The following is a 72,089-nucleotide window of genomic DNA, read 5'->3' on the forward strand; positions in this document are numbered from 1 at the left end:
CCTTATCCACCTTTATTTAGTACCACTTTCTAAAGGTGCATAAATGTAATTCCCAGAGGTTGTCTCTGAACCAGGTGGACAGCAGTGGAAACAAAAGCAGAGCCTTGGACAACAGTAAAGTTCAGCCACAGGTCAGTAAGATCCTGTGTTGGAAAAGGTCAGCACCAGGGCCAATACCAGTACTTGATTTTTAATAAACACAGAGGAATGGGTGAGTGTAGGGCTTTCTTAAATGTAAAGTCTATTTTATCTTCTAATAAATAAAGTTTAAGTGTTTGTCTTCCTCAGAGCTTTTCAAAGTAAGATGAAGATCTCCTGGCCTTCTGCAAACTGTTTCATCTCTATCCAAGGCCAAACTTCAAACATAGGGCCCAAACATTTGAAAACAGTGGCCTTTAAGTCGATTAACAACAGAGAAAACAGAACTAAAAACAGGAAAACTTTCCACAAACAAAGCTGACATAGTTGCACTAGCCAGCAATGTTGAGCCAATATTTTTGTTGCCTCTGATTATCTCTGTGATCGCTATGTTGTACAAAAGCAGTTCTCTTAAAACATAAATGGAGAGATATGACACTGACAAAAGCTCCATTGTGTGCTCAGCTTTATTGGGACACAAGATAAGCAACCACAGAGACAGAGGCAACAGAGCTTTACTCTGCTGGGGTCAAACAGAAAATGTGAAAAAGCTGTTTGTTTAAAGGATATCTGTCCACTCATAATAACAAAAATGGTGGCAAAGATCTATTTTGTTGGCTGTTGCTTGTAAGTGAACAGAAATAGAAAAAGATTTAGGCACTTCTGTTTTGCACTGAAGTGTAGAAAATAAATATTTAGAAATACTATCTTAAAAAGCTTCAAATTTCACTCCTTTAGCAAAACTCAGGGAAGGAAACTGAGCAAGGCTCCCTCGCCAATCTGGAGGGACGCAACAATTGCAGTGAGTTATGGCTGCATGTGATTGTACATACACAAACATGGAAAAATGTCTGTGTGTGTGTGTGCTTGTACATCTGAAGAGCTCACCTTCCTCTTCAGGGCACTGAGTTTCTCCACCACCCCATCCAGCAGCGACACCACAGAGTCGACCACCGGAAAACTGCTCAGCGTCTTCTCCAGCTCCGCAACCACCATCGTGACGTGACTCGTCTCCCTGTCGATGTTCTTCTGAGCCGCTCTGAAACGTTTGTTCAGAGTCTCGTATGGCACCTGTAAAGAAAAGCCCATAGGATATTTAACATGTTGTATTAGACGCAGAAGTTTTGTGGCAGCAAAGGACAAGTACACAACTTTTACAATTACACATACTGTCATTGCAGCTCAGTAATAAGGAAATAACCCCGAGCTGATGAAGGTAAAAGGTTGTTTACATAGCAAAGCTGTAATTTATGTATTCTGTCATCCAGGCCTTCTTGCTTCTGGTGTCTAGACCATAACTACTTTTAATTTCATCTGGTGTTATGTTATGCATCCTTCCAGTACACCCATTATTCATACTGCATCAGCTTGAATCAACATGATAAATATAATCTAAAGATTAAACAGTCTCTAATATATGCTGTGACCAACTCTAACTAATGATGCATTTGGAAAAAGCTCTGGCCTTGCAAAAGACATTCACACTAAACATTTTTTACATCCTTTTAAGTTTCTGAAAAAACTTCCAACTTTTCATCAATCTGAGCCAAAACATGGTTACCTTCCACACACTGACCGCACTGAATTTAGAAGCCTTCTATATGTCCTGCAGCAAAGCAGATTAAATAATATGAATAATAATGTGACTGATCGATCTCTGCTTATTTATTTTAGAACAGTAATAAGTGAGCGCCTCATCCAGATCACAAAGAGGACTTAACAAACAAAACAGCAGAAAAAACTAAAGAATGTGCCCTTTACCAGTTAACACACAGTGGCATGTAGCGAGCATGTACGCTTCTCGGGTTCGAACACACAAAGAATAATGAAAACACAGCGTAAAATATAGCAACAAAACAGCATTTGTAACCACATCATTTCCCATACAAACCTTGTTTAACCTTACACAAATGATGTGTGTATTGAACAAGATCTAGAGACCAGTATCAATACGTAAACTAAACAGCAAGGTGCTTCTCTTCCTTATTCTACAATCGAGGACAACTTTGCAAATAACTGAACTACTTTCATGTGACCCTTGTGGTTCCTTGTCTTAAGATATTGCTTAAAAAGACAAGGAGAGTGAGAGGCGCTTTGCTCCATTGAAAGATTTTTTTTTCTTCTTTCAAGTTAGAGCCAAGTTAATTTCACAGATCACTAAGATTGAGGAGGAAAATTATGTAAATGTGCAAACATGAGAGAATAAATCTTGCTGGAATTTGGGAAATCCAGCTCTAAACTAAAGTCCCAAATGGGATTCTATGTCTCAGAGATTTAACTGTGCCACATAACAGATGAGTATGCACTCATAAGCATTCTTGAGTCTGCTGTTGGCAGAAACAGGTATATTCTGCTTAGGAACGTGCATGACCACTGCATTGCCTTTACATCAACCCCTTGAGCGTTTTTTCCCCCTTGATGATTCGTCAAAATCAGAATTTGCTACAGACGTGTTTTGCTTGACCAGCGAACAACGATTGCTTTGTGCCACAGACTACCAAATCAATCAGTTATAATTGACGGTTTTCCTGTGCTCCCACTTGCATTTAAAAGCTACATGGACTTCAGTCGATCATTGTTACGAGATATGTTTGCCTTATGGCACAAAACCTACACCGGCAAACAGTGTTCTGGGAAACATTGAATTTATATCTACATTTACAAACAAACACACTGTCTGTGGAATAATAACATCATGGACAATACCTGATCAGCTGATCAGACATATTGGACTGCTACATCCCAGACGATAGTGCTATTCCATCTATGCCAAACTAGTCAATATCTTTGGCTGTTGGTCCTTTCAAGCAATGTTGCAATCAAGGTGATAAGAAGCTACAGACCTTCAAATAATGATATTTTATCCGTTTACAGCTTTTTCAGTAAGAATAAGAACATTTACTACATCATGATAAACACTGCTCACATAATTTAAAAAGATGTATACTACAACATAATCTACATTGGCCCACATTGGAAAATAGGTGAGGAGGTGTGGCAACATGTGCAACACATTTTGGCTGTAATTCAACTGCAACAAATCTGCTATTAAAGTGGCCATTTTTAGAAAACTGAAACATTGCCTTTTTGATTATGACTGGCTCTTAGACCTTATATATATATTCTATACATATAAATTAAGTATTACCGTTTTCTACATGACCTTGATTTACTTGACAGTGGACATGTAAATTAGCCATGAACACGTTTTCAACATTATTACGCTGACACTGAGTATAATGGTGTGTCTTTCATGATTTATTAAGAGGTGGATCATTGCAAGAGACACAGACAGGCTCACTCCAAACAGTGAACATTACTCACTCGTGATCATCAGAATATTAACATTCCTCACCGCATGGCTCAGGTGATGTATAGTAACCCTATATGACCATTCTGACTCTCCTTGAATACAAACCCTTTGTTAAATACGCAACATTACAGTGTCATTAGACTGTGAAGGGCCTATATGTTCAGCATTTAGATTAGTACCCAACACGTTCACAAAGCCTAGACCCTTTCGTATGTAAATGAGTAACTACACATATTTCAGGGTTACTATTTCTATTGAGAATGCACTGAGCAGACATCCACAAGGACAGAATATCCAACACATAATGTAATTATTTGGTGATGCAGATTAGAGGCTTCCTCAGTGACTGTGTCAGGCAACACTGTGAAATTATAATTCTGCTCAATATAGCTCCAAATGTAATCAACACTGCTCTCCTACAGATGTAGACTCCCATTTGATGCCAATTATAACCATCACTCCTGTCTTAAAATGGTGCCCATCATCTTACTGCAGCATCCAAGCAAAGACAGACACATCCCCAAACCACGGCCATGCATTCTGCACACAGAGACATCTTAACATCGCCAGCAACCACCAAATGCCTAGTTCTATTCATCGTGGCAACGTTATGTCATTAGTTACTACACAAAAGCTGCCAATGCGTTGGTACTCACAGCCGTGCTTTACACGACGACGCTTGTCTTGCTGTGTGAGACGGCTGCACACAGGAAGCAGCCCGGACTTGTTTCAGCTCGTCTTTTAGCAGTGGTGTCGCAGTAACGTTATGTGGAATGGAGGAACAGTGCGTGTGTGTGCGGCAGCAGCCTGTGATTTCTCTCACTGGCCATTTTGAAGTGCAGAGAGGCAGCAGCAGCAGCAATCTGATGACACTGCGCTAACTCGCAGGACCGCTTCCCTGCCTAACAGCGTGGGGTTACAGGCTCTCCCCCGGCGATTTCTACCCATCTATCTCCCAAACGGCCACAATTTGCATGCTCGACGTTACGTACCGGGTAGGCTACTCGTCTGTCGCGACGATAGAGATGGCTAATGCTGGTTTTTCTTACCACAGCCACCTAGCTAACGTTAGCAGGCCAATCACGTCTGCATGTCATTTCTTTGACGCCGTGGCTGTCTGCAGAAGGGACGAGCAACCATGTTGTTTCATGCTCTGCCAGCGATAACACCAATCACGCCGTATATATCATTCTTTATGCGAACATTTCGCCTCTTTTTCCAGCGTGAGCAGGCTAACGCAGCCGTTAAACGTGAGCACACATACACCAATCAGTTCGCTGCCACTGCTGTTACATGTCAAATTATTGTAAAGTCAGATATGTAGGTAGGTAGCGTCCACTGACTAGCCTGACAAGGACCATCTTGTCCAAACCAACAGGCTTAAACTTCAGCTAACAGCTTCTCGGGCCCTTAGCGCACTCAACGTTATCAACAAAAACTCACCAAAGCAGCAGACAGCCAGCTAACCTTCCACCAGCTCGTGTTATTTAGAGAACTACTCATTTTTTTCTATCGCTCTCCGAAAACAGGTAGTTTGTAGACGCTAGCCACCTGGCTAGGCTAGCTCAGCTAACGTTAGCCTCCCTGGCAAGTTCGCTTCCCCTCGCTATCTAATGAACTGCTAACTCACATTTTCCACACAGCATCGCACGCATCGCGTATTTCGGCAACAACAGAACCGCCACACTATCAATATATATCAGTTCCTGTTGTTGTTTACCTTCAGGGTGGGATATTCTTGGACTTTAAGAGCCATGGACAGTTGAGATGCTGTCTCTTGCACCGCCATCTTGGTTTTGTGGTTTTCTTGTGGTTGTTTGTGTTTTTTTTCTATCAGCTCAGAATGGCCTCAGTGCTCACTACCGCCATCTGCTGACACGGTGTCAGCACTGACCCTGTGTGTGCTTTGTTGCATGCCTTTTATATCCATACTGAGCAAAAATATAAACACAGCATGTAGTGCTTCATTGAATTCTAACTATTCTTTGCAACATGCTGGAATGAATATTTGTTGTTGACTTCACACATCTATTTAATGAGACAGGTGCGTAGATGAGGGATGAGCGTATTCAAAAGTTATGTTTTGGTGCAAATGGTTTGGTATAAAGAGAAGCCATCTTAAATAGAACGTGGATGTATCCAATCAGTATATTCTCACATACTACTGAAATGCAAAATATGAACTTTAAATAACATACAGAAAGTAAGAATCATAAATATATCCCAAAAGTTGTTTGCATCAACATGGGTAAAATCCTAGGCTATGAATGGGCTAAAGCCACATTATTAAAAACCTTAGACTTACAGTTTGCATATTGCATAGCTAACACTGTGATTGCAATGTACAAATGGCAGAAATGAAGTAGCATTAACCCTCCTATTATCTTTGGGGTCAATTTGACCCCATTCAATGTTTAATGTCTCTAAATAAGTAACTGACACATTTTTTTCAGTTTTATTTAAAGGGATATTTACACATAAACTTAGGTACCAAAGTTAATGATGATAATTTTCTGGAGGTTTAAATTGCTGGGGTCAAATTGAACCCAAGGATAAAAGATGACACTAAACTTGAAGGTTTAACATCGCATAAAGGACAGGTAAACATCTATAACAATTAGCAACACAATTACTCGAGAGAGCCTCCCAGTATACTATATAAATAGACATGGCATCTCTACAACAGCATGGACGTCATGAAAACAACAGCCCGTTCGCTTCTTTCTCTTGTCATCTGTGGCATCGTGTCATTTATGTAAAGCTACATTTTAAGGTGACCTTTTACAGTCACTGGTCACAGGCGTCTCTGTGTACTGCTCACACTATCTGATCATTGTCCTTTAAAGCCACACCTGATTAGAGTGTGGATTAAATCAGTGGTCAAGAATTTGTCTCCCCTAAATTGAGCCATTTTTTTAAAGTCACAACAATACAAATTAGGTTTTTAATTTTATTTTTTTAAGTCAGAGAAGAAGACCGTTTGCATGCTGCGTTCATATTTTTGATCAGTGTAAATTTAGGAGCAATAACAATGCAAAGGTGTACTCAGCAGTTCAAGTGATGTCAAGAAAACAAGCAGTTATACAGCCAAGGCTGAGCTTAGGAGCAACAACACTAAAAACCTTACCTCTTTGAACAGCCAGAAAAAAATACATTTTACTACTGACACATTCCTGCAATAAAATCAGTGACTGCAGCAAGCAAACAATAATCAGTCTGTGTTTTTTTACTCATATTTTTCTGTTTTTACAGGGTTGCTGGCTTTTCATCACCCAGTTCAAGCAGAGGTAAGTTTGAGCCTCGTCACTCACTTATTACATTTAAATACAGTAGAAATGCAGTTTAGCAAGAACAGACTGGGAACACTGGCTGCCAAAGTGGTGTGATGCTGAAACAATTGTTATTTGAGAGAAAATGTACAATTACGTTAATAATCAGGCTAAAATTCACTGTTTTCAGCTTCCCAATTGCAAATATGTCATTACTGCTCTATATTATCATGTATCCTATATTCTAAAATCATTGTAAATGTAGTATTTTGGGGGGTGACGAAACAAATTAAGCGAGTAAAGATGTCCGTGAGGCTCTGGTAAATTGTGTACATATTTTAAAACAGTTTTAAAAAATGATTCATCATATTAGTTGATGGTGCAAAGGTATAACTCACATTCATATTCAAGTAAAACCTTTCTGCATTATCAAAAAAAAAAAAACAGACGGAAATATAGACCCAAACAAGCATGATGGGACCTGTAAACTAAGATTTTGTTGAACAACCCTTTGAGGCAATCACTGTAATCTAGAGTTTTCTGTAACTCTCAATCAGACTTCTACACCTGTTGACAGGTATTTTGATTTTTGCCCACTGCTCATCAGCAAAGTGCTCCAATTTGTCCAGGACAGTTTTGTTTGTTTGTTTGTTTTTTAATTATTCTTTTCAACCACAATTCAAAAGCAATGTCGTATTTCACTAAATTATAATTTAGCAAATTACTATTTATTAGTACTTTTTCAAGTTCCAAGTAATTGAAGGAACAACGGGAAATTTGCCCCATTTTTTTAAATGGAAGGATATAAATACATTTGAGGACGACTGTAGGTCTTCACATCTTGTTTTTCCACATAGTTTCAAACATTATTCGAATTTACAAAAGTTAGCATGCACTTGTGAAATCTAAATTTTAAAGCAAAAAAAAATGGCTTGACATCAGTGAAGTTGAAGTAATTAGATTTAAAGATGACTCAGTTCCTCTTTGGAATCCAGTGTGTAGTTTAGTTTAAGGACGTCCACCTAAAATAAAAAGTGAAACCTATGAAGAGAATAAATGATGAAATTAAAATCAAAGAGAGATTTTACTGGCTGTCCCCTGTGATGAAGCGTCTTTATCATTAGTGAAATACTTCAGCCTCGTGAGATATTTTAAACACAATCCACAAGTACACCAAGTAAATCTCTCCTCCACCAGTTTCATATCATGGCCACATTTCTTTTCCTGTGTGAGTGAGAGCGCCCTCCCCCCAGCTGCACCGAACATACTGCTATTGGCTGCGGGCCAGTGCTGGGCTGTGCTGATTGGCTGGCACTAACTGTAATCACTTACAATTGGCCCATTATCTGCTGCATGCCACACCCCCACCCCACACCCCCACCCAGCTTTGGAACAAAGTGGAGCAGTGGACACACAGAGAGGAAGGTGATGCAAGGTTTGTGATGTATTTTTGGCCCCGTATCGAGTACTTCCTGTGTGTAATTTGCGTGTGAATGTGTGGGTTTATGTGACAGTAGTGGCTGTGCTTACAGCTTGGCTCTGTGCTGTGTTTAGGCTCTGAAGAGATAACTCTGTGCCAAGCCAAATAAGGGGGGAAATAACTCTGTATGTGTGCGTGTAGTTACAGTATGAGAGCTTGCTTGTGTGTGACAGTATGAATATATGAATATGTTTATTTTGATTTGTGTGCCACAGAAGGATTTTTGTTTATTCATGAAGAAATTCCCAGAGAAATGGCTTTCACTGCTTCTTTAAAGACAGATTTTGCCCAAGGGGTTTTTGAAATGTTGCTGCAACTTACGATTAGTCTTTAATTATGACTATCAAATTCTATCTTTAAAAAAAAAAACATTTTATGTAAAGTCCAACATGGAAAACCACCATGTGAAACCTTTTTGTTGAAATTATGTTTTTAAAGGGGCTTTTTATTGCCCTTTTTTTACAAGCCAGTTTCACAAATTCCTAAAAACAACAGGGATGGGCTATAATTTGTGTGACAAATTTGAAAAATGTGAATCTGTGATTGTTGATATTTCTCCTTTTTAAGACTTTGCCAACAGGGCATTTATAAAGAAAGGCTTTAGAGTAGAGCTGGTTGCTTCTGATGGTTAGATTTAAAGGTTATTCATTATGTATGATAATTAGATACTGTCAAAAGTTTAGTTAATCTGAGCTTCATACATCACAGGTGTATCGGATGCGGTACTTCCTCTTTGAAGCTTTATAAAAACCAGACTGCGAGATATGGAACAGGGGATTAATTAAGCAAAAGAAAAATAATGGCCATCATTTTTAAAGAACCCATATTTTGCACATCTACGGGTTCATAATTATATTCCTTGGAGTCGACTGGAACATGTTTATATTCTTTGATGTTCAAAGCAGAAACAAAAGCTACATGTTCTTTGTTTAAGGACGGTGGTGAGAACCGTTGCTAGAAGGTCCTGGGTTTGAATCTTGGCCTCGGGTCTTTCTGTGTGGAATTTGCATGTTCTCCCTGTGCCTGTGTAGGTTCTCACTAGGTTCTCCGGCTTCCTTTCCCAGTTCAAAAACATGCTGAGGTTAATTGGTGATTCTAAATTGTCCGTAGGTGTGAATGTGAGTGTGCTTGGTTGTCTGTCTCTAAGTGTAGCCCTGTGATAGACTGGTGACCTGTCCAGGATGAACCCTGCTGTCACCTTGAGTCAGCTGGGATAGTCTCCAGCCCCCTGCGACCCTAGTGAGGATTAAGTGGTGTATAGATAATGGATGGATGGATGGAAGTGTGCAAACATGCACAAAAGGCAGCTACATAACATCAAAAAAAGGAAACACCCCTGTCGAGTAAAGGTTCTTCAATATATTCCTGGATGGTGGTGGTGGTGCCTTTTTATATTATTATTATTATATTTATGTTTTGTATGGGAGTGGAAACATAACAGATGGGCCTTTTCCCACCATTTCATAGACTAGAAATTAATGAAGAATATGATTTGCAACTTAACCAGTAAAAAACAAATCTTAGTTTGTTTTTGGCAAATTATATACTTCTGTTAAACTAAAAAAAAAAACAAAAAAAAACACACACACTTGACATAAGTCCAACCCCTGAATTATCATTTATCGTCTTTGTTTAAAGGTGGACTATGCAAGAACATATTTCAAACATCAGTTTAGCAGCAAATAACTATCCGCTATGTGAAGCTATAGTGGAGTAAAGATGTCTTCGTAGGAAGTGATGTCATTCAGTTTGAGTGTGTTGTCATCCAAGCTTTGCCGTTCTGATTTGGTGGCCACATGTGTATACTGGTGCTTGTGAGTTCCTCTCCTTGTGTAAAACAACAGCTCCCACATTCCACTGGATTCAGTTGGTGCACAAAGGATTTAAAGTATTTTTTTTTGATTATGTGCATTTACCAATTAAAATAGAATTTAAGCTCAGCTCTACTGTGATTTCGTGGCTCTCCTTGTATCTGTTCAGCTCTGGTCTGTGTGTGTGTGTCTGTTTTCACCCGTGGGTCTCTTCTGGTTTGTCCATGAAGACACCTAATCTAGTCCGAACATGTGTGGAAACAGACACACAGGGAGCGGAGCAAAGAGGTAGGCAACTGAACATGACGTTCCTTAAACTGGCAACCACTTGTCAAGGCCATTCGATGTATTTTAAAATGCGTGGTCTAATGGTTGTGGCTGGATTACATTTTGTTGCCTCTCATGTACACAACCTTTCTAGCAGTACATAAAGGTGATGGGAGGATGGAGGTGTGGACCTGTTTGCATTGAGATGCCTGAGCTCTGGCGACATCCAGTCGTTGTGGATGTCACACACGGCACCTTTAAGGGTTTTAGAATAGCTACTGATGCAGCTGGTGTCAATCTCTCCTGGCTATGATTCACTCATCTTGACTAGAAACGTAAAACACCATTTGTCCAGTTTTATGTCAGGATCTATAACCCTCAGACCTCACACCATTTTACTGAGGTCTTACAATGTGGTGTTTCACCTTTATTCTCTGTAAACAAGGGAAAAGAGAAGACACACAACACAGGTTGCATGCCACGTTCCAACCATGTAGGTGGCTAATTCTCAACATGGATATTATTAACTCTTCTTTGTGTACTTCATCATCCACCTCTCATCTACCCTTCCTCCCTCCCCTCCCATTTCTTTCCCAGCAATCTGACCCTCTCTCCATCCCTCCTGTGGGTACCTCCTATTCTACCTTCATCTTCCCTCCCTCACCTCTTTCTGCTCCACACGTTAGATTCTTCATGCCTGCGGTACCCATCTCCGCCTACAGTAGATTAGATTGCTAGTTTCTGCAGTATCTGCTCCCTCCTCTGTAAAGGCATCCACATTGTTCCGCAGCTCACTGTCAGTATCCATAAATCCAATTTGTTGTCCATGTGTGTCTCTGTATGTGCCTGCATCTGCATGTTGTGCTGGGTAGTGTGTGTTTGTAACTACAGTATGTGTGCTTTTAGTTGAATACCTTCGAGCGCCTCGTGTGTCTTTCTTGTATGTGTGTACACGCTTGGTTGCAGCAGCATTATTTAGCATTTTGTATATCTGTATCAGTACATTTGTTTTTTTGTTTTTTTTTCATGCAACCGCTTGTGTGAGTGTGTGTGTAATACGCTTGTATCTCTGTGCATGTGCCGGCGTGCATCCTGGTAATTATTTGTGGGAGTGTGTGTGTGTGTGTGTGTATGTGTGTTAACGATAGCTTTAGGTCTAGTTGGCTGTCAGTCTTGATAAGGCCAGCGGTTGGGGAGGCGTTAGTCGGGGCTGCTGCTCGCCTGGCCTCCGCGTGGTGGATCTGCTGAGAAGGAGCTGAACCATTAGACACGCTGCAGTGACTACAGAGAGAAAAGAAGGAGTGGGAGGGTGGAGATGTATGGTGTAGAAAGCCTGAGATGGAAAAAAAAAAGAGAGTGAAAGAGATGCGGGAATGAGGAACGGGGGGTTGGGGAGGTAGGGTTGCAGGCAGGGGGGTGCTGATGGAGTGTGAATGAGATCGAGAGGGAAAGAAAACAGAGAGCGAGATGATCAGATCAGATAGAAGAGCAGGAGGTGAGGAGAGAAGGAGGGCAGAGGCAGACAGAGGGGAGATGAAGGCAGATGGGTAAAGAGAGGTAGAGGGAACGAAGAAAGAGAGAATTTGGAAAAAAAAAAAAAAGGAAACAGAGGGTATGGAGTGATAAGGAGAGGAAGGGGTGTGACTGCTTAACACCCAGCCTTACACAAAATGCTTGTGAATATCACTGCTCCGTTCGAACACGTGAAAGACTCAAGTGTGAAATTAAATACACACAATGTTAGGTGTTAAAATCCTCCTATCTTGAATCCCTTGTTTTTCCTTTCTGTCTTCTCTCTCCCCTTCCATTCAACGTTTTGCATCATGAGTGCCGTTAAATAGTCGACCAATCATTACTTGTTCCTTTATTCTAAGGAGCACTTGTTCTTTCTCCCCTCCATCAATCTATTCTTCCCTTGAGTCCACATATCGTATCCCTGCGCTGTCTTCTCTTGTCTCCGTCCTTATTTAGAAGCACCGAATCTGCTTTGCCTTTCTGCTGTATCCCTGGGAATATTTGTCTCTTGCGTGTATGAGGTAGTTGCAGTGAAGTTGCCATCGGCCTTGACAACAAGATAAATGTATCTGTAGCTTCTCACAAAGTTGACCCCAGCGTGTCAGTTTGAATTTGGTCTAAGAACTGAAGCACCTAACACATCCCTTGCAGTACATGTAACTGGTATTATGTGTAATGCTTTAACTCACTGAGCAGAGTAACGTTGTTCACATGGGGTGTGATGGAGAGCATAAGGTCATACAGATAACTGTGAAATAAGCATTTAATCAGTTTAGCTACTGAACTGGCTTTTTTTTTTTGGAGTTAAATAGATCATGGTTATAATGGCAACACATTAGACAGCTTGAGTGCTTCTTCTTCAAACAGCAAGTGCTACTTTCTTCAGTATGGAGCAAAACTCAGTGCATTACCCCTCACAAATCTCCTAATCCCTTAGCAAATTATTAAAGTAGCTGTTGTGATTCAAATATAATTCATGCTTCAGCACGTAGACTTTTTCTGACTCGAATATGATCAGAAACAGATTTGGACTGTTCATAGTGCTGAGGTAAAACAAGGACAAGGTGTCATGATTTTCAAGTTAGAAACATGGACAGTATATAAAAGATGGTGAAGCTGCTGCTTTAAATGGGACCAAAACTTATCTTGTATTTAAGGACATGCAAAACTAATGTTTGAGACCAGGAACTCATGAGAAAAATGTTAAATGAGGTAATGAATCAAGCAAGAAGTAGGGTATTTCTGAAAGGCTTTTATACAGTTGGGCTTCTTTTTGCAACCAGGAGGAGTCGCCCCCTAGTGGCCATTAGAAAGAAAGCTGGCTTAAGTCACTTCTGCATTGGCCTCACTTTTCAAACCAGAAACTATGTCCATCTTTTATATATAGTCTATGAAAGCCAGGGAGACCGGTCTATCCACAGTGGCTGTCACTATAAACTGCAATTCAAAAGGTGGCTTCATGTCAAGCTTCCGATGGCAAACATTCAAGGTTTTACCACTTCCCCATTCCGCTGCTGCTCAGATACAGATCTGACATGTCACACTCTGCCACTTCTCAGTGCTGCAGTGCAAGCTGGGCATAGTGGTGTGTGTCTAGAAACAGTGTCAGAGATCAGGTTTGTTCTTGACATGAAATGGGAAGTTTGTGGCGTTGATCCTTGATGTGCTAGTTTGGCTAAATTGAAATTTACTAACAGACTTGCAACTGGTCAAAATGTTATGTAATTGCTCCGTTGGACTGCATGTAATTTTCTTGTCTTGTCCTGCTATGACTTCTGCTGTGGACACCATTAAATGAATACACCTATTGACATGCAGCACTCTCATGCGTGACACAAAACACACCAAATGTAGTTTTTTTTTTCATTGTTGAACTGTACACTGACCAATCACAACACTGAAACCACCTGCCTAATATAGTCTACCTTGTGATGTCGAAACACCTGTTATTCATTGGAGCATGGGCACTAGACCTCTGAAGGTGTCCTGTGTTGTGTTGCATGTTGTCAGAGAATCCTTTGGGCCCTGCAGGTTGCAATGTGGTCGGCATGAATTGGGCTTGTTCCGGTACATCCCACAGATGCTCGATTGGACTGAGATCTGGGGAGTTTGGAAAATGGGTTCTTGATGTGATCCTCGAGCCATTTCCTGACCAGTTTTTGCAGTGTGGTGAGGCATACTGTCCTGCGGGGAAGGCTGCTGCTGTTAGGGAGTTGCTAGGGGTGTGCTCGGTCTAGAGTGACGATTACGTCAAAGTTGCATCCACATGAATGCCAGGAGCCGAGGTGTCCCCGCTGAACGTTGCATTGTAACGAGATAATCCCTGTTAAACACTTTACCTATCGCAAATCCTTTTAATTCCTCTGCTCTCTGACTCAGGTCCAACTCGAGTGAGGTAAGATACGGTGACAAACCTAATAGCTGGAGAGGAGTGGCTGAAAAATTCCAGCTAGTTTATTTAATCACAGAAAGAGCAGAGGCCCCCGAGCTACAGTTCCTGTGTCTGGTTGTGTTCACCTGTAAAGTAAAAAAAAAAAAAAAAACAACAAAGCGGAGCACACTGCTTATGTTCATTCTGTTCAGAAAGGACCCAGCAGTGAATGACAGGAATGATGCGAGAAAAGGCAGGGGTGATTACATACAACAAAGGTCCTGCGTCAGCCTACCAACGGTGTCGACAACAACGGTATCCCTGACCCTCTCCCTCTTTTTGAATTTGAACAACTCGCCCACTGGCTGCCTGTGACATTTACCAATAGTGAGGATGTGATGTAACCATCATTGCTGGTAAACTAGGTTAGGCTCTGGCAGTTACGGGGGGCTGCTTATATCACTCTGATTATCAAGTGGCCATATGTAGATGAGAGGCGCTATAACCTCACCGCTGCAGGAACAGAAAGAGCTCGAGCAGGTATGAAAGAGATGGAAAGTTTGAGAGACTAATGAGATTACATCCTGCAACACATTAAAAAAAAAAAAAAACATGCTGTTGGCTGGATATTTAAAGTACAATTGTATGACAATACAGCAATAAAGACAGAACAACAACATCCCAGATAAGATTATCTTGTCTGCTAATGTTAGTGCTGCAAAGTTTATGTTACTGGAGAATTAGAAAACATAATTAGAATTAAATGATGAAATTATATCTGAAAATTAAAATAAAAACCACACACACAGCATTTATAGTGAGATTGTGTAGACGACAAAGCTATAATTTCACTAAGGGCTCACGCATCATACACAAAATAATTAACGTATTTAAATATTTAATGCTCAGAATAGTGTTTTGAACATTTCAACCGCTTGAGGATTTAGTTTTCATCTGTTTAAAGTTTAAAAGACATCAGAAATTATATTTAGTATTTCAGCTACAGTTTTGACAACATTTCTTATAATAGTAATAATAATAATAATAAGCATAATAATAATAATTGTGTGATGTCCCAAACCCGATTCCAAGATTGGGATCGAGCCAATCAAATGAATTTTTAACTGATCAGTATTGGCATAAACATATAGCCAGTCCTTTGTTTACACATTGTTATGCAGAAATGTGAATAAAAGCTGTGAAAAGGATGTTCTACTGGAATGTAGGAACTGTGCCAGCTTACTGAATTTAACACTGCTGCTCTTTATCACAGGCCTAGCTACTTTTACTACTTCACTTGCTATGTTTGCAAACATGGAAATTGGCCTCTCCACAGTTTGGTAACGGAATGAAAAACTAAGAGGCTCCACCTGGTGGTGCATTCAGGTACTACAGCTAATCTAATTGAAAGTCTGCATGACATCAGAAAAAAGTATCAGCTATCAGCACATAGTAAATATCAAATGGCCTGAATCACATCTGAAGCAAAAAGAAAAACAAATAAATAAACTTAACTGGGGCATCAATAATAATAATAATAATAATAATAATAATAATAATAATAAAAACATCAGTCTAATATAATCAAAAATAGATGTTAAGCAAGAAATGACGATGGTTGAGGTTTACCAATATACTTTAAGTGAAGAAAAATCTACACCTGTATTCTTGTTTTAGTGGTAAAAGTCGATGTTGAAAATTCAAAAAAATAAAAATTCTGTTGGAGTTGGAAATGTTTGAAATTAAAATATAAATTAGTACCTAAGTCTGAATTTGAATAGTCACGACTAAATAAATTTAAATTCATTCAATCAAATTCCAACTTTAATGTCAAAAGCCACTTGGACCTCAAGTGCAATTTCTTTTTTTAAAAGCTATTAAATCGAGCTTTGTCATTATTCATTAAAACTCAAAGTGATTATAGTGTCACGACATGTTCTGCATGACGACGACAAAGTTTTTGACTTTTGTACATTTTTTCCAAATATTACCAAGAACTAGTTTTTCTTCTTGTGCTACAGCCTTCTAATTGCATAACTCTTCTCCCCCCCACCTCGTCGTCTTTCAGGAAACAAAAGATGAATTTTGGCCGGCGTTAGCTCCTCCCCATTCCTGCTTTCTTTCACACACTCTCAACACACACACACACTCTGTGTGTTCACCCACCATCTCTTTAACACCATCCTGCCCTCACACTCTCACGGATGCAGCAGTTCTTGCATTCTGTGTGTGCGATGAGTTTTTTTTGTTGTTGTTGGTGACAGAGAGATTTCTTGTAATAGACAGTGAGAAAGTAAGAGGAGGGAGGTAGCTAGAGACAGCAGGGAGGGAAGGAAGGCGGGAGGGAGGGGTAAGACAGATAGAGAGAGCGGGCGAGCGAAGGGGACGGAAGGGAGGGGAGAGAGAGAGAGAGAGAGAGAGAGAGAGAAAAGAGGGGGAGCACATGTGTATGCTTGTCACTAAGGGGCTGGGAGAAGGACTAAGGGAAGCGAGGTAGCTGGCCACAGCCGCCATATGCTGACTGGATTCCTGTTCATGTCTGCTGTGTGAACACTGTAGGTTTCTGTTGTGTGCTGGCCGGCTGGGGAACACACCATGGGAAGCTCACATCTCCTCAACAAAGGCATGCCTCTAGGTAAACAACTAGCACTCTGCTTTTATGTGGGAACTGCGTGTCTCCGTGTGTGTGTGTGTGTGTGTGTGTGTGTCTCCGTGTGTGTGTGTGCCAATATTTGTGAACTCAGTGTACATTATTCTCCCTTCCTTCTCCCCTCCCCCTTCTCTCTCTCTCTTCCTCTCCCTTTTTCCGTCCCCTCCTACTCCTTCTCTTCTTAATTCTCTCTCACTCTATTATCTTTTTTTTTTTCTTCTGTAAATCGCTCAGCCTCTCTCTCGTCACACAAGAACGGTTAGCCTTTTCTCCAAAGCTGTGTGTGTGTCTATGTGTGTGTGTGTTTGTGTGTGAAGAGGCAAATCTCTGCTATTGAAGGCTGCTTGAACACCTCCATTTGAGGCGACAGAAATAGATCTCTCTCTCCTTCGAGGGCTAGCAAGGACATGACACATATTTCCCTTTCATTGTGTTTCTTTAATGGAGAGCGGTTGCCTTCACTGAAGCACACACACACACACACACACGCACGCACACACACAATTCACGTGCATGCAGACACACACATAAAGGGAACTGGAGTGACACACATATTCAAGTATAAACACGCATGCACTCAGCCGGATTCACGCACAGGTGATGGGTGCACCTTATAATAGGGGCTGGAAAAGACTGTTCTAGAAAAATGGGATAAAGGTAGAGCTGCTAGGAATAAGAAAGATGGGGAAGGGTGATGGGGGGGAGGGAGGTCGGGTGCAGAGGAAGAGGAGGATGTGAGTGTAAACGATGATCAGCTGAATTATTATCACCATGCTTGTGGTCACCTAAAGCGAGTTTTGCGAAGCCGTTTCTACGGAGATGGTATCATGTGATGTCATCAACAGGCTGCAGGCCGTGTCTCTTGATGACATCAAAGATGAAAGTTACAGCTCTGATCTTTCTACTTCCCCTCCCTCCTTCTTCTTTTCTCTTCCCTCCCTTCCTCAACCTCGCTTTGGGAAACATCTCCTCCATATCCGCCCCACACAGCTCCAGAGTCCAAGGTCACGGGAATAACGACTGTGACATTATGGCTCGGGAACCTTTTTTAAGATGCTCACGTGCAAATCCCCGCCGGTCGATAATCGCGACCCTGATCTGGTCGCTGGGTTTGTTTTCGGCACAAGATCGTTTAACGGCTGCTGTAAAATCAGCTTGTCGCTCCCGGTGATGGATACATGTGGTGATTTGTGTTTCGGAAGGCGGAGGGGGGTCCTCTGATCTGTGCGTTGGGTCATGTTTGATCTGATTACGAAGGCCAAGATCAGTGACGGACAGATGTCAGTCAGTGAAAACAGATTTGCCGGATAACTGGATAAAACCGCAATCTTTATGTGTGATATGACGACTAATTTCTTTGGTGTGTTTGAAAGAAAATGTCGTACAGGCTAATTACAAGGTGAAGAGCAATGCTGATTGTGCTTCGTTTGCTCCAGGCAGTTTCCCACTAGCACGTTCAATGGAGACACTTTATAATGTCAAAGGACAAAATCAAGAAAACCTGCTCAAGTGGTGACGTGTTGTCAGCTCAGAGAAACCCAATGACACTCGAAAGTGCTGTTAGATTACAAGTCACTACAGATCCTTGATGGAATGTAAAATAGTGGCTCCATTACCACAGCACATTGTACACGCTTATAGTAATAAAAAAAAAAAAAAAACATGTATGCGGAATTTTGTACTGCAAGAAGGCAGGTGTAATTTCCATCACTTAGAACTCTATAAAGTGTTCAGCAAGGAGACGGTGGCACTAACAACCAGTAAAAGCCTTGGTCAATTATGTATAATGCATATAAGAAAATGCTTAACTGACTACTACCACTGAAAGTCTGACAAAAAGCAGGTAGCTATTTATTTATTTATTTTTAACCAAACTATGTATTTTATTAAGATACTGTTTAATAATGGAAATGTAATTGAGAAGCATTGGCAGACTAGACAGGTGTAAGAAGAAAATAACAGGTTTACAATACAACATCCCAAAACAACAGTTAGTAGGTAGGGTATAATTTAACTACAAGAACTTAATGAGTCCTGAGTCCATGCATTGTTTTGATTAATTTATATGTCAACAGAGTCATTTGAGTCTGTTTAGAGTAAAAACCTGCAGATGGATCGCCTATTCAGCTGTCAGCGTGACAAATTTATATCTCATGTCTTCACTAAAAGGTTTCCTTGGGTGATCGTTATTATATATCCCCAGTAAACTCAGCGACCTCCATTTTTCCCCCCAGATAAGCCATATTGACTTATATACCAAGTCTAATAACTGGAACAAGTAAATACAATTTTTATTTTTATTTTTTTCAGGGAATACCCTTGAAACCTCTCAAAGACCCCCTGTGGGTCCCCGAACTGCAGTGTGGGAACCCTTAATCTAAAATACAATAAATGCCTCATAGCTTTAATAATCCATTATGAGCGCACATTTACTCCAGAGTACCCAAACTGACCCCAATCCAATTGAAACTTCAAAGTGATTGGGACTTTTTTTTCCCCCTCCTCTTTCTCTCTGCATATTAACAGTTAATCCAATATAACAAGCTGGCAGCCATACAATAATCCAGTTACAGCCTGTTTTTTAAATGTAGTACTTCCTGTCGTGCGAGTATTGTCTCTTCTTAACGGACAACCTGCAGATCAGCAGTGGCGACATGCATCGCATGGATGTTATCTCTTTTCAGGCTGTTAAATTAGCTTCATCCTCGGAGACCAACAGGTAATTTCTGCAATCGTGTCATGTGTAGCTTTATTGATCTACTGCTCTTAACCAATGCAGCATTTAGACAATAAGGCTGAAAATTGTGCTTTTAAACCAGAGCTGCTCTCCTATGTCTATACATTTAGAAATCTTGAAGTATACACCAGCTGTTTCGGCCACACGGGAGAAATAACAGCGCGACTGGAGCTAGAAAACTGTGAATTGTGCTGCCGTAACCAAGCCAAATGTTTTCATATCTCCTTGTCTGCTGTGCTGCTGGTGTCTTTTATAATGGGAACAAAAGCAGACAAACCTGTACTACCTCGCTGACGCTGTACCTGCAAATGAAGGCCTTGTACGTGTGTGTGTGAAAGAGACCTGCATGGCAATCATTTCTAGGTGTAAGCACTTGTACGTATCATATATCACTGCATATTAGTCACGTCAACCGGCACGGATCGGTGTGCTGAGTATGCACCTGTATTTCTGTATATCTGGGTGGGGCAGTGTGTATGAAGCAGTGGTGGTGGTGGTGGTGGTGGGGGGGGGATGTCTTCTCTTCTTTCCTCCCTGGGAAGTGAAGTGTGGGTTGTCACCGACAGAGGAAAGGAGGAAAACAAAACTGCAGGAACGTCAATCTCCCTGAACACTTTGTACCTGGATAGTCAGGCGTTATAAAGCACATTGGTGATATGAAACAAGGCTTTTCTCACTGCTGGAGAGATGGACGGGACGGGAGGAGGAGGAGGGGGGGAGAAAAAAAAAAAAAAAAAGAAGGAAATGGCAAGGGAGATAAAGAAAGCCTGGGGAAGTGAGACTGAAATGAGAGACGGAGATCTGAAAGTGAGGCAACAATAGATGAAGGGATGGCGAGATCAACAGCGAGGGGGGGGGGTGAAAGACGAGGATACGGGGGCTTTCAAACCACGCCGTGTTGCTGCATGCCACGAGAGCCGGCCACGTTATAAATCAGTGGCTCGACGGTCGGTTTCCTACAGTCGCAGGCGGCTGACTGATCACAGGTGCAGACAGCGACGCTCTCCTCCTCGCTCCTCTTCCCTTTTCCTTTCTCTCCCCGGCACGGCGAAAAAATAACAAACAGTGCAGCTGAAATGCAAACGTGTCATCTGCCGGGGGTTCACTTTCATTTCAGACGGAATAGGAACCGAAAAGAGATTTTAATCTAAGCCGTCTGACCTTATTAAAAGAGCGACGAGAATATTTCAAAAACAGCTGCCAGTTGTGTGGGTATATTTGGCAACGACTGAAAATGTTTTGAACTGCCGTGTGAATGGGTTCAAATGAAGTAGAATGAGTGCTCGCTTTGATGGGAGTAACTCTGAAAGGTCTGTGTGCTATAAGCTGGGAAGTGAGAGGTGTTTACGGGTGACAGGTCCACGCAGAGCTGCAGCTAACTCTTGTTTTCATTTGGAATTAAGTGGCTTTCTTGATTCTTTAATGAATTATTTGGTCCTAAAATAGCAAAAAGCCAACAGTGATGTCTTCAGATGTCTTGTTCTGGCTGAAAACCAAAGATTTTCAACGGGCAATGACAAAAGTACACAATCCTCATAGCTTAGAACTCGCAAATTCTACATATTTACGTCACAGACAGCATAAATGGCTGCATTAGGTACCAAAAATTGATGCAATTTATTTGCTTTTAACTGAGGAGCAGATTATTGTTTTAGCTCCGTTTTCATCATTAATATTTGATCCATGAACGTCAGAAAAAAATCCCATTATTCCTAAAGTCCAGGATGATTTGTTATTTTGTCCAGTTAATTAAAATACAAATATATTGATTTTAAAATGACATTGGAAAGTTTTCATGATGATAAGCTGGAGCGAACATTTTTTCTTGAAAAATGACTGAATGTAAAAAAGAAAAGTGGATTAATCAATGTTCAGCTAACTTAATTAGTCAGCTAATTATGTCAGCTCTATAAGTTTATTATCCTTAAGTAGACGCACAAATGCTCCGGAAATGTAAACCCCTCCTCCTGCTGCGGTTCAAACCCTCGCAGCTCGTTCTGGCAGATCGCTCTCTATCGAGGCTGCCAGGCTTCCCGGCGACCTGCACGTTTTTCAAACGCATGAAAATAAGCTGATCTTTGTCATTGTCTTTGTTGACTGACAGTCTGAAAACAATGTCTCCTTCCTCGGGGACAAGAATCCAGCTGTTCTGGTGAGGTGGTCAGTGACAGCTGGATACAGGGAGGCTGCAGGGCTTTCCCACTAGCTCTCGCTCTGCAGTCCCAGCAGTCATTGGCAGATGCTTTTTCCATCTCTAAATGTCAGTCAGGCAGCATTAGCATCAGTTTGGTGTGGTTGCAAATTTCGCGAGGGATGCAATTTCTCATATCTGGGGTGTCATTTGGTCCGGCCCCTTCAGTACAAACTACTCAACAGTTACTGTGCAGATGGATGTTGTTGGGTTTTTTTTGTGTGAACATTGAACAAAACTTTCATTTGTTTTTACTGGTTGCAAATCTGCACTGCTTCAAAATGTCTGTAGAGATTCTAAATTACAGTATAGTTGCAGCAGACAAATGCTGGGTGGAAAGCAGAGCTGAAGCTGTGACCCCGTTGGCTGTCGAGAGGCCTGTTTGCAGAGTGAGAGCTCCGAGCATTCACCCAAGCCCACGGCTACTGGGGGTAGAGAGAGAGAGAGAGAGAGAGAGTGCTGGAGTGTTGAATATAATGAGAGAGGAAGAAAAGAGATGGAAGATGTTTAGGAACTGAGCGGAGCAAGAGGGAAAAAAAAAAAGAGTGAGCAATTATTTAATATAATAAAGGATTTAATGAGTGTTTAATGTGACGGGAAAGCCAGAAAATACATCTAATGAAAGGGAGTAAGGAATAATGGCCGTTTGAGTTTGTTGAAATCAAAGAGAGAGTGGATTAATATTTACAGTGCAGCAGCGCTGTGGTTTGTGTGTGGGAGAGAGAGACTAGCGAGAGTGAATAGAGCAACGTTTTATCACATAGTACTACTCAGCAGTCAGTGGCGCTGGTCCTCCCAAGGTCATGCATGGTGCTGGAATGAGAGCTATTTCCTCCCTCGGTCCGACCAAGTGTGAGCCGGAGAAATGTCTGGAATCTCTGTTACTTTCCAAAAACCACCACTCGGCCCGCACAACCGACCAGAATGACAAGATCCAGGGGGTGAAAATCACGTCCGTTTAATTACGCAGCCCGTTTTGAATCCCACCGTTGCTCCCAAGCGTTTCTACTCAGATGAAATCTTGTAAAAGATTAGTTGTCTGTCGGCCAAAAAAAAAAAAAAAAACTGTACCAAAGAGGCAGCGCTGAAGAATATGAAGACTTTATTTTTATTTTTTTTTTGCTGCTGTTGAATTCCAATTTCTCAGCTATGCACCATAGATTTTTATATTGATGTGTAAGTGCAGTGGCCTCCAGGCAAATCCTATTAGGGAAAGCTAATGTTTTACTAGGCCACGTAAGGCATTGTGAGCAGGATTTGAGTTTCACCTTATTGGTCTTACCATGATGCGAGGCTGCTTCATCAGATCAAGTTTCATGCTGTAATCTGACAATGCGGATAAAGAGACAATACAGAAATTGAGTGATGGGCTGAGCTAAGTTGTTAGCTTTCTTTGCTTCAGTGCAGCCTCTGAGTGCTGCAAGAGTACAATGAATTACTCTTCAATTTTGTTTTGTCAGTGAGAGCAGCCAGGAAATGCTTTTATCTTCATAAAGTACAATTTAAATGAGACAAGTTGTCAGCAGTGCAACACGCCGTAAGCACTATTGGGGTAGAAACCAGGATTTCTGTCATGTACTCGACACTGCAATGATACAACACACGCACTTCCAGTAATTTTCTGAAGAGTTCGCGGTGAAGTGCTAATGTGAGGATCAAATCTGTGAGTTTCTGTCTGTGGGATGAATATGACTGAGCCGCTTCATACCCTTAAACCACACGCAACCAGAACTGAAACAACATGCGGTTGGACACAAACACCACTAAAGGTGCAAGTTATCAGGGTTAAAGTCCTGATACTAATATTTTGGTCACGATAAAATGGCTCTGAGAATAATCTGTCATGCAGGAGGTTTAAAAATAAGTCTCAAGTGTGCTATTTCGAACAAAAAGAAAAAAAAAAATTCATGGAACTTTTTTGTTTTTCCTTCAAAGTACTGGTGCTTCACATTATTATGCACACTCATTTGTGCGCTCCAAGTACAGATTCTGAATGCCTGTTTTATTTTTTTATCACAGCACAACCCAGAACGCTGCAGCACACTGAAACATGAACCTGAAACGCATGTAATCGCTGCATATATTATTTCCCCAGGCATGCACACAGCCTCAGCGTACAACCAGAGAAAGCTACTGGGAGTGAATGTGTGTGGGGGGGGGAATCCCTGCAGTTCAAGCCTAATAACCAATTTACTATCTGCAACAGCATTTCACATGAGAAAGTGGATGATCATCCATCTACATTTGTCATGGTAGATTTATTGCATGTTTTTTTGAGGGTCTTATTCATACAGTTACACTTACTCACTCCTGGGAGCTGCCCACTACAACACGGCTCTCACCTTCTAGTCAGTGTGGTGCTGCTGTGGAGCAGATGGAAGGAATAAAATAAGGAAAAGAAGACAAAAACAGCAACTAGTAACTGGCCAAATGTAGGTGATGTGTCACATCAAAGAGCCGACCAAGCTTAAGTAATTAAAAAGCTAAATGTCAGGCTTAGATGTGACTCCGAATCAAAGAGCAGCGGCATCTCTGAAAAAAACATGTTTGCACCAACATGGAACATAAAATGAACTGATTGCAGAAAAACAGCAGGATGCAACCACAGAACATGTTGCGTTCCCTCCCCAAAAAAAGAATTGATTTCATTCGACAAAACATCATTTGCATTTCTATCATTGTAAAACGTACATTCAACATTTTCCTGCGTCTTTTCTCTCGCATCCAAAGGTGAACTTGCTAACTGACGTAGAAACATCCAGTAGATGAAGCTAGCACAACAAAACCTTTAAACTGTAATGCGGTATTTCAAAAACACAACCGGATAGCACTGAACATCCACGATTAAGACGTGTAAGACGTGTAAGATGAGTCCAGCAGTGACTTTTCCTTTAATTTATTTCACTTGCGGGCCTCCTAATGATAGCTGCCGAGAGAAGAGTGCTAGTCTTCTCAGATTTTCCAAACTAATTTGCGGGATCGTGGCTGCCAAGCTTCTGTCCACAAGTACGGTTCTCAAGGATCCTTGGCATTCAAAATATCGCATAGACCCTAGAATGCAGAATTTTTAAACGACCGGTTTATTGATTTTGCCTCTTTCTCACAACGTCTACCCCACGCAAATGGAAAACAGGCTCAAACTAGGGGGGGAGGTCAACTGTGCATCCCATCTGAGTCTCAAAAGTTTTAGCAGGAATATTTTGAGGGGAAATGACGGAGGAGGTTGCTTATTGGAAATGTCAGCCTGCACATCTCAGATGGGGGAAAAGTCAGGAATGAGTGATGGGTAGAGTTGGCATCAGCAGAAACAGACTGCACTTATTTCATCGACTGTGTTTTTAGAGGGCTGTCAAAGCTTAAGATGTCAGAGAATCCCAATTACACACACACACACACACACACACACACACACACACACACACACACACTGCCTGAGAGCTTCCTCTAAAAACGATATCTGACTGTAAGATGTCTTGGGTCTCAGTCAGTATGGCAGCCAGTGATCTGGAATGATTAATCCTTCAGATGTGGTGAGAGACAGAGAGACAGAGAGAAAGCAAGAGATCCAGGAAGATTGTAGTTGGAGTGAATATTTAAGGGAAACTAATAAATACAGCCTCCATCGACCACTGTTCTCATTAAACCCGAACAAAAGCCCACTAGTCGGGTCAGCCGGCACATCCGCCTTGTTAAATGCCACTTAGGCTCCCGTAAAGCCTTGCAGCACTCTCAGGGTAACGGTTTAATCTGAAGAGGTGATTTCATAAAATATCCTGTGGAAAGGTTGCAGGAGGAGCTCACTCAGATTTCAGCGGCCGGCTGTCTCTCTACATCTCTACCTCATGTACCGACTGCACTTATTATCCACCTGTCTCCTGACTCCTCAGTCATTTTTAGTGCTGCTGCAATGGCTCTCATGTGCGATTTTCTTGCAGATTTGTAAACAGACACTCGATTTCGACCAAAATATACGACATAACAGACAGCTGAAATATAATCCAGAGCTCCAGGCTGCATGCTCAGTTGTTTTCCGGTTTGGACCGCCCCGTTTCTTCCAAGTGGCTCCCAAGAGTGACTCTCAGCAGTCCGTGGGGGCGAGCATTTACATTCTCCATGAATATATGACAGCTTAATTAAAATAATGTGAACACGATAAAATGCAAAAGGATACTCCTTGTTATCAGGGTCTTTTTTTTTTTTGCTATGGAAACTAATGTTTGAGGGCAATTTTCAATTTCAAATCTCTCTTTTTAATTACTCTCTATTTTCTGCCAGCCCACTCACAATACCTGCCTCATCCATCTTCTTAATTACTGCCTGTTTCATAGAGTCAGAAAATGTAATCAAAAAGTCAGTAATAATTCAACTGAAACAATAAAATATTTTAAAGTTGTGAGGAGAAAAACAGCTGTGAAACATGACCTCACACAACAGGAATTCGCTCTGCAGCAAATAGACAGCTGCTCCGGGGAAATGTCTTTTTTTTTTTTTTTCTTTTTTTCTCCACACATATTGTCACAGTTCCCATAGCAACTGCATCAGTCCAGAGCAGAGATATTATGGGATGCAGATGAAGCAGGGCCTCGTGCATGCCTGGGAGCAACCATGTGTTTTTGGTTTTAGATTGCATATGTGATAAGAAGTGGTAAACAACTGATAATAATAGACTTGTTTAAGTCACGCTGGAAGACGTGACCAAGCAAATGAATGTGCTTTTTAAGGTCCGATAACAAAACAAGTGTCCTAATTTCTCTTTCCTCTTTGGAGAAACTTTGAGTTTCATCAAAAAATGATGCTGATTCCACGCAATGAAAACTATTTTCTGTCATACTACATCCTGTATTCTTTTTTCTGACCACTTTTTTTGGCCTATCTCAAACTTGTTCCTCTTTTTGTTTTTTTGTCTTAAGGCATCAGGCCACCCATCATGAACGGGCCCATGCACCCGCGCCCCCTGGTGGCGCTGCTGGACGGGCGCGACTGCACGGTAGAGATGCCCATCCTGAAAGACGTAGCAACCGTGGCCTTCTGTGACGCTCAGTCCACACAGGAGATCCACGAGAAGGTAACACACTTGATATAATACACAAGTGACATGATATTATCTTGACTTGGGAACTGTTCTTGTTTTGTGAATGTGGAAATATCGAGTTTGAAGTTTGAAGAAATGCTTCAATGTGAGTGTTCAAGAAGTTGATTTGGTATACATACAGAAATACAGAAACAGGTGGCCTCTCTAAAGGGCAGTTCAGTAATAACATCATGTTTCAATCAAAATCCTAGTAAATTAGAAATATATAGAGAAACCTTAGGCACATATTGATTTGTCTGTTACCATAATCTCCCACATTCCTCTCTGGGGTGTATTTCGAAACGTGTTCGTCATGACTGACAAGTCAGCTTGTAGTGTTTGCTGTTAGTCTGACCAATCCTAGATCCAACCAAGCCTGATGGCAGGCCTGCAGCTAATTATTGCTTTCATTAACTGATTTCCTAATTAATCTTTGTCTATGAAATGCTGTAAAAATGTTCATTGCAATTTCCCAGAGACACAAAGTGACACCGTCAGATTGATTGTGTTGTCCAATCGACAATCCAGAACCACAAAGAGATTTCATTTCGCTTGAAAAATGACAATCAACTGATTATTAAAATATGTAGATGCCTCGTAACTTTCTGATGATCTACTAATGGATTATTGGATAATTACGGCAAATGTGCTCCACTTCAGTGCACAACACAAAATTGGATTCAGTAACTGAAAAAGAGTTGGAACCAAGAGAGAGAGAAAAAAAAAAAAGACTTTAAAACATCCTTTCAGAAACTGGGATGCCACAGATATTGAGTTCATATTTTTCTAACTAGAGTCAAAATACAGAAAAATGTCCTTACGATTAAACCGCTCACTAGGTTTAAAAGTAGTACCAGCCTTATGAGCCTAAATGATTTATAAATACACATTATAAGCTAGTACTTTATTTATTTATATAAACTATGATCCCAACACAAGCACCACAGAGGAATACAGACGGATGCATAAATTAAACCCTACAAAAATATATATTAAATACCGCTTTACCAGACTATAAGACATAATGCGGCTGAGATCCTTCAGTATCATTGTTGATGGAGACTGACCTAACAAATGAGAGCATACTGACCTGGACACAACAGCAGAAAGTATATCCAACAGTGTTTCATGTTTGATCTAGAAAAATTACAATCAATGCCACGCATGCTTCTTACCATCATTATGATAAACGGAATTAGGAAAAGCTTTGCGTCTTCATTTGGGTTTTTGACTGACATGTAAATGCAAAACCCAACAGAAAAACAGCTAATTTACCCTATTCAATTATTAGGATTACAAAGATGGCAGTGGGTGAAACCATCTTGCATCCATGTCCACCTGCATTGTCTGAACTCAACATGAGCTCCTGAGATTTCAAACAAAAAGAAGCATCTGCACAAACATCAAAACACTGGCAAACCTTTAATACTAGTGATAAAAATGCACAAAAGGATACTAAAACTGAAAATTGAGAGAAATGAATGAAAGGCTGTAAAAGAAGTGAAGAAGAGTCAAGACTACAAAGAGCAAACTCAAAATGTGGGTCAGGCTTGGATCTTGCCACAGCCACTATGGATTGTAAATGGGTTTGTATGTCTGGCAGGGTTACGTCTTGTTCTGGGTGTCTGCCAGACGCACTCTCTCAGTGAGCGCGCTCAGTAGGCCACAGTGTGGGAGAAACAGATGGCTCTGCCTCGCTCACTGTCTCTCCCCGGCTCTCTAGCAAGCAGCCACCTCATTGTGTAATTAAAAGGGGCTTCTTTACTGTAATTGAACCGCATGTCATTTTCATGCTCTCTCACGCACATGAAGCGGAGGGCTGGCACCGTTAGAAAAAGATCATACGATTGACTGAGAAGCAATTAAAAGGTGACGCCTGTATGAAGTCCCTTTTTATACAGAGCGACACGTTCCTATTCTATATGATAACCAAATAACCTGCTTCTGAGTGATAACACTGCATCGCTAACTGAGACAATAAGACATCATCCTGATTAGAAGTCACTAAAATGTGATTCCTGCTTATGCTGGACAGCTTTGCCAGACACCTTATCTTCATTCCTGCAGTTATGAATTTCCCGTAATATTGAATTTTTCAGGAAATTCAGTTATTCCAAAACAGGATATAAAGACAGCATAACAGCACCTTTAGAAAAAAAAAGGCTCCTAATCAAGATAATAATAAAAAAAAAAGACTACGACTGTGAACTCAGTGAACTCTGGCTGCTGACACTTTCCGCAAAGCTTCGACTTGGCACAGAAGAGCAGAAACACATGCTGATTCCTTGACATTTACTCTCGGTTGTATGCGTTGTACACGTTCAGACGGAGCACAACCCTATTGTTCTGCACATAGATACTCTTGTGTTTTTTCATACAGGAAACGTCTCTACATCAGTGAACTCACTGTGTGCGCTGTGTGTTGTCCAGGTCCTGAACGAAGCTGTAGGAGCTCTGATGTACCACACCATCACTCTGATGAGAGAAGATCTGGAGAAGTTTAAAGCCCTGCGTATCATCGTCCGCATCGGCAGCGGATATGACAACATTGACATCAAATCTGCTGGAGAACTCGGTACTGGCGCTTATAAATACACACAAACGGGAAGAGAGAATGTGTATGAGTAACTCTGTGCTGCTAAACTATTAAAACCACATTTATCACCGGCAAAGACTTTATCCTGTGTAGCTGCTGCAAGGTTCATGTTAGAAAGTAATCCACCAGGATTTTGCTGCATTGTGTTTCTACAAAAGTTGAGCTGGAGGTGTGTACTACAAAGTAAGATTATTAGATTAGCGAGGTATGTTGAGTTTGTTGGCAGTGTCACATTCTGAAGGTGGCTCACTTTTAACCTGCTAGATCACCATGGCAACTTACGCTGCACCGGACGAGGCTCTGATCAGAGTTTGGGGTTTAAATCAGCTCTCAACAAACCTTTTCCCAACCACTCTGAAGCGATACAGACTCTCAGCTCAGGGAATACATTATGCATGAAACCCGTTAAGCCATATGTTTGTAATGACATTTACAGCGTCATAAACTGCATCGCCATGGGAACCTACATGCATTCAGTTGGTGATGCAGAAAATGCTTAAATATGTTTTTGTGTTTGTTTTACATTAGCTAGTAGAACACAGATTTGAAAATGGATTTGTTGGTATTCATCACAGAGAATGTTCAATCAAGAATATTACTTTGACTAAAAGCTGTTTCCTTCGTGATGAAACAGTGTCAGACCTGAAGGCACTTCATCATGTCTAAATGTGCAGAGTTTAAACTATAGGAGCTCTAATGTGCAGCTGTCATGGTAGAAATAAAGAGCTGCGTTCAGAAACATCCAAGTGATACCTCACACGACTACCAATCATCCACCAGCTTTCCTTTCTTGTATCATTTGCAGTAATGGTGCTTTTTTTTTTTTATGTTCACATTCTTTACAGCTCTCCATCATAACAACCTGTTCCTCTTGACTGAAGTAGACGGCATGTGGTTGGATTATTTTGTGCCTTTAGAAGAGTCAAATGACTCATCGAGCACACAGTTTTCTGGAAGAGCTCAACAAAGCAAACATTAAAAACCACCGTCCTGTTGTCTCTGATTAAAATTTTAGGTTTTGTTGAGCCTGCTAACACAAAGAAAGCCAACAATGTTTGTAATGACTGCTGTTTCTGTCTAAATCAGGGAAGTAGTTTCAGGCAGTTTAAAACAAAAGGATGTTTCTGTCATGATGCATGTGAAGTTTTCTTATATACTAAATTAAACTGTTAGAATTATCAACCTTCTTATTCGCAGTTACTCAATGACTGATGCTGCTCATATTACAGTGTAATAAAATTTTCACAGTAATAGCATTTATCTTACATGCAACATGAAATACATTCTCCTTATTTAAACAAAGTTGACCATCATTTTCCTAGCCACCAAATGGATGCTGCCACAAGAACTCAGTAACATTTGCAGAGAAAAGTCAGGCTTTTTTTATTTATTTATTTTTTAACACTCATCATTTTCCTGCAACAGCCCGAGCTTTGCTAACTTTCCCTATCTTCCTCCACCAAGAGGCTCTGGCATTTGAAAAGTGTAAAGTAGTTTTGTGCTTTGTAGAGAAAACTGCAGACGCCACACCTTCCGCCTGCACCTCTTTACCAAAATAGCTTCCCACCAAAACTTCATCTCACTCCCCCCAAACGGCCCCCCAAAAAGCTATTACTAATCCTTATCTTGCTCTCTGGTCCAACAGGCATAGCTGTATGTAATATGCCAGCTGCCTCGGTGGAGGAGACGGCGGACTCCACGCTGTGTCACATCCTCACCTTGTACCGACGCACCACCTGGCTGCACCAGGTTTGTGGCCTCGCGTGGCTGATAAAAAAAAAAAAAGACACTGAAATGAATTGGATTTACATGAACTAATTCAAAATGTGTTGGTTAGAGGTGTGCATTCGGTTATCACAATTTTAGTTTTCGACAATTACTAACTATTGTCTACTGACAAATCAGCAAAAATTGAAACGTTTCATTTTCTTTAGAATGTTGCTGTATTTGAAAGACGTTGATGTAAAGTGTAGAAGGTACAGTAAAATGATTTGTTCCTCAAATCATTATTTAGTCTTATTTTATAATCATGATTCACAAAAGGATTTAGGCCATTAAGTGCAAAGTCCTGACATAATGAGTTACACCTGGATCATGTTACATTGCTGTGTTTTTTTTGTCGTCTGTTTCGTATTAGCATATAATAATTAGCTGGTATTCATGTTAGGCTCTGCGGGAGGGCACGCGGGTTCAGAGCGTGGAGCAGATCCGAGAGGTGGCGTCAGGGGCGGCGAGGATCAGAGGAGAGACCCTGGGACTCATAGGGCTCGGTAAGCAACAGCACAGATGTGATTTGTTTTTAGGAATCACCACGCTAAGTTGGGGATGTTCAGCAGGAATAATTTTTGGTCGTTAGGTCAAAATTGATAGTACGATCAGGTTGCAGCTGAGGAAATTTGTCAAGTTTCTAATCATTAAGCGTTTTCCCCTCTTTTCCAATTCTAATTTGGGAAGTTTTGTCCTTAGCTCAGCTAAATTGGCTTCCCAAGGAGTTACTGCCAATAAAATATAAGCGGATTAACCAGAAGCCGAACACAAATCTCTTCCCTGTACAGTCTGAGAGGTTTTTTTTTTTCAGTAATAATGAGAAAAGGAGTGTAAGTCAAAAGTAAAAAGGGGAATATGAGATGCACAAAAATGTCAACTATTGTAAAAATGTATTTGTGTGTGCGCATCTTGTCTAAATGCTCCTGTTTGTGTATCGATGTGTGTGTGTGTGACTCTGTGCCTGTGGGTGTTCATGTGTTTCTAGGTCGGGTGGGCCAGGCTGTAGCCCTGCGAGCCAAGGCCTTCGGCTTCAATGTGATTTTCTACGACCCTTATCTGGCTGACGGTGTAGAAAGATCCCTGGGATTACAAAGGGTCACCACACTACAGGTAACACACAAGCTGGGGTATGTAGCACAGCATTTTGTTTGTGACTCATCAGCCCCTTTACAACTATTTCCAGCGCTGCGTGTTACATGAAACATTTATTTAAACTCACCAGCAGCCCACAAATGAGTCTGCAACCCATGAAGTCCAGCGTGAAGAGAGTCAAGGCTCCGCTAACAGACATGATACGGTGCTGCGGCTGTGAAAGAACTGAAAGCAAATCAATTTCAAAAGCTAATTTCCTTTTAAAATGATTCAAGGGCTCAATTTAGTGAAAAATTGCAGTGGATTGTGTGTTACTAACAGGCTTTGGATTTTAAGTCTGTGACAGACTGTCTGGTGCTTTTTCTCCTGAGACACATTTATCATAAAATACACCTGCTTCATAAAGGGAAGCTGACCGTTTTTATTTCGCTGCTCCGCGCGTAACACAAATATCTGCAAAGCATTCGTCACACGACTGTGAAATGTGACGGTCTCCTCAAAACCCTCAACTCCTACTCAGATGTTAGCCAATACGAAGACATCACTTGTATAGCATTTAAACGGATTCAGACTAAATCCTCTTTTTACTGCAGAAAAAAACCCCACTGTCTCGTTTTCTCTTTGCTGACACCATGACAATTGTGAATTTGTCGGTATGCTTCTGTGGCTTCCGCGTATAGAAAAAGAGAGACGCCCCCTTGTGCTCGTAAATGTGAAAATGGAATGAAAAATACTGAAGGCAAAACAGATCCTCACCACTGGTGTTTTTCTTAGTTAGCGCCACATCTCACTGCTTCGGTGAGGACCCTGCAGCAGTAGGAGATTGGGATTTATCGTCACTTCTGTCTCTCTCCCTCCTCAGGATCTGCTTTTCCACTCTGACTGTGTCTCTCTGCACTGCAGCCTCAACGAACACAACCACCACCTGATCAACGACTTCACCATCAAACAGGTAGAACGGAACGGCGGCCCGCACACACACACACACACACACACACACACACACGGCGGAGAACGTACACACGCTGAAATGATTTATTTATCCCTACATCAAATACTACATCCCATCGCTATAAATATTAAAGAGACAGACACCCAGGGAAACCCACCACCGACAGATTAATGAGGTTCTGTACTCTGTGCATTGCGTGTGATGAAGGAATATCCACTGACGCTGGCCCTTCTGCACCCCAAAGGATTAAAGATCTTAAACAATTCTGACCTTGCTGGAGGAGGGAGAGTGAAAAGACAATTGCTTTGCGTGGGTCAATAAAACATCACTTATTTATTGTCACGGTTTAGGTTTCACTGGGAATGTCTGCACTGAAAACAGATTTATTTTTATTACTAGCTTTCCTGTACATTCTTTGTTTAATATTTAATATCATTTAGTGGCTCTCAACTGCAGGAACTCTGGGGAGGTGCAGGGTTTAAGGCCAATTCATGCTTTCCACGTACACATATGTGTACATTTCATCCATTCAAGCCAACCGAGGCTCTGCACTGAGGCCTGAAACAAACGCTTGTTATGAGGAAATTCTCCGTCATTCACACGTTCACGATTCATCATTAAAGGAGTTGTAATTTACGTAGCTGCTGCTGGATGTTGGAGGTGCTTTGACTTGTACATGCCTTCTGTTAACGGTTCCCAAACACAGTAGGAGGTTCTATGTTCTCCAGATATCCTGTGCTATGTCCTCCCACTGCGCTTGGAGCAACTCAAGAGTAATAACTGTCATGATGATACAACCTGATCTGTAACTAGCTGGGGCATCCTGTAAAGAGTGCAAAGTCGCAGTCAGCCTTTCAGAAACATCCACAGGAGCGTTCTATCTGTGTTCAATATGAGGTACTGCAACCATCTGCATAGTAGACCAACATGTACCACTGTAGGGGTAATAGAAGTCTGCATCAGTTATGTGGAAACTATAAATTGGTCTTAACAAGTCCCATAATCGGTCCTTTCATTCTTTCTAATTCATTGTGTTGTTGGATCAAACAGCTTTGACCATTACTTTAAGTCTAAATGCCCCAGAACAACAACAGATAATTACTACTGGACGTAACTCCAGTTCAATGAGCACACAGGGAAAAAAATAAAACAGAACGGGTGTTTGTTATGTTAGCCTACATACGTTTTACGGTGAAGATGGTGATGTTGGAGAGGAGAAGACTGTTGGTCAACAGGGACATCATTAGGTGCTAAAAATGGTGGTTGTTGTCCTCTCTGAGTTTAACCAATCAGCATCGAGACCTGCACAGCAGTTTTTCAGAAAGTGCCTTCCCCAGAGTAGGTCTATCGTTACATTAAATTTCCTTTGGCCATGTTGCACAAATGCAAACATTTGATTCTGCTGTAAAGGTTCATATAAAAGCAAATCACTTGTGTGTTAAAGATGCGTCAGGGGGCGTTCCTGGTGAACACAGCCAGGGGGGGTCTGGTGGATGAGAAGGCCCTGGCCCAGGCGCTGAAGGAGGGGAGGATACGTGGAGCTGCTCTGGATGTTCACGAGACAGAACCTTTCAGGTAACACCGTCAAGGCTTTACACACAGATCAACATTTACTAGTGCAGATATCTATATTTCAAAAGGCCTTTTCATATGTCAATGTCAGGTCGATCAACAAATTGACTGTGCTGCTACTCATCGCTATTCAACTTTCCCCGATAAACAATTGATTAGTCACACGATGGAAAACTAAATGACAGCAATGACGTCATATATTGAGCAGTTTTTATTGTTGTTTATTGTTCAGCCAAAACAAACAATTTTTCAAATGCCACTACTAGATTCAGTAAATTTTGAAGGGCATTGTTTCTGACATTTTATAGAAACCACTGAGTGATAAATAAAACCATCTGTTGTGGCTCTGACTGATGGTGCTGTATGAATATGTGTCAGTTTCAGTCAGGGTCCGCTGAAGGACGCTCCCAACCTGATTTGCACACCGCATGCTGCCTGGTACAGCGAACAGGCGTCACTGGAGATGCGAGAGGAGGCAGCCAGAGAGATCCGAAGGGCCGTGACAGGTAGTGTGCACACACAGTCACAGAAACACTTGTGCGTTGACAGAAAACATGACCTCTGCTGGAAAATGTAAACCCAAGTCAAAGAAAGGGAGATATTTTTAGGTGTTCTGCAGTCGAACATAAACCACTGTTCCTTTTCTTTTACCAGACACAGTCTTTCACAGTCCTCTCTCCTACAGCCTTCCCTTTTTCTATTTCTTATTCTTTCTCTCGTTCCCATTCTTGTGGTTTCCCCCAGTGGCTCCGGCCGTTTACCAATGACCTGTTTAATCTTGTCCAACTTTTGCATCTCTGCAGAAAATAGGTCAGTGTTGTAAAAAATAAATCACACCTGCTTTGAAATGTAGTGCAGTAACACTAACTAGTTCCCCTGAGTGGCTTGTAGAACACAGGGCTAATAATTTAAGTTTCCTTACTGTGGCAGCTGATTAGTATTTTCTTGTTCTTTTGCCACTGGGGGATACACAAGCCAAGGCATCTTCAATGCCGGTCTCAAGCCCGAATAAACGAGGATTGTTGCGTCAGGAAGGTCATCCAGCGTGAAACATAGGCCAAATCAAAAAAGCAGATTGTGTATCAGATTTTCTTGTCCTTCTGTATTTTTTTTTTAGGTCGTATTCCAGATAGTCTGAAGAACTGTGTGAATAAAGAGTTCCTCACCCAGAACAACCACTGGGCAGGAGTTGACCCAGCTACCGTCCACCCTGAGCTCAACGGGGCTTACAGGTAACAAGTTATGTCTTTTTTTTTTTTTTAAATTAGTAAACAAACACTGACGTAATATCTTGGAGAATCAACATTTGCCCCGTGACCGTTATAGAGCTACAAGCGACTGAAAATGTTCCGTGCTTTGTTTTCAAGCGTAGCTAGTGATATCCAGAGCGTGTTGTTGCCCTGTGGGATTTACAGCGTCTCAGTGCTCACAGATGTGATGACAGCAATGACTGCACATGATAAGAGAGGTAGAGCAACAGTCTATAATTACACTGATGGGCAGACGGCGTCTCTACATGGCATGAGGAATTCAGCCGCACAATGACAGTAAATGACAAACCCCAAACAACAACACATTCTGAGGTGCTGAGGAATGTTTGCAGGGTGTATCGAAGTCAGAAATAGCAACACAGTTCACCTTCGAGGTTCACAGCTTGTGTCCAAACACTGCTCTCCCTGCACATCTTACACACAGCACTGTTGTAGTGGCAATATGAAAAATATAATGTGTTTCTCGCTTATTTTTACTTGTATCTCACCCTACAAATCGTAAACCAAGTTTTGAGACCTCTGAGATTTCTGCCACGTCAAAACAACAGAGGACAAATTTCTTCTCTGCTCACAGTATTGAAACACAACACAGCAAATCACCATTTCAACATCATCATTTCTGCCCATAATAAGTAATAACCCACAGACCCCTGTAGTATCTACTGGATCACCAAGAGCTGGTGAGCGCCTCTGGAAAGGAAAGTTGAAAATAAAATGTGAATGAGAAATAAAATTCCACTCATTTATGTGGTGGCAGGAACATCTCACAACTTTGTCAAATAAAACTGAAGCGACCTACATATTAAAAATACTAGGGGGTTGATGTTTTAATTGGATCAGCTTTACTAATGTGAACCCTCTGAGCCCCTTGAACAGCATCGTCAAAGTCAGAAACTGTAAAAGACTCATTGGATTTTTAACCCTCAAATGGTTCTCGAACTACTCATCTTTGACGTGCAGTTCTGTTGGGGGAAATTAATCAAGTCTGAGCTTAAAATCAGGATATTTCATCAAATCACCTGAACTGTATGTCTCATTTAAAGATTTGCCAAACAGAAACCACACTGACAAGAATCTGTAAAAGACTAAAAAAATTCTGCAAACATTAGCGAAACCATGAAGCCGTGAGTAACTCGACTGCAACCAACAGTCATGACTAAAATTCAGGGATGTCACACATGAAATTAAACTTTCTTTTTTTTGTAATTATTTTTGGCACTATACTTGGGTCAAAAGATATTTCTGAGTTCTCTCTACTTCTAGTTATGGTTATACTGTTTCCATAGAGGTGCAGGACTTTATATTGTTGTGAAAAATGAACCCACAGTGAATAAAAATGTGACAAAAAAGTCTAGAAACTGCTTGTTCAGAGGTCAGCGCAGAATTGGATGACTGTACGGCTTTGTCATTTCTTCTTTTTGATCCCTCTCTCCCCTCCAGGTATCCCCCAGGAGTGGTGAGCTTGCCAGCCGGCGGCCTCCCTCCACCCGTTGAAGGCATCGTGCCGAGCGCCGTGCCGATCACGCACACCCTCCCGCCCGCCGTCTCGCACCCTCCTCATGCGCCATCTCCCGGACAAAACACAGTGAAGCCACCAGAGGGCGACAGAGAGCAGCATCCGAACGACCAGCTGTAGCCACATTAACACATGCAGCACACGCTTGACCGGCGTTGTCTGGTGACTGGAGGAGGTTGGCATGGCAACCGGTGTCATAGCGATAAGTTCCCTAGTGACATGTTGTTATCAGACAGGTTCGGTGTCAGATTAATGACCGGTTGAGGTCCCAATAAGTATCGATTCACAACTCTCTGGCAATTGGTTCCCAACAGCCAGTTCTCACTCCAAAGAGGAAGAAGATGAAGATGATGATGAGAAAGAGGAGCGGATAGCTGTTTGGAGGCTCTAATCAAAGAGCAAGACAGTTGTCCTCTGCCTCAACCAGAACCTGATCTTCTGATCACAAGCTGATCTTCACACTCTCTGCCAGAAGTAAAAAAAGTAAAATAAATAACTGTCTGTTGATTTGGGAAGAAAAATGCTGAATCAAATTCCGCTGTCTTAGACTGTAGTGTGTCCAAAGTTAGAGGGGCGGGTTTCATGTCTTTCTCTCTTTTCTGTGTCCTTTCCTTAGTTTGATGTACAAGCAAAGTTAGTAGGTTATGAAATGAATGTAACCTGTCTGTGTACAGTTTTTAGACTTACAGCAAGAAGATATTGATATTTATATTCCAGTCTTAACAAAAACAAAGGAGATTTCTGTAGCCAAACTGGTCTGAAAATACAATATCTGTTTTTGTTTTGTTTTTTTTTAATTTGTCCCCCGAATTAGCAAGCCCCCCAAAAAAGAGGCAGCTTTTTGCACACCATCTCAGGAACTTAAGTTTCCGCGGTTGGTATATTATTTTTTAAAGTTTTTGTTTGAGAAATTCATTTTTATGCCACTTAGTGCTTTTGTTTTTCTACCTGCTTGCCTTTTCGTGTCCCGCTACATTAGAAAACGAACTTTAACAAGAGCTAAAGTCGTTCTAATGTTTGCTTTTGTTGGTTATGTTTAAGGGGCATGTGATTTTGCTCTTGGGACTTGTGTAAATGTTTGACCCAAATCGAGGGGGTTGTGGGAGAAAAGGCTGTAGAGAGGTGGCGAAATGGTATGCTTGGCAGGGACGACTTCATTCCTTGCCGTTTGTTTTAATTTATACATTAACAAGGTGATGCACTGATAATGGCCTATAGCTTAAGAAACACTTGTAAAAAAGATTTTTATCATGTCTTCGTTCTGTCTAATGATCCAGTACTTCCTGTATCCCACACAGTAATTGTGCAGGTCATGGAGCATTAACAGTCTGATGAATCACTGTGTTGCTTCATGCTGCTAAATCAGTATTTTACTGAGGTTGCCCTTCCAGCTATAGACATGTCCAATCACCCAACAGAGTTGCAACAACTCCACTTCATTTTCTAATTGGAGTTCTGAACGTGCTTGTACAGACGTCACATCCAGTTAAAGAAGGTTAATGGTTCCTGACAGAGGAACGGTTGTGCGCTTGAATTTAGGTCAAACTAGATTTTCATATTTTCGATCTGCATCCAGTCTAGCCTGTCAGAAGACCACACAGCTGGTCAGTTTGAACAGCTTTCTGAAGAGGAACAAAAACACCTTATGGTTCTAAAAAACTTTATCTTGCGGATACGCACAGTGAAGTAAATACATTTCACAATAGCATGTCAGAACGTTCCGATTTCTCCAGACTAGTATCCCTTTAACATTTCAAGCCGGGTCCTTCCTGAGTATACCGTTTAGCCACCCTCTGTGGCCACTGTGTCTATGTGTACATATGGTGTTCTGCCTGCCTGTGTCAATGTGACTTGGTTGTATCTGTGTCTAAAAAAGCAGCACTGGGAGGAGGGGTAATGGCTAATACTCTCCACAAGGCATCCTTACAAAGACTGCCATCTAAATACACAACATTTTCTGAAAATTACAACAAAAAACAACGCTTCAAACTTCCAAATTCAGCTGGTGATCTTCACTTGTACTGGTTACATTCCCACAATGTAAACTAGACGCTGATATTGTTGTGTCAGTGGCAAAAATGTCCAAAACTCTTTTTCTCTCTGGAATATTTATTACCGATTCCAGGTCATGTGTTAGTAGGGCCAGCTGAGTGACGGTGCTTTCTGGATCCCCTTCTACCAGCAGCTGAGTAGTACAAACAGTTTACTGTTGCCTACCTGGTCTTTCTTCATGGTGAGGTAGTAAGCGTAGCAATCAGGGATGGACATTTCACTAGCCGTTGGTGAGCATCTCGCAGCCCAGATCAGCGTTGAGCTCTCGCTGGCGGGAATCTGAGCGGGGCGTTTAGCACAGAAGGTACTGTTCAGGCTAGAGCCCCAAAAATCCTGAAATTAGTGCTGGAAACTTTAATCTTTCCTCACCAGATGCCTGTCACTTTGTGGGGGAGAAACTCATTGCTAGTTTTTCCGAATATAAACTGTAAGCATTCCTCCTTCAAACCGATGGGTGCCACACGTTGCAACAGCAGACTAGCTTTTAAAGTGTCGAGGTGCTCCTTGAAATTCCATCCCTGGTAGTAACACACAGTCCACTGTTGCCTACCTTGGTCCCCTTTATGGTAAAGTAGTAGGCGTAGCAATATACAGTATACATATTCTATATTCTACAGTAAATATCATTATTTTTGGTCAAAACTGACAACATGACAAAGATATGTTTGTGACTGTATGCATTTGTATGAATTATTTTAAAAGGAAATAAACTGTGGAAAGGTGACGTTTGTGTCTTCATCAAGTTTATAGCTTCAGCAGGTACAAAGAAGTGTTTGAGAGCGTCTCTCCTGGACATGATTAAATAATCTTTTTAAAAAACTTTTCCTTTTTTTTTTAAAACTCCTTTTTGACAGAAAATGTAATATATTTGGGTTGTAGGTATTTGAGGATGTTGGCTTAGCTTCTGGAAACAGATTTTATTTTTATCATTTCTTGACTTTTACAGATCAAACAAGTAATCGATAAATACTTGGCACTAAAAATAATCATTAGTTGTAGACTGCTAACCCTAACCTCTAACCCTTAACCCTAAAAACAGGACAGGGCAGATTACAGAGCTTTACCAATAATCAATGTAATCCAGGTTTTGATAAAAACATTAACAGGAGCTGACCTTTAGTTTGTTGCTTCCAGATGTTTGTAGGAGTTGTTCCTCTAAATTTGTTAAAAACATGCATTAGGATACATATGAACGTCTTCAAAGTGAGAGTTTATATGCATGGATCAACAGCAATTACAAGAATTATACATTTTCCCCAACATGGACACGATTAATCTAGTTTTTTCAGGCAGGTGAGCCGTCACACAGTTAATAAGCTGCATTTAAATAATTTGTTACTTAGCAGATTTTGATGAACTCTTTTGTTTTTAGTAATAAAAATGCATTATCCATCACTTGATGTATAATGTAATTATTGTGCATGCGTACCTCGTGCTCTCTGTCACTGTCTTGGTTATGACGCCACATTAAAAGTGATCTATGTCTAAAGAACAGAATGCTACTTTACCAGATTGAGGAAGTCAGCAATGTTTTTTCCCATCTGAAAAGGGCTTCACTGTAAGTTGGAAACAGCTCATCTCCTGTGCCAGTCAGCAGCATCAACACCTTTGTCAAAAATCCAGCAAATTTAGCATCCACACTGACAGGCTTAGAGTTCAGTATTTAGTTTAGAGTCTTATGGTCTTATTTCTATTGTGACTATAACTGATTGTTACTACAACTACTACTGCAAAAACAACACATCCATCTTACAACTCAAGCTGCATAGTTAATTTGGAGTTATTATCCATCAGCTCCTAATGTAAAGCTACCAGCTGACTCCACTAGATGTCACTAGCACAGCTGCAACACTAGAAAAGAGCCGTGGAAGCCAGATGTGAAATCCAAATCTGCAGCAGTTCTGCTACTTGCATGTGTTTTTCAGTTTAATTTATTTATGCAACAAATTTATGTTCATCTTTGTGTGTTCCTCCAGACATACACCGTGCACCTGTGTCACATCCCTGCTGCGGTTGTTAATGCGTCTTGCAGCACTGCTCAGTGAAGCACAAATAACCGACAAGCAGAGTTAAGGACAGCTCAGACGTGAGACTGGTGTCGTCACGTCAGACATCATACAATAAACACAGCATGCATAAGATGTAATATCAAGTAGCAAGGTGTGGAAATAAAGCACGATATGTGAAATGTGCTTTACATTATGTGTGAATCGTGCACAATAGAGATGGGTGGCAAAAATGATTTAAGGCCACAAGGTGAATCAAATGGAATCGAAATCATTAGAACCTGAAAACTCAGGTTTATATGCAGTTAACAAGTATTCTTTTTATTGGATATTTGCTTTGGTGTAGTGAACTAAATACGGCGTGATATCCAGAATATATCCTGTGTGCATAATATAGAACTGCTGCAATGATGTCATCTATGCTTCTAGAAAAAACTGTAAAAGACAAACTATTAAAATAGTTTAAAGTTCAACTTTTGAGAGTCAGGGGAAAAATCCGCTTTCACTGCAAAAATAGACACTGTTGCTGCTGTATCCTGCCAATCACCTTATCGTGAACTGACCGTAGATGACTTCTCACACGAGGCACAGAAGGACTTCGGCTACCTCACTTTGCGGTCGCTTCTCTCTTTATGTATCTCGCTTTCGCTTCCAGAATACCTCCAAATGTCTCCATCATGCTCTCTTTCTCCCTTCCTTTTTCTCTGGTTCATCCATTCAGGGTTACAGTCACTGGAACAGGCTCTCCAGCAGCTGGAAACTCAAGATGGTTTAATCTAAACCTCAGGAAGCAGGATGGGAACCAGATGCAGTAAAAAAAAAGAAAAAAGAAAAAATGAAAACAGGCAGAGGGCACGTTTAAATCAGCTACAATGGGGGACCTCCAAAGGGCACTGTGCAAAGGGGAAGAGGTTTTCATGAGGCTGCTGGAACTTTTAGAGAGGAAATAAGTGTCTGCTGAAACCTCAAGAAAATTCAGTGGCTGGAGACGTTGTACAAAACCATCACTATGTTTAAAGCAGTCAAATCTTCCACTGTGAATATTGACTGAGCTTGTAGATTTAAGAGAAGCTGGCTTGTTCGAAGAAACGGAAAATTTGAGGAAAGGATAGGTGAATGACTAACACTCTCCGCTTCTTCAGGAAATATCATCAAGCTGCCCTTGGGCAAGGCACTTAACATTAATCCATGTTATAGCATTATCCAGTGTTACAGGGTTCAGGTAGGAGAGCAAGGCTTTTTTCCTTGTTAAATCCCTGGCTGTTGGACAAGGGTCAAAGGCATGAAGGGAATAAACCCTCAAAGTTTAAATAAAAAAGCTCTTACAAATGGGTCCAGTCCCAAATATAACTAAAATTAATTTTAATAGCATGTCTACACAGGAAATTTACTACTTTGCTCTTTTTGTACACACATCTAGTGTCTATAAGTCTGTTATTCTTCCTGAAGTTTCTGACATTTTTTTCCCTATTAAAAGGCTTTCTCTTGCTAAATCAATACTTTAAAGCTGGAGTCTCCAACCTTATTACTCTACAGCTAATTTGACAAAACAAAAGTCACTAAAAGCTGTTTATATCTTATATTATTAGACATTCAGTTACATATAGTATCAAAGCACTGATCTCAAATCAGACCTGAACAGTTACCAAAACTCATCTAAATTCACACCAGTAGCATTTAAATGTACTTTCTCCATCCATCCATCCATCCATCCATCCATCCATCCATTCATCCATCCATCCATCCATCCATCCATCCATCCATCCATCCATCAGATTCAACTCATAGAAAACCAAACATATTTTCCAACATAAGACAGATATGAATAGAGATATAACGGCTCATATATTTGTCCAGAGCCGTTTGGTACGAGACGTTTGGTTTGGACTATAATTTCCAGTATGCCCAATAACCGAACAGTTACTGTAACAGGTCTATTTATGTCTACGTACTTGCATTCAAAACTTCAAGCTCCACCCAGGATGTTTTGGCAGGGCACCAATTGTTATGTATTAGCTATAGCATGCTAGCGCAATTAGCCTTCAACACTGCCGACACTGGACCAGTTGTATTATATGATGTATTTCATCACCCTACACATTGAGTTTACGTTAGAATCCATCACAGTAAGTTATAGCCAAAAAGACAGTTTTGAATATTTTGACATTTTGAAAATTATTATTAAAAGTAAATATTTTTTTTTAGGAATGTCCCAAACTCGATCCTAAGATCAGGATTACGGCAGCTTTTAATCTACCTGAATCTGCAGGATGTTAAGCTTGAATCTTTGTTTACATCCATTGTCACATGGGCACGTGGAACAAAAGATCCACTGTTTTCGATGCTGCTGGGCTTTCAGGATGCTATCTATCCCAACCTGATGTAATGCTGGTGCCCTGGCCAGAGGTCATTAAGCCCCAGAAAGTACTTTGTCATAGTGCTCCTTCACAAGCTAAACCCTCACAATGCTCTCTGGTTGCCAAGACAGAAGTGTCCACTTTCTCTGGTTGCTACAGTATTAAACAGCAAACAGTGACACCTATTGGTGCAACCAGTTACTACAGCAAATAGTATTAGCAGATACTAAATATCAAATGACTTGGATCAGATCATGAGAAATTCCATAGAAATAATATCTGCAGAAAAAAAACCTTGTTCAGCATTGATGAGGTCCACCTCCAACATGGCCTGTTTGAAGTGCATGAAGAACTCCACACAGTCGTATAGGAACACCGCTAACTAGTGCTTAAACAGTATAATTGCAGACACACATGTATCAGTGCTCGCGATAGTGTTGGCCTCCTATGTAAGCTACGGTGTAGGCTCTGCAGGACTCTAAATGTAACGCATTAGATTACTTGATATGGTCTGTTACATATTTCAATACTATGTAGAGACAAACAATTACGTGAAAGTGACAAGAATGCCTTGATGCATAATGGAAAATTAATTCTGAGGATGTTTTACAACCCACTGACTGCTGCTGCTGCTACCAGTTTGCAAAAAGTAAGCAAAAAAAGAAAAAGAAAAAAAAAAAAGAGTGCTTTAATTATAAATGACACAGTTGGATCACATGATGAAAAGTTAATTCCTTGTTATGTCAGCTTTACACTCTCTGCGCAAAGTACCGAATGCGACAATGATAGAAGTGTGTGTGTGCTCGAGGTCAGGTCAGGGTTTAACCGATGAATCGGTCGATGACGGACGTGGAGGAAATGGGTGGATTTTCACACTTCCTCCTTGCGTCTCCCTTTCCTCTCACTCTGCTCTTCTCACCTTTCCTGTCACATCTCCTCTCACCTCTCTGTGGTTTCTCCTTCTTCTGACATTTTCTCTCTTCTGTTTTCTATTCTGTTCTCCTCCCACCTCGACTGGGCACAGTCCAAATAAAGCCTGACAGAGGATAATTATCCACGAAAATGTGGTGGAATACAGTGGCTGCCCCAACACTGAGAAGGTGAGGCCTCCTGCAGGGATGAGTTCCCCACCACCAAATGCAAGATTTCCATTCGCATTTATTTCAATGGTGCATTTCAAAATCCAATGGGTCCACATACTGTTTCACAGGGCCCTTCAACTCTGCCAAGAAAAATGTCTGGTGGTTAATAAACACCAGACACGTGCTTGTAAATGCTGGCTGCAGCCTGAAAGGTGCCAACTCCATTGGCTGCTTTGGCAGGTCACCATTATTCCAGCAGGAATATACTTCCAATGTGTCTACTATTTTGTTGCATTTTATCCATTTTTATAATAATTACTGGCCTCAGCATCAAACATGCAGGGCTTTGTGGCTTTTTTTGTGCCTCTGAATGCCTCATTCAATATCTTGGGTTTTAACAAGGCAAAAAGACCATCTCTAATTCCTCAGCTGGGTCTGCTAAAGTAGATTATATTGTTATCTCTGGCCTAATGGGTTTTGTTAGACTCATACAATGTTGGAAGACACTGTGCAATAGTTTATCTGAAAAATAGACTGCTGGATAGACCCTGCGCTGCTGGAGAAACCACAGGAATCAAATGAGAGGGCAAAGATTATGAGAAAGACAGCTAAATATACAAATAGAGGGGAGAAGGAGAAGACTGGGAAAGAAAAGTAAGGAGATGACTGAGAGAAGGAACAATTACCTCTCTACCAAATAAAAATCTTTTCTCATTTATTATTACAATAAAACATATTTTTTTAAAACCTACAAATCAGGTTTTTTCAATTATCTTGTTTATATTTTTCAGCGGGAGTCCAAGTCACGTTTTCACATTTTCGCCCCACGTGTTGTGTTGTGTTTGTGTGTGTTTCCCAAACAAGGACGTGAAGGTGGTGACCCAGTTTCTCTGGCCAAGTTTCTGGGGTTTTCTGTCTTTTTTTCCTTCTGCCCACATGTGTCTGAGGTGGGAGGAGCTGACACTTGACAGATGCCATGTGGTTCACATAAACACTGGCAAAGAGAAAAACACACACCGGTAGAAGTATATGTTGTACAAATATATGTCAGTATGCAACAAATTGGATAGCTGGTGGGCTGCAAGGTGGCGCAGTTGGTAGCACTGTTGCCTCGCCGGGTCTCGGTGGGGGCAACAGGATCTTTCTGTATGGAGTTTGCATGTTCTCCCCGTGCAGCGTGGATTCTCTCCGGCTTCCTCACACACAGTTCAAAAACATGTTGAGGTTAATTGGTGATTCTAAATTTTCCATAGGTGTGAATGTGAGTGTGCTTGGTTGTCTGTCTCTAAGTGTAGCCCTGTGATAGACTGGTGACCTGTCCAGGGTGTCCCCTGCCTTCACCCTAAGTCAGCTGGGATAGACTCCAGCCCCCCATGACCCTAGTGAGGATTAAGCGGTGTATAGAAAATGGATGGATGGATGTATAGCTGGTGGACAAAATACCAAGAACTTCCATGACTAGTAGATTCTCTCAGTGTTGCAAAGTCCCTTTTCCTTGTGTGACTTCTGGTAATTTTCCCATTCAAAAAATGCACTAATACATCATCACATACCAAAACACTGTCTGTTTCACTCCATTCTGACTCTGTGTTGTCAGTAAGACTTGAATTTCATTGTACTTGTGCAACGATAATAAAAGCCGTCATATTCGTCCTCAGGCTCCGGTGAAACTACAAAGTGGAAAAACAAAACTACTCTTGAGTTTGAGGAACAAGTGTAACTGGCGAGTTAAATGCAAACATGCTAACTAGCTGGGCTAACAAGGTTGCTAACAGTCAGTTAGCAAACCTGATAGCTCATTAGCTTAGCTCGACTCCTGTTTTGCAACTGTCTGCAAACAACTTATTCATACGAATCAGTTTTGACTCTGACAGATGAGGCTAAAAACATAGTGGTCGACCTGCCAGTTTTGATCAGGGCTGATACGATTATTAATAATCAAGGAAACCGACAATTGATATCTGGAACCAATATACTGTATAAGTGAATTTGCATGAAAATAACGGGTACAAACACGAATTCCAACACAATACTTGACTGAAATGTGTTTATTTTATGTTTATTTATGTTTGACACGTTTAATTAAAAATGTACTTTTCTACATTTCTCCTTATTTGCTGACAGTGAATGCAGATAGAAATCCATCCATCCATTATCTATACACCGCTAAATCCTCACTAGAGTCGTGGGGGGCTGGAGACCATCCCAGCCGACTCAGGGCGAAGGCAGGGGACACCCTGGACAGGTCACCAGTCCACCGCAGGGCCACACTGAGAGACAGACAACCAAGCACACTCACATTCACACCTACGGACAATTTAGAATCACCAATTAACCTCAACATGTTTTTGGACTGTGTGGGAGGAAAATGAGAGAACCCACGCTACACGGGGAGAACATGCAAACTCCACGCAGAAGGATTCCGGTGCCCCCACCGGGACGCGAATCGGCGACCTTCTTGCTGCGAGGCAACAGTGCTACCAACTGCGCCACCCTGCAGCCCGCAGATAGAAATGAATTACAATAATCAAAAAACTTCATCATGGGGCAGGCAAATTTGGATTCCGGCTCTCAGTCCCTTTTAAGTGTCACTCTTGCCAGGACTGTAATGTGAATGAGAAGTCTGCAGCATGAGCAAACATCTATGATACGGCGTATTTGGAAATTTGTCAGTAATGATAAATGCCACAGTACACAGTTCCTCATAAATTCTACAGAATATCATTAATGCTAAACAAGCAAGAAGCTACGAAAAGATAGGCGAAGAAATGGGAAAATGTCTATTGTACCTGCCATTGCTGTAGGGCTGAAGAATAAGGGCTAATTCTAATACTGTGACTCTGTCCTGGCAGCATTGGAATGAATGGGTTAAAATTAGCACGTACGGCTTTGTATCATACAAACACTTCTAAAAGTGTTTATCTGTTCTGAGCGGCCACACTTTAAATCGGGATGAGCCGTGGTATCAGAAAATAAATAAAGACAGAGTAACATCAGCCTTCATCTTGCTTCCAAAGTTGACGTGAAAAGACCTTTTGGATGCTCGTTTGACATACTTGAAACTTCACCCACACCTGAAAACAAGAGCCTGTTTTCACAGACCTTTTGTTGTCTTTCCAAAGTGAAAAAAACACACGAGGCTTGTTGTTGATCCCAAACCAGGCTGTTTCCAAGAAACTTTTAACCATCTGCAGAAGTGGACCATATTGTGTTGAAACAAGTCAGTTTTCTTCAGTTTTCTTCTAGGAATACATGAAGAATAAATCCAGATCATGTGGCAGTGCTTCATTCCACCATCGATCAATAACAGCCTGTTTTCCAAATGCTGATCCAGGAAGCTGTTTGAGAGATGAATCCTTCACATGACTTAGAGTGTAAAGGCCAGGGCAGATGATTGTACATATTATACACACAGGGATATAGCGAACAGACAGACAGGCGTAGGGCCAGAATAAATTATGAATTAACCCTGCAATAGATTATCAAACTAGGTGCCTTGAGGGATGCAGAATCAATAATTTAAATTATATTGCTGATTTTTGATGTGTGTATTCCTTCACAGGGACATAACAGGGGTTGGGAAGCTGCAGTTTGTTGCAGAAGCTGCACAGAAGTTTGATTCTAACTTTACAACCGGCTGCTTTAAAGTCGCCCCTTTAATCAATTCAGCATCTGTTCTCCACATGAACTGAGTCGGCCGTATTCAAACTCTTATCTCACTGGGTGACGTTTCCGTAAGTGATCAAGGATAGCCGAGGGAAAGCCACTGTTAACTAGTTACAGATTTTAGTTGACTTAGAACAGTCTAATTTAAAAGGAGAAAGTATTAGTACTGATGAAGTGTGAAACAGCTCGGTTGAACTAGTAAACAACAACGTTTTATGAATTGTTTGGTTGTACATGATAGTAAATTTATAGAAGTATTAGCATAACTCCTGCTCTAGATTCAAACCACACTCTTTGTAGTTCAGGCCTGTTTAATCCTGATATGGGATTATATGTTCTGGCTCAAAACAAACTGTAGCAACATAACCTGAAAGTGACGCTACATCCACTCCAATACATTTATATTATAAAATTTAAAAAATGATCTCTGCCAGGCAAGCATTTTACAGTTGTTTCAGAAATAATCTCTGTCCACACTAGCTGAAAAGCATATTTCATGACTCACCGGACATGCATGTCACAGTGCAAATAGGAAGCAGAGGGTTAGAGGTTTTGTTGTAGAATCACTTGACAGGGAGGAATACATAATGACTAATAAGACTAAATCAGGAAACGACCATCGGTGTCTACGTCATTGTTTCCAAAACACTGCAAATGGAGTGATTGAAAATCTCCACCCTGGAGGGAGTTTTCCAGAAATTCAACTTTCAGTCAGATAAAAATATGTTTGCGTGCGGACAAAACTCATGAAACATCACCTGAATTACATGATGATTAAATTTGTTTAAAAGTTTCTGTCATCAGTCATCAATGATTACAACTTTTTCCATTCCACGAATGTCAAATTTCATCAAGTTATGTGGAAGGACTTTTCTAATCAGCCTCTTTTGTCTGCTTTATCTGTTTCTCTGGTTTTAATGTACCGGGACAGACGATCGAACAATACTATACTAGTAATCCTAAATGTCTTATTTGAATTGCAATGAAAAACTAGACCTTGTTAAGCAACTGATTGACTGAATCCATTAAAAACATACATTTCATTTGTATATTCATGGAAAAATGTATGCTGGCTAAAAAAAAAAAAGCTTTACATTTTACCATAAAGTACAATTATTGATTTTATAAAGCTCTAATTCTGAGAATTTCTCAATCTGGGAGAAACAAGAGGTTAACCTGCAAGCACAGTGAGCAGCTGATAAACAGACTTGTTCTGTGGTCAGGTTTCCAACAGCACGGCTGCTCTGCATGCCACATGGAGCTTTTTCTCCTCCAACTTTCTATGTGGGTTAAACCTCTGGTTTTAATGACTGTCAAATTGATGAAAATCATTATTCTTTCCAACAACAGTGAGTACTGTAGTAGCCATGGATACAATGATAGAGAAAATACCTAACATATGTTGTGTGTTGAAAGAAGTCTGCTCTAGTATCCAAGGAAAGGTTGTTGTTGTTTTTTTTCAATAGAATTAGTGTTTCTGGTAAAAAAAAATAAAAATAATAAAAAAAAGATTTTGGAACTGAGAATAAAAATGCTGAATGTGAAATGTAAAAATGTACATGTGTTTGTATATGTGTCAAATATTTAAGTCCTTCCATAGTTTTTAAAATGACATTATTACATTATATGTAACTCTACACTGCTACATCCTTAAGAATGTGCTGCTTATAACTCCACCTACTCCTCCGCTGCTTGCTGCAGCTCGAGCACACCACCTCTGCTTAAACACTGTGCAAATACTCTACACTTGCACAATGGCAAGTTGTATGATTGGAGTAATTTAGCCATACATTTTCAACCAGACTGATTCTAATGATACAGAAAGCTCCACCCTAAAAGTTGATTGGCTTGAACCCTTAGTTTTGGTACGTATGAAACCTGGCTGTCTAAATCCATGTTCTTTGGATTGTCATTGGTACAATGCAACTTTCAGGCAGAAAGGCTCAGCCTTGGAGTTGACTGCTTATTTTGCTCATGATGTGTCTTTCAGCCAATAAGAAACACCATATGGGCACATGAACATGTGGAGGGTGGGCAGATTTAAATAAGTAGAATTGATATCACTTATTGTTGCAATGACACACACCAAGAATATCTTTGGATAAGACCGTAGATTCAAAACTCGTCCATCCAACAAAAATACAGTAATTGCGCATACAAACAAGTTTGACATCATAATACCGAGATTTGCAGTATTTTTTGTTTTTAAACTGATTAACCTTCCAACATGGCTCAGACAAAGAAAAAAAAAAAAGATGGACAGGTATGGGAACGAGGTGGTCTCACAATTGCCCCCCTCAGCTGGATTTCTGGTTACTAATTCTCCCATCCGTCATCATTATTTCATTAAAATAGAAACCTGAGAGACACCGGCCGGCAAGACCATTAACAAAGTATATTGAGCAGTAACTGCTCACACCTATGAAAACAAAGTGCAGACCTTATTACCTTGTCAAGACGTCACAGGAAACCAGGGTAGGAAGAAAGAGATTATGGTGTTACTGTAATCTCGTTAAAAAATATATAGTTTTATCTCACTGTAATTTCTGACAGATATAGGAGGGAAGAAAATTCCTGTTACATAACCATGCCAGTAGGTCAAGACATTTTTTTGGACACATTTGTGGCATACAAACCATAACATTTTGTACTAATATATTAGAATAATACATTCCTATTGGAAGCACAACACAGAAGAAATATTTAAAATCACAATTTACCATTACATGCAACAGGAAATATTTTTCTTGAATGTTAGTTTGTATGCTTCTCTGAGTTTACAGTAACAATTAACTGCACTTTTGGGCCACATTTAGGCACAGCGGTTCTTAAACTATCTTTAAAAACTAACATGCTCACAATGACATACTGATGTTATCAGACAGAACTTTTACCATCTTAGCATGCTCTCACACTAACATTTGCAAAATGATTGAAAGGCACCAATTGAGGTGGTTCGGACATCTGATTTAGATGCCTCCTTATCGAGGTTTTCCGAGGACATCTGCCTGGGAGGAGACCATGGGGTAGACCCAGAACTCGCTGGAGGGATTATATATCTCATCTGGCCTGGGAATACCTCGGGATCCCCCAGGAGGAACTGGAAAGCACTGTTGGAGGGAAGGATGTCAAGAATGACCTGCTTTGTCAGCTGCCTCTGTGACCCGACCCCAGATAAGCAGAAGAAAATGGATGGATAAGGACAAGTAATTAAAAAAAATTCATATTCGCCTTATAGGCTCCAGCCCCCCCGTGACCCTAGTGAGGATTAAGCGGTGTATAGATAATGGATGGATATTCGCCTTATTCGCCATATTTGTTCATTGCAAGGTGAATTTAACATTCATCCATCCATTTTTTTAAATGCATGTGCGGTTGAGTTGCAGTGGTAGAAGCAGGGGACTCCATACATTCCTGTCTAAATCAACATTTTCTATCTCCTCCAGCGGAATCCTGGGAGCTCCCATGCCACATAAGACATGCAATACCTTCTGCCTGAAAAGCCTCCAAAAATGGCACCCAGGAGGCATCCGAATCAACCACCTGAAGTGGCGCCGTTTGATGCAAAGGAGCAGCCACTCTCTTTCGAGCCCTCTCCAGCTGTCTGAGCTCCTCACTGTATCTCTAAAGTTGAGCCCAACCCTGCTACACAGGGAAACCCATTTCTGCTGCTTGTATCCACAGCCTCATTCTTCTGTTCACTACCCACAGCTTATGACCACAGGTGAGGGTTGGAATGTAGACCGACTGGTAAATCAAGAGCTATACGGTTAAGCTCCCTCATTCCACAATGGTCTGGTAAGACACCCGAGTTACTGCTGATGCTAACTTCCTTCGTTGGGGTAACCCTAACCCAGATGGTCCAGTATCCAGCAGAAAACCATGGCTCGGAGGTGCTGACTTCCTGTCTGGTCTCTTCAGCCTCAGTGGCAAACAAACTTAGGATCGGAGCCAAGGGGCAACCATGGCTGAGTTCCACCAGATCCCCCCAATGGAAATGTCTTTGTGCCAAGAATACAAACATTGCTCTCACTTTGGCTGCACAAGGACCGAATAGCTTGTAGCAACGGCTCTACAACCCCCAAAACTCCCACAGTTATCTTGACAAAGTTCTAGGCCTCAAAAACGCTGGATGGAACTGTCTAACGAATTTTAAGGAAATCCAATAATTGATTGCGCATTTCGTGTGTATATTTTGTGTCTACTGTGCACCAGTATTCATGGTTATAACAAAAGTATTTAGTAACCAATCATACTAAACAGGCAGTTGCTACTTGCTTGCTCTATTCTGGGCAATCACTGCTGCAAATACGTTTGAGAGCAACTAGCTTCTAAAATAGTAGTCCAGGTTTCTAAAAAGTTCTTCAGAAACATAAAGGTGATACAACAGACACAATAAATGTGTTCTTTGCTTTAGCTACAGGTCTACTGCACACCATGCCCCAGGTTTAATGTGAAATATTACTAATAAACAGAATAGTATGGCACACTGTCTGAAGTGCCTAGCCCTTTGCACCTCATATGACATCCAACTGAATGTCTTGAGAAATGTCACCATCACAAATCCCCTTTTATTAATTGCACTTGGCAGTTTCGGTGACTGATATTAAATTGCACATGCTTGCTAGTAATCGGTGTATAAACTGTCTCGAGGCTCAAACCCCCTATTTCTGCCTGTCAAAATTCGTCAGGGCACACGGCAATTTATTGGGTGATTTGAGTGAGGGATCAGGGGTTTCACTCTGGTTCATCTGGTCAGCCAGGTTCATGGAAACAGCAGGTGCTCCTGATAGTTTTTTTCTGCACTTGGTTCGGTTGTGTTCTTAAGAATCACAGGATTTCTGGGCAGAGAAGCAGCATTACCTAACGGTTCCTCAGAGAGGGACAGTAAATCCCTGAACAGAGAGGGACACCAGAAGCACTAGATGATCTTCCTGGCTAACTTACTGAAAGCCAATAAGGTGAATGAGTGTGTGTGAGAGCTTCTAGTATGTCAGTATACTTTTACTGAGTGCATTTATATGTCGTGTGTATTAAAGTGTCTTGTGTCCCGTTTTTGCAATAATGCCATGAAGAAATGTCTGTGTTTTTATGAGACTTCACGAGTGTGTGTGAATGTTTCTATACTTTTTTTCTGCAGAGCAATTCTCCCTTCACATAATAACAAAAGCAGAAAGTCTATAAATTCTTCACTCTGCAGAAATCTGGTCTCACATCAAACCACATCTTCAGTGAAGGTTTCTGAATGTGTTCTTGCATTTTTATGTATTCTGTTCTATATTCATAAATGCAGTCCTGTCACTATGTGTGCATGTCATATCCACTGTTTTGCAGACATGGCACTTTGCTCAGTATCATTACAGTCTGTCAGTCAGGCTTTGATTTACAGACCTAACTAGCCAAAGTTTCATATACCACCAGGGGATTTAGGACAAGGCATCACTGTCAAAGTGTTGTTACGCAACGCGTCGCTTCTGTGGAAATCCTCTATATTTACTTTTGGCTTTTCCTTCATTTTTACTTCGACTTTTAAGCTAACATCATCCTCTCACATGCTGGGGGAGTGATATGACCTTTACGTCTGCAGAAACCATTCAAAGCCTCTTGTTGAATTAAAAAAAAAAAAAAAAAAAAGCTGTTGGCGTCACCTGGAAATGAGAATCAGTTTTCTCTTTCTCCTGCGCTGCAAAATCTATCTATCGTGACAAGTCATTCAGTGTAGTGTTGAGTCCTAAAATCTTATTCACTCAAAGAAAGTGAGGCAAAATCTGCCAGAGGGCGAGGTGAGTTCGCTAAAGCAAACAGAAATGTTTCAGAAGCTTTCAAGTGATGTTAGCTAGCTCGTACTCCCGTTTCACAATGTCATCGCAGTTCTTGAATTGACAAAGTAAGCGTGACAAAATTTCACACATATTCACCTTTAAAAGCCCCCAAAACAAAACAAGATTTTAAGATGTATGTCTTTCTGGGGTGAAACGTATACGTCCTCGGAGATTTAAGGTTTTCTTTTGACTTCAGTGATAATTTAATATCCTCCCCATCTCTTCATTTCCAAACTATTAGTAACTCATCTGTATCGAAGCCTGACAGCTGGACAGACTTCTGTCCAATGGATTTCTCTTCCCCTCTGTCACTGAGAGACGCTCCAACAATCACAAGTCACAGTACAGAGGACCTCACTTTGGCCTGTTTTCCATTCGTGGGTATTCTCAATGTCAGGATTTTTACTTCATTTTGTAATTGGGGAGGGATGTCAAGACACCAATGTTCACAGTGCATCTCTGGTTATTTGTTATATCTTTTTTTTTTCTGCAAAATACACATATAATTATTTCACCTTCATCTAAAATAAAGTCAGTGACACTAGATATAAGCTTCATCTCAGTTTTTTTCAGTTACTAAAATCTGATAGAGCAAAGACTTTATATGTTGGCAGTATACATGGAGAACATCAAAGGTGACCACCACCTGCTTATCTACTTCCTCATACTTCAACAAAGTCATTATACGGCTTGGGTATCAATCTGGTTTCTGAACAGAAACGGGCAGTTATGGCCACAGATTTCTTAATATACTGCTATTTTTTTTCTCTCTTTGTGTAACGATTTCAAAGCTACGTAAGTGCTTACACTTTATGTCCCCGGTGCAAATTCACAACATGACTGGAAGAATAATTACATCCTCATAATTTTTGTTGATTGACATAATCAGCAAACTATTTATTATTTTAATCATTATTTAACGATTGATCCAGGCTGGGGAGAGTTACTGTAAAGAATAATTCCTGACGTACGAAGGAGTTAAAGGGTTCGTCGAACACCTGCTGTCTGTGGAATAACTTGTTTTTTTATTCTTGTTAGATGAAGAAAAACCTGCGATTCTTATGTTACTATATAAATTCTGTTATATAACAGAGCCACCTGTGATGACTGTGACTCACATTTTAATCAACTTATTCTCTGAATAATTCTTATGATCGCTGATGTTTACTTAAACCTCAAGACTCCGCGTTTCATGGTAGCGTTCTATCATCCAATACAAGGTGAAACCTGCAAAAGCTTTCACTTGTACCCCCTGATGGTTTTACAATACAGGTACATGAGAACACGACAGCATAACAACTTCCCATCCATCTATAGGATAAATGGAAAAAAATAGAGTGATCCACCATCACTGTGAGTGTGTGTGTGTCCTACACAGAGCACTGGGCTCCTTCCAGCAGCCTGTCAAAAGTTGTGTCACACTAGTTTTGTAATATGGTTGGTCATTTACATTCATTTCCCTGACAGGGAAAATTAAAGTATATGAATCATACATACTTTTAATATACTACACTGTGAGGTAGTTTTGAGAGTGACGCTGTTATGGCCAAAAAAAATGCAGGTTCTCATTGGTTCACAGCATGGATTCATGCAATTTTAAATGAATAATGGTTTTATAGAGGTAGTTTATACCGGAAATGATAAATGCAACAAAACTAAGGGAAGGACAGTACAGCAAGTTTTATTCAAACCCAACCAATGCCAAGGTTATTTGCTTGCTAAAATGTAGGCACTATCTAACATTGTTATTCTATAAATTGTATTTCACACTCATGCTACTGCCATCGACCTTCAGCATTGGAAAATTGAAGGCATGATGGCCATCCGAGTACAAATAACTGACTGTCCTGTCTTCAGTGGCTCAGACAGACCATTAGCATCAAAGGGTTTTTGACTCTATCCAAGGCTTTATTGACTACATTCATCATCTCTAGCTTCCAATTTATTAGCTCACAGTGCAAACGTTTCAAAAACCGCACTATGACAGGTTGATAGAAATGAGAGCTTCTTGAAAATCTTTAAACACATGGAGTGTTAAGACCATCAGCTTTCTGTTTAGTGCCACAAACCTCGTTATGGTTTTATTAAAGGCCTTGATGTTAATCATTAGCTTCAATCCTCAGACCGGCATTTGAGAGGCAGAGTCTAGCCAAGGCCTCAGTGTACAGTACATGCAAACGCTGATCGTTTTACCACAGCATGTTCAGAAAAAGCAGTGGCATCAGTTTGCTCCAACTGTAATCCTTCGATTACATAACCAGAATTTATGACCAAAAAACACAGACAATTCCCAGAATATGCTGTAAAACTCTTAACGTGACGGGTGTGAAACCTGCTCTGATTACCTCATGAGCTGTTTCATCTGCCCACTACAAATGTGAGCCTGTTTACTTGACATGTAAATTTGTGAAAGATTGGTATGGGGGCAAATATGGGGGACTTTAGAAAGCATGTTGTATGCTATCAAGATTTTTGCCTGTTGTTTCTATGTATGGTCAAAGTCCAGACGTAAATCTCTTTTGTGACTAACTATTATATATTTGCACTGGATAGATACATGCATGGTTTGTAGATAATGCATCCTATTAACTTTGGTGATCCTGTGACTCCTTCTCTAGTGGCACCACGAAATTGACATTTGTAGCTTTGAGTGAATTGTCTCAACAACTACTCAATGGATTGCTGTGAAACTTTGGGATATAGACCATGTCGCATTCTAAAACAGGAAAAAAAACAAACAAACAAATGAAAAAAACAGCTAAGAAAAGTTCAAATCTACCAAGATTTAAACTAAGTTTTGACGGCTTGCATAATGTTTTAATAAGCTAAATAATGTTCAATCAACGGCTGCAAGGTGGCGCAGTTGGTAGCACTGTTGCCTCGCAGCAAGAAGGTCGCCGGTGGGGGCACCGGGATCTTTCTGCGTGGAGTTTGCCGATGTGAAAAACTGATGATTGTCTAACATTAGCATCTTCGTCTCTACATTTGATATTGCTGCTATTTCACTGATGTTTTTTACGTAAATGGTCCTGGACTTGCTGTAAGGTGGCTCAGTGGTTAGCACTGATGCCTCGCAGCTAGAAGGTCATCGGTTTGTGTCCTGGTGGGGGAACCGGAATCTTTCTGCATGGAGTTTGCATATTCTCCCCGTGTAACGTGGGTTCTCTCCGGGTTCTGCGGCTTCCTCCCACAAGACCCAAAAACATGTTGAGGTTAATTGGTGATTCTGTAGGTGTGAATGTGAGTGTGCTTGGTTGCCCCCCCCCCCCCATGAGGATTAAGCGGTGTATAGATAATGGATGGATGGATGCTGAATCAGCCCAGAGCTCAAACACAACATTGCCAGAAATCAAGTAAATCACCAGCTTGAAACTGTGTGGGCAGAAATGTGGGTGTTGTAAACCCAGTTCATAAGTAACAGTCTGCAATAGCAAAGTGGAACTGTGCATCCACAATCATTTCACAATAAAGAGTTGCCTATTCGAAATTCATTTTTCAATGCTTCATATGGGAACCAGTTTACAGATTTCTATTTACAAGGATTCAATCCCAGAATTAAACAAATGAAAAACACGGTAAAAAAAAAAAAAAAAAAAAGTGCTGTGGGTATGAAGATGGGAAAACTATAACATACAAACTACAACAACTAACATACAAAAACTCAAACATACAATAAAGACATCAAGCAGGAAAGGAAACGTAGTTTCAATCTTGCAACCCCCTTTTGAAATAAAATTCTTTTTATGGTGTTTGATGGCTGCTACAAACTTGGATGAAGAGGTGTACTGCTGCCATTCTCTTTCTAGAGCTGCTTTTGCTAATCAAAGCAAAACGTAACACATGTTCTGGTGTTGGTTGAGTGAACACAGGAGACATCATCCCCTCCCAGCACTGGAGGGACTGAAGACCCAGTGGAATACTTTTATTTCATGACAATGTCCCCGCAACAATAGGAAAATCCAAAGTTTCAAACTAATGTGCCTAATGTCACCATTAGCTTTGATTGCATGCCCACAGGACAGAGCTGGAAATGGTAGCGCTGAAAGACAGTCAGAGATGATTGAAACTTTAAGACTGAAACCAATACACAAAGATTGTGTGGGTAACTGTGTTTTATTGTTGCCTTCCATGCTAATCTCAGCCAATGTTTATATCTGTTTTCTTCCCTTCTGCCATCTGTACTCACATCTACTGCATTTCAATACAGAAAATTCCCCAAAAAGCTCTTTTCATTGACATATTGTCTGTATCTGTTGTCAGACAACAGAACGGGTATGAAATAGAAACTGAAACACACCTCATTCAGACAGCATGTTAACCGTCACTACATAGCCATTTCCAAGCTGCTGTTCTACACTGATGAGCTCCTGGTTTTAGAACCGTAATGTTGTCTGACAATCTCACCATACGTAGGAGTGACTAACAGCAGCTGTGCAGTGAATTTGACATTTTCATGCCAAATGATCGTTCAGAGAGAAAGTTAGTCGTAATACAAAGTTTTGGCTTCACACACAGTCGCCCAGCGTAGGCTGTTGTGGGTTCAAATGTTTTGCTCCCTGCTGTGGATTACAGAAGCGAGTGTAGACAGCAGCAGCTCAACTGTATTTAAAGGAACAGACACTGAAATAGCCCGTTAAGAAAAGGCCTAAAACCAGAGGTTATACATTCATGGTAAAATTAACCATTGTTTTCCGTAGTTTGAGCTGACAGTTTAAAAACACCTGCCAGGGACACGTGACACTTCTGTTGGTTTGCTGGAAAGAGGAACAAAATGGGAACTTCAAGGAGTGTACACACAGGAAGAAACCAGCAGCAATGTGGCGATGAGACACCATGAAATCTCAATGGAAGTTGGCAACATAAGTGGGAAGGTACAGGAGTTCAACTTGGAGATGATGCAATTGGGCCGAACACCAATGGCAACTAAGGACACCATTGAATGACATCATCACTGAGTTCCCCAGACCTTTTCCACTTTTCAACAAATGTCCTATGCTTGGCTCCTACGACTTTATCTGCATCAAAATAGAAAAGCAGCTCATTGTTGTGGTCTTCAACAATCAATCTGAGTGCGCTCACAACTCTTGTATCGTAACTGATTTTGAAGTAGTTATGCTTTTGATCTGCAAACTGTGTTGTGTGTAAACTAAAACAAATGAAACGTGTAAATGGTCATTGTTGAAGCATAGGGCTCCACTTAGAAACAGGATTATGCAGGAAACCACAGCCTGGACCAAAGCGATGGGCACATTGCTGTACATGTGGATGAGGCTTAATTCACTGAATTCTTTTAAAGAATTAACAGTCATGTCACTCTCTAAAACAAACTGCAATCTCAGTTTCAAATTTAGGTAAAGAAAACCAAGATGGATATTCTTTTCTGTCCATGACTGAAGCAATGTATGTTGGAGTAGAGTAACAGAATTTAATTTCCTATCGCTGCACTCATTACGAACATAAAAATATTAAAGATCAACTGATCTCACTACACTGCAAGCCATGTTTCAAAATTACAACCATCAAAAGTGCCCATGACGGAAAGGGGGCACATTATTTTCTAACAAGCTTTCTTTATTAAAGGTTCATTTTACTGCCGTTTTGTACTTTTTGAGACACATTTAAGTCTCTCAGTAGCCATGCTCTTTGCTGTGATTATGTAAGCGTAATAACCTTTATGGGTGTTTGGGGTTTGTTTTGACACTGAAGCATAGATATACTGGTGTGCATCCAGCAGTAAAATTTATGGGCCCAGTTATGTCCGTTGCTGTCTGACAGTGTTTTGGTTTCCGAGGAATGTCTGTCTGTCTGGGCACTAATGTTTTCTAATAACAGGAGAGTTAAGATGTTAACCAGAACTCCCTGTGTCTCTGATCATGTAGCAGCGTGGCAACCTCGCTGAGTGACACACAAGCTCCACTGGCTGTCTGTTAGATTTTTCGAAAAACGCAAACTTCAGAGCCCCAAAACAGAAGCCGGGTTTGAAGGGCATGTTGTCCTTTAAAAATGGAAAAAAACAGAATTGATCAAGATGGAGAAAATTGTTGGATTTTTGAAGCTTTCGATGGTCCGTGAACTACTCATCTATGACATGCCATGAACCATTTGCACAAAACAGCAAATCCTGAGCTTCTCTGATTTTTGTAAAATAAGTAATAAAAAAAAATCAACTTTCATTTTTTCTTTATATATATATATATTTGTATTACAGCTTTGTTACACTGCACAAAATACATTTTTAAATTCTTCCCTTCTAGCCACGGCTGGGCCGTTTCTACTGGATTGCAGGATTTTATATTGCAGTGAAAAATGAGCTGACAGTGAGCACAAATGTGACAGGAGCCCAGAAACTTCTTAGGGTTCAGAGGTCAGACATGAGTAAATATTTGCAACACCAACACTGTGGACACAAAGATAGGTGCTCCAAAAGAAATGTGAGCTCAGTGCCTGCACTACACAGCCTGAAAAGCTGGAATGTACAATGTGGTATACAATTTCTGCTGCAATGGATCCTGACATATATGGTGACATTTTCACTGCAGTCACATACAGCACTGCTCCTCAACAAAACAAAATGAGAAGCACAGTTGAGATGGTTGCTGAAAGAATACAGCTGTTGCAATTTGAAGTATTTCAGGTTCGTACTAAAACAACATGACAAATCTTGGTGTCTTGTCAGCCTTGTAAGCAAGATTTTTTTTATAATGAAAGCCAGACAAACATCTCTTATTTCTATTTCCAACTCAATCAACTAATCCAAGGATCAGAGTGTTGACTTTAACAGCTGTGACTGCGGCTGCTACCCAAACACGACAGGTGTTCCGTTTTGATGTTCTTAAATGAACATGATATGAAGCATTTGCATAAACCCTTAATGAAGTCGACAGTTTCAGAGACAACCTGCTTCATACTTCCACAAATGTACACCTGGGAGCTTTCCAGCACAAACAGTCTTCTGCTATTGACCGTGGACCTGCTCCACCCGACCAGTTGGAGCTATGCCCTGACTGCTTAGGGAGTGGAAACTTTTGTTAATTTTTCTTCTTAAATCTGTGCAGTATATAAATTGGGGACTTTCCAGGCACAGGCCTCACGTTCTAACTTGTAGGTTAATGGGTTTTGTAGCACTTGCTCCATAGTGTGGATGTGTGGAAGCATGAATCAGGCTGTTTCTGAACAAGATGCAGACATGTTGCCAACATTTCCTACGAACTAATTTACAGTCATAAGAAATAAAAACCGGTGTCTTGCGTCAGTGACTTAAAACATTTTTGACAGAAGCACTTATTGTGCAATGTTGCTCGGCCCAAATATCCATCTGTGGAGCGTCAGAAATCCAGGCCAGATACTTTTGAGAAATGTTGACATGCTTATCACGCTTGTTGCTTTTTGGTAGTGATGCTGTCCAACATTTTTACAATTTTTTCGCTTCAGAACAACAACCTAATATTCAGCCTTTCTCGGTTTTTCAGGGGCTAATTCAAACCAACAGCATGTGTGCAGACAGCTTTCCCGGAACGACCTTCCTTCTGTAGTTCAAGCATCGTATCACTCACCTCTCCAAGCAGCAACGTGCCCACGGCTGCACGTTTCGGCAGCGAACTGTACGAATACCTGGCTAACGAGATGAAAAAGCCAGACTTCGTTTAACTGGGACTTTACATGCGGTGGTTTCCTTTTAAAGCGGCGTATTACAATGTGTCAATACCGCAGCCTTGGGCCTTAATGCTTAACTGTTGCTCCCACTTCCTCTCTCATTTGGATCTCCCTGTCACTTCATCCAGACAAGTCAACAGAACACATATGGAGAAAACCAAAACCAGCTTTATCACTGTTTTCTTCTCCTGTGGAAATACATTTTGGCACTTCTGCAATCTGACAAAATCGGACCACACCATGTCATGGCTGGAGCGCTATATTTCAAAACAGAACTTTGAATAGTGAAACCTGCACTGAAGCACCGGACTACTGTGCTGGAAAACTGATCTCTCATTTAATGTTTTTTTCTTTCTTTTTTTCCTTTTTTTGTTGCAAAGGGGCCCTGTAAATCATGTCCTTTATACCTCCGGCCGGGGGTTCACCGCTTCACCACAGGGTGGGATGAGAGCATGATGGGAAAAACATTAAGAGATCTCACTTTAGTAGGTCAGAGAGAGACAGAGAGGAAGAAAAGGGGCAAAAGAGAATGAGAGGCTGCAAAGGAGGTAGGATGAGATGTCTATACAGGGACAGCAGGGGGTAAAATATTGAAATATGGTCAGACAGAGAAAGAGGAGCTAAGATGAAATGAAAATGAAGACATAAAACTACAGTTACTGCAATAAAAATTAGGCTCTCTGTTTCAAAAAATTTTAACGCAGCCAGCACGGTAACTTCATCCAGCGATGAGCACACAAATGCAAAGCAAAAAGCAATAAATAACAACAATACAGAAACACAGCAGTCATGACTTTCTGTCAGAAGCAAGAGAAAATCAAAAGAAGCATTCGCAGATTTTTCATTTAGGGATTATTTCTTAAAGCGGCTGTCTCAAAAAAAAAAAACAAATCAAGTACTGCTCTTACTTTCTGCAAAATTGAGAATCTATCGGTTGAACTTTAGCGTAGAGTTGAAACAATTAGTCAGGCACACAATATGAAATGAAATGAAATGAAATGAAATGAAAAATACTTTATTCATCCCAGAAGGGAAATTCAATTCAAATTCAATATGTCAAAAAACAAAAAATAAGGCTACGATTTAGAAATCAATTAATAGCTTTAAAGTATTGTTTAAGAATATATGCTCAAAATTAACTGATTATAGCCTCTGCCAGTACTTTGTATTTGTGTTCAGCTTTTTGTGTGAGTAAAATGATCTTTTCAACTGGTGGTGCTGTAAAACAAACAAAGTGGTTCAGTGCTTTATGAAATTTAGGTTCCAAAGTGCTTTACATTGTGTTTCTTATTCAACCAATGGTGACCACCAACCTTATGACTGGTGGACAACCTGATCTACCACCATATCTGATGTAGGTCTACATCATTGTATGCATACGGGCCAGGTGGAACTCCTTTTTATCCCCCATTATGTATAAATATTTATGTTATGTATATTTTTTTTTCTGGGAGGTGGGTTTTGATGTTATTGTGTTATACTTGTTTTGTACTGTTGTTTTGTATCTTATGTTGTATCTGTCTTTATATTTTTTATTTTGTTAATGTCTGGATAATTTGTCTTGCAAAAAGAAAAGCGAATAAAAATTTGATCAACAAAAAAAAAAAATCCTGCTCTAGCACATGAGTCACCCACAACACAACACTTTGGGCTATGGAACAGTCATCTACATTTTTCAGTATTTCCTTATAAGCCAAAACTTTAATTAATCAACTGAGTAAATATTCAACCAATCAAAACGTTTTTTATCCTAAGCATCCTCTGTAAGCAAAGTTTAGTGTGCACCACAAAACTACTATTCTAATTATTTGATATTTTTAGTCAGCAATAACCCTGCCTCCCTTAGACAATTACCTCTTTTGCAGGGGATTATGCGGTTTAAGATTTATTAAGACTCAGTTTATCTAAATACCCCTGCAACAGCAACACTAACGTGTTTTGATTTTAAAACACAACTTCTGCTACATCTACGCCAAGCATCAGCACTACACTGGAGATTTAGGACCCCTCAAATTGAGACTTTTTGAAATGTTGCTGACCCAGTTTTAGTTTGAAAACTCTGGGGTTGAAGTATCTGTCAGGATGGGCAGATATGGAGACTTTTAAAAATGATGACACAGACGCATATGCTCACTTTTGGATCGCTTGTAATTGTCATTACGCATTATTTTCCTAATTTGTCACATTCCAATTAAATGAATATTTTTCCAGAAGAAAACAAAGACGTGAGCCTTGACAACTTGTGGTTGATTCAACATGCATAACAAATTACAGGAATTGCTGACCTTGTTGTCTATGCAAGCAGCTGCCGTGCCGTTAAGGAAATCTCTTACATTTTAGCATTGCTGTTCCTCCTCTGTAGTGTTTTCTACAACTAAGCAACCAATTTCTTGCATCACACAGACAATATTCTATAAATGTCTGCATTTCCTACAGTAATCAAGACAAAACACTGGCCTATTTCAGTCAAAATCAGGGTTTTTCTTACTGTGAGGGCTCCTGGTAAACAGAAAGAAAGAAATACCTACAAGGTACAGGTGTATGCTTGGTTTTAGCTTACAATGTCAGATAGTGAAACCTACTGCTGTAGAACAATGTACATCTATTTGTATGCTCCAAATTCTAATACAGTTCCTCAACAGGCTTTATAGGCCCACAATACCAACAGCTTCTGACTCAGTTCAAGCTCTCTAAGAAGGAAAGACAACACCCACCCAAAAAAATAGAACATAGGTTAAAATTTGGAAACTATTATCATTCCTGCTCCAGGAGCCCATTTTCACAAAGTCAAATCTAACAAAAGCTATACTCAAAACTAAATGTCATGACTCACTCAGCACCATGCCTCTTTCCTCTGCATGAACCCGAACCATCGCTGGAAGTCGCCTTTAAGAAAATCTGCTTTGTGCAGCTTTTAAAAGACTTTCTATTAAACCTAAACAATGCAATCCAGGTGCCAACTTCTGAGCAAAACCCTATGAAACACACAAGACTGAGCGAGAGAAAACAAGAAAAGCAGACTCAGCAGCTGTGTTTTCCTAATGATGAATTTATATGCGTTGTGTTTTAATACTCTGCAGTCACCTAAAACCCTGGAACAGAGCTGTTCATCCATAATTCTCAGATATAAATCGCTTTGATCTAGACATCTAATATTGGCTTGTCTGACTGTGGTGGGTTTTGATGATTGATGACACAAACATTCAACAAAGTCAGTTACAATACCAGCAGTCTGCTTCTGTGGAGTCAAACAGCAGGACTCACATATTGATTCATCACAGAGTCGAGGCAGGTCACACGGTTTAAACTTCATAAACTTTATAAAGAGCAAATATTAGGAGCTATTCAGGTCAATCCAGTAGTAAGTCTGCAACAGACAGACAGACAGAAACGCATGCGGCTTTGGGTTTATGGTCACGTTGCAAATTTGAATGAATTTCAACTGATCAGATGTTTCTCTGATGGCATTATGTGAAATCTAAAGATCTGAAACTTTTGCACAGCTCCGCATCAGTGCATGAAAAGCATTTATTTAACACTGAACAAAGCGCAACAGCAACTGCGTTAAACATTATACTAACATAAACATGAGCAAAGCTTCAGCCAGACTGGAGCGAGCCCATGTGCTGCATGGATATTCGATATAACCACCGACTTGCTGTCTCTTGTTTCTGCTCTGACCTGCAGCATCCATTAGACGGGACACACATACGCGCACGCACACACAATTTATTCAGAAATGTGCAAATGAATGCACACGCAGATTGCTCCCACACAGCAGAGGAAATTATTCCCGGAAATCAGGGGTGATTATTGGTGTAACAAGGCCGTGGGGATCTGCTGAGTGGAGGTGAGTGCAGAAAACAGTGTGAAAAAGGTTGGATGGTGAGACCAGGTGTCAGCTCGAGGTAACACAGTGTGTGTTTGTGGGCAAGAGGTGACTGATTCATAATGAATGACTGATGCCTTTTGTTTGATTTGCTGTAAATGAGAATTTAAGCGTATCAATCCTCATGACCCTGTATCTGCGTGCGTCCATGTGTCTGTTTATCAGCATTTCCAAATTCACAGTGGTCAGCCCAGAACCTCTCTTAAAAGAGTCAAAACACTGACCTCACATCCTGTCACCATAGCAACACTGGCCATTAACCTAACAACAACACGCTCTGTTATTTTGTGTACAGGCTGTCCGGTCCATTGGGTTGACATATGGTGGCCCCTCAGTGGCCTTCAGCGTCTTGACATTCGCCCAGTCACTGTAATCAATGTGTTCATCCCTGCTTCCTACTTTCTGTTAGAAAGTTCAACGATGTTATGTGGCGGCAAACCCAATTCCAGCTTGTAAACCAGTTTTGGATAATATTTCTCAGCAATGGAAGGCTGTCTCTCATAAAAAGATTGAATCTGTTATACAACCTTCACTGATATGAGGCGTTGGGAAAGGCTATTGGGTGCAGCCAAGGAGATGTGCTGTACAGGCCGGAAAAACCATCTGCGACCGATGTCCAATTTTTCTTGTGTTGTTTCGGAAATTTCTAAGAACTAAGTTGTATTTAACCAATACATTATTCCGCCCTTTTAAAATCAATTTAGACACTTGGATCTGCCTCTTGTGTTTGAATTTAGTAATAATTGTAACGCATGATCTGTGATCCAAATGTAGACAAACTCTCAACTCATCCAACCCATTTTGTCATGTTGTTTTAATACAGAAGGACGTCAGTATTGGCTTTTTTTCTACATTGCTGTGTAGCTGAATTAAGATGCATTGATTCTCCCAAAGCCTGTAGTCTTCGTAAAAATTAATATGATCTAGTGACAAAAATCCTCAAAAAGGACCACATGTTGTTTTGAAGACACATGAGCAACCTTCTAAAGAGTACATTCTAATTTACAAGAAACCAAAAGTAGGAAACACACAACATAACATTTAGCACAGCCCTGATATTGCACTAAACAAGAGATTAGCGAAGGAAGACGCCACGATCAGTCTGACAGAATCGTGAACTGTGATGCTAACGTAAATGCACACACTGTTTCCTGTGAATCCCCCGTGTGTGTGTGTGCAGGTAATTTAAATTCCATGTGGGAAAGGCAGACTCCACCACTGACAATTAACACTGCTGCATACAATACTAAATGTCTATTGCAGAAAAAAAATATTGACCAGTGGTATAAAAAAGAGGATTAAAAAAAAAAAAAAAAAAAAAAAAGAACTCAAAGCAATTTTAAGTTTAACATAAGAAAATATATCCAACTTAACTAATTAACTGACATAATCAACCTGTAAATAAGTCTGTAATTTAATTGGCCTGTTGGTGTCTTACATAACAGCAAATTGCCAAAACTATACAATATATACAAATATTCAACAATATCTATATTTATTAGGGATGCAAGATGATATATGAAAATAAATATTTGCATCAACACGAACGAAACACAGGAGTCTCCATGTTCTCCCCGTGCAGCGTGGGTTCTCGCCGGGTTCTCCGGCTTCCTCCCGCAAGACCCAAAAACATGCTGAGGTTAATTGGTGATTCTAAATTGTCCGTAGGTGTGAATGTGAGTGTGCTTGGTTGTCTGTCTCTAAGTGTAGCCCTGTGATAGACTGGTGACCTGTCCAGGGTGTCTCCTGCCTTCACCCTGAGTCAGCTGAGATAGACTCCAGCCCCCTGTGACCCTGGTGAGGATTAAGCGGTGTATAGATAATGGATGGATGGATGAAATAAACACTGACAGGCAGATTTCATTAACCTACCTGGCTAAGAGTTTTCAGTTTTCTTTGAAACTGCTGCATGAAAATAACTATGGCATGTTTCACACATAAGTTTGGGTGGTTTTCTTTTTGTCCTGCGAATGTGAACATTTGAAAAGCACTGTATTTTACATCTGCATCTTCCAGTTTGCCATTATGATAAGAATCGACGTAATATCTCTATTCCACAACAGTAGAACCTTGGAAAAAATAAGTGCATATATCAGTGTCGGCACTCAGTCAAAATGTGTCTAACTGCTTCATGCTTCAAATCCCTTAACAAGTATTAGATGACCACGCCTTCTGTAATGAACTGTGGTCTGACTGTGGTTTAAACACACTGGAGAGTCTGTCTGATGGCCCAACACAGAAATATGTGAGGTCTACATGAGGCTAATATATATTAACCGTTGACAGCAATCCCACCTACCTACCACAGTACGTGCCCACATCCTCAACTCCTGCCAGCAGACACGTGACAGACTTGACTCTTTGGCCCTCGAGCCCCAGACAGGCCCTGATGGTGTTTTCTGACCTATATTCCTCTATGACTCTCCTCTAGGTATTTAAAGCTTCCTTTCAAACAACACACGACTGGTCGTTTTCCTGCATAAACACACTATCAACTAGAATGGGGTCAGTGTGTCTTTAAACCAAGGTCAGTCAGGAAGGGTTCTCGTCATATGCTGAAAGCATAAAGCAAAAATAGGCCAGCAAGCACCAGTGGACCGCATTAACAGGATGGACAATAATGTAGCAACATAAATTTAAGCCATTGACAGTAATGTGTCTCTCACTCAGGTTCAATAATTCCCCAAAAATAACAGGCAGAAAACTGTGCTTAAAAGGAAAAGGTGTTTTTTTTTGGCACTCTTCTCTCACTCGTTTTTGACTTCTCCAGCCTGTTTGTGGATTTTCGACATTTCAACCTTTATTTACTGCGAAAGGACAATTTTAGAAACAAGTCTTTAATACATAATTTCATTATCGACAAAAGGGCACAGACATTTCTGGAAAACGTTAAGATGAAAACTATAGCCGTGTTTTTGTATAATAATCAAAAAAACTTTTGAAATGCCACAAAAATTGTAAAAAAGAAACGCAAATGAGGCTTGTTTCCATTTCCTTGCTTTGGAGTGAATAAACTCTGCTGCGTAGCATCGTCAGAAGGTGATGATACTGTGATACTATAAGAAGCCTGATACAAAACCTGATGTTTGACAACAACTAAAAACACTGAAGAAGCTGTATGAAAGAAAAATTGACGAAAATCTTTATCAATGGTTTTCAACTAGGAAAGTGGCAATTATTGTTTAATGTCTGCTGGTACTGGCCATGTTTCATGCTATACAGCGAATCAGTTATGACAGTTTAATATCTGCTACATAAGAAGTTTTTTGTTTGTTTGTTTTTAAAAGGTGTTTCCATCTCCCATAAAGCACAGCAACTCTTATTTAAAAAAGTCAAAAACCACCTCAAGCGGACATAAAAATCCGTTTGCAAAATTGGAAGAGCTTCTTTGAATTTTCTTGTTTCCATAAACTCTTCAGTTGAATTACTTCCAAATGTGCATGAAAAACTTTTTGTATAGACTCCTAAACTATAAGAAAATCTATGTATCTTTGTAAAAACCTACTGCTACTCTTACTAATTTGACCCTTTACGATCCCTGCAGGCCAAACACACTCTTTGGGCAGGTGAAGGGTTACAGGTTTTCAACAGACCAGCAGTTGGTCTGGATTCAGTGTCTTCCTTCAAGACAGCAGTGTGGATGTTTGCTGACACAAGAATTAAAAGCTCGATCTTGTCAGTCTTACACCCTGCAGCCTTTAAACGTGGAATAGTAACACTATATGTACACTTTGCACAATAAATGAATTGAAGACACAATGTGTTACGGTGCACACCTTGCACATGCGGAGTCTGTGAATTCACTTCATGAACTCAGCCAGCGGCAGTGTGTGTCCGACAAACCAGACCTGAAAACCACTTCAGTCACATTGATCTACTACCCTCGATAAAACTGAACACAGTGCGCCACTGTTCAGCGTGCATGAGTTATGAGGGTGGTGATGAGTTAACTTTCCCTTTTCAAATGTCACTGACTGAAAACAGACTGGACTTTGCAGTCCAAACAATAAATGCTGGAAACTGAGAGAGGTTGAGGGTTGAGCGAGGGCAACCGGTCTCTGTGTGTGTATGTGTGTGTGTGTGTGTGTTTGTAGGTGTTTTAGTTTGTTTTTGTAAGAAACGTGACCATATGGAAATCATTAGATGTGGGCTGATTCAGCGTGCCGGCTTATTTGTGTGTTTGCACGTGAGTGTGTGGGTCTGTCACCTCCAGCTTTAGTAAGTCAAGCACCACACCCCTCCACACGCACACACACACACTCTGATGCCAAACTGTTCTTATGATCCAGAAATGTCCTCACAAGTGTGGTTTACAACAAAAACTTGCACATGCAAAGGTAGAAAGACACTCACATTTCTGTACACCTTGGCTGAGAGATTAAAGACAGACAATGGAGGATGAGATATCAGTTGTCCTCTGTGTCTGTTTGTTTTTACAGTTTTATATGTGTATTACTCAAAAATATGTCAAGAGTGCTAGACAGCACAGCTAAAACACAATAACCTGCTGATGTGATGATATTTGAATGAACTACGAGGCTACTTCAAAGATAGACTCACCAGGACACAAGGGGAGCAACTCACATTTTGGAGCATACGTGTATACTGTAAAGCCTGATATCACTGTCCATAAAAACTCAAGTGTTGGTTGTCATTTTATTATCATGATTCCCTTTGAAAATCAGTAGGCTAGAGGGAAAGCAAAAACGGACAAGAAAGAAGCTCGAACTGTGATCAAGCATCTCCAGGAAAAAGGAATGACCCTTAAAGGAAATCAGCAAAGACGTGTGGACACTCTGCGAACAACCATCTATTTACAACACGGTCATGAATGACAGGCATCTGAATGTCCAACACAGAGTGGTGAACAAGGTAAACACTGTTGGGTCAGTTCACACTGTTGGCTGACATCTCGGGGATGAGCAAACTGTCTGTAAGATGAGTTCCCTGAACACGAGATCACAAAATGAAGAGATGGAAATTTCGAGGACACTTCTGGCTTGTTTTCAGGCTGATCCAGCCAAATTCCTCTGGAGATCTGTGACTCAGGATGAGACATGGGCTCGCCACTTTGATCCCAAAAAAAATCACACTAAACAGTGGAAACATGTTGGTTCTCTGGTTCCAAGGAAGGTTAAGCAACTGGCATCTGTTGGCAAGGTAATGGCTTCTGTGTTTTGGTTTAGTGAGTTATGGCTGAATGCTGTTGCTCCAGGACAATGCACCCATCCACACAGCACAGGTGGCAGAAGGAGCCAAATGTTGCTTTGACCTGTTGCTTCATGCACCTTACTCACCCTGCCTGCCCCATTGACTTCTATCTGTCTCCCAAACTGAAATCCCACTTGTGCGGTTGCCATTTTCAGAGGGATGACGAGTATCTGTAAGCTCAAGGTGTGACCTTTTTCTGTGGAACAAGGGTGTTGAAGTTAAGGGGGACGATGTTGAAAAACAATGCAAGCGCAATCTTTCTCCTGATGGGATGTTTTGTGGTGAGGCTGAAACTTTTTGAAGTGCCCTCGCGTTTATGGTGTCACTGCAGTGAATAAAACCCTAACAACCAGGTGGGACAGCCATTAGGACAAGGTAGAATCAGCTGGAAACATATCGCCATTAGCAAACAGCAGAAAAAAATGCTACATCTACATTCACCTCTTTACAGAGTTTCTCCATCCATCCATTTCTATACACCGCTTAATCCTCATTAGGGTCGCAGGGGAGCTGGAGTCTATCCCAGCCGACTTAGGGCGAAGGCAGGGGACACCCTGGACAGGTCACCAGTCTATCACAGGGCTACACTTAGAGACAGACAACCAAGCACTCTCACATTCACACCTACGGACAATTTAGAATCACCAACTAACCTCAACATGTTTTTGGACTGTGTGGGAGGAAGCCGGAGAACCCGGAGAGAACCCACGCTGCACGGGGAGAACATGCAAACATGCGAACCGGCAACCTTCTTGCTGCGAGGCAACAGTGC

At 40.8% G+C, this 72,089-nt stretch overlaps 2 protein-coding genes across 2 annotated transcripts in view; one reads left to right on the plus strand and one right to left on the minus strand.

The window, feature by feature from the left end:
- The window catches only part of maea (macrophage erythroblast attacher, E3 ubiquitin ligase), a 14,248-nt gene extending 8,998 nt beyond the window's left edge, over positions 1–5,250 (minus strand). Inside the window, exons 1-2 of the mRNA XM_008292757.1 lie at positions 5,172–5,250; positions 1,027–1,209 (exon numbers count right to left, since the gene is read on the minus strand). Coding sequence (XP_008290979.1) covers positions 1,027–1,209; positions 5,172–5,240 — 252 coding nt within the window. The 5' untranslated portion in view covers positions 5,241–5,250. The remainder of the gene's footprint in view (positions 1–1,026; positions 1,210–5,171) is intronic.
- Positions 5,251–16,557: 11,307 nt separating this feature from the next.
- ctbp1 (C-terminal binding protein 1) lies at positions 16,558–40,355 on the plus strand. Its single transcript, XM_008292758.1, has 11 exons — positions 16,558–16,799; positions 26,653–26,807; positions 29,244–29,388; positions 31,055–31,158; positions 31,577–31,679; positions 32,162–32,286; positions 33,131–33,220; positions 34,665–34,795; positions 35,171–35,298; positions 35,910–36,024; positions 37,504–40,355. The coding sequence occupies exons 1-11, from the start codon at positions 16,760–16,762 to the stop codon at positions 37,697–37,699; spliced, it is 1,332 nt and encodes a 443-aa protein (XP_008290980.1). The 5' UTR covers positions 16,558–16,759; the 3' UTR covers positions 37,700–40,355.
- Positions 40,356–72,089: the final 31,734 nt, after the last annotated feature.

Source organism: Stegastes partitus, unplaced genomic scaffold (assembly GCF_000690725.1).
Source record: "Stegastes partitus isolate 25-593 unplaced genomic scaffold, Stegastes_partitus-1.0.2 Scaffold830, whole genome shotgun sequence".
Taxonomy (NCBI): domain Eukaryota; kingdom Metazoa; phylum Chordata; class Actinopteri; family Pomacentridae; genus Stegastes; species Stegastes partitus.

What these genes read in the sequence shown, in the direction of transcription:
- ctbp1 (XM_008292758.1), top strand. Translation starts at nt 16,760, where the DNA reads ATGGGAAGCTCACATCTCCTCAACAAAGGCATGCCTCTAG. An exon ending in CAAATCTGCTGGAGAACTCG is followed by an intron (nt 29,389 to 31,054) that starts GTACTGGCGCTT and finishes CTGGTCCAACAG; the next exon opens with GCATAGCTGTATGTAATATG. An exon ending in GATCCGAAGGGCCGTGACAG is followed by an intron (nt 35,299 to 35,909) that starts GTAGTGTGCACA and finishes TTTTTTTTTTAG; the next exon opens with GTCGTATTCCAGATAGTCTG.